Source organism: Equus quagga, chromosome 10, assembly GCF_021613505.1.
Source record: "Equus quagga isolate Etosha38 chromosome 10, UCLA_HA_Equagga_1.0, whole genome shotgun sequence".
In the NCBI taxonomy this organism is placed as follows: Eukaryota; Metazoa; Chordata; class Mammalia; order Perissodactyla; family Equidae; genus Equus; species Equus quagga.
The window spans coordinates 40,500,272-40,569,587 of NC_060276.1; the positions used below are offsets into that span (position 1 = coordinate 40,500,272).

At 44.4% G+C, this 69,316-nt stretch overlaps 2 protein-coding genes across 4 annotated transcripts; both read left to right on the forward strand.

The window, feature by feature from the left end:
- Positions 1-11,426: 11,426 nt before the first annotated feature.
- Positions 11,427-33,954, forward strand: LOC124245845 (glycine receptor subunit alpha-4). The gene is made up of 9 exons (XM_046673621.1): positions 11,427-11,798; positions 15,330-15,460; positions 15,745-15,812; positions 16,448-16,671; positions 16,810-16,892; positions 18,416-18,556; positions 21,468-21,682; positions 26,363-26,512; positions 32,191-33,954. Exons 1-9 carry the CDS (start codon positions 11,728-11,730, stop codon positions 32,479-32,481), a joined length of 1,374 nt encoding a protein of 457 aa, XP_046529577.1. The 5' UTR covers positions 11,427-11,727; the 3' UTR covers positions 32,482-33,954.
- Positions 33,955-50,098: 16,144 nt separating this feature from the next.
- On the forward strand, positions 50,099-62,580 carry MORF4L2 (mortality factor 4 like 2). 3 transcript variants are annotated; one of them, XM_046673451.1, is made up of 4 exons: positions 50,099-50,213; positions 52,949-53,038; positions 59,562-59,665; positions 61,032-62,580. In XM_046673451.1, exon 4 carries the CDS (start codon positions 61,056-61,058, stop codon positions 61,920-61,922), a length of 867 nt encoding a protein of 288 aa, XP_046529407.1. In that variant the 5' UTR covers positions 50,099-50,213; positions 52,949-53,038; positions 59,562-59,665; positions 61,032-61,055; the 3' UTR covers positions 61,923-62,580. The 3 variants fall into 3 exon arrangements, with proteins under 3 accessions (XP_046529407.1, XP_046529406.1, XP_046529408.1); XM_046673450.1 differs by lacking the exon at positions 50,099-50,213 and adding an exon at positions 51,388-51,538; XM_046673452.1 differs by lacking the exon at positions 50,099-50,213 and adding an exon at positions 51,560-52,101.
- The last annotated feature ends 6,736 nt before the right edge of the window (positions 62,581-69,316 follow it).

Genomic DNA, 69,316 nt, shown 5'->3' on the forward strand with positions numbered 1-69,316 from the left:
CGACCCTGGAGAAGAGAAGGAACCAGTCAGGCAGAGTGCAGGGGAGATGGGTGCAGGAGGGCCCAGGTGTGTCCCTGCCCCTGGGCCAGGGCATTTCTGAACTTTTTGCCCTGGTGGAGGCAGGCTCCCTTTGGTCTGGACGCTTGATGGCTTTCACTTGTCAAACAAACTCTCTGGCTGCTGCTGCTGAGGCTTTTCAACGCCTAGCTCTCAGACCACGTGTCAGAGTGGGCCAGGAAACTTGACCAAGTGTCGGTGTCTGGGCCACATCACCTGCCAGAGACTTGGATCAAGCAGGTGGAGGTGGGGCCAGAGAATTTGCATTTTTAACAAGGTCCCCAGGTGGTTCTGACTTTACTGGAACTTGGAGAACCTCTTTACATAGTATAGCATGGGGAAGATGGCTTGGTGGCAGAAAACAAACTATGAAATTATTGCCCATGTTTATTAACCTGGGTTAAATAGTGCCTTTCATTCAAAAGCCTTCTGTGGTCTGGTCCCTGCATGCGTGTTTTTAACGTCAGGCTCTGAAGAACGGGGCTCCCTTCATCTTGGGATTTCTGAGTGAGTTTTTCTTTGGGTTACCAACTGTCCTGGCTTATCTAGAACTCTCCTCGTTGCATAATTGAAAGTTCCATGTCCCGTGAAACTCAGTGTTAGTAAACCCAGACGATTGGCCACCTTAGTTTCTTACAGAAGCGTCCACCCAGATTTACTTTGAAGAGGGAGGAATCATTAGAAGTGTCCCCCATATCCCTCTGGCCAAAGTGCTCCCTACCTGCTCAACTTGCCTTCTCATCTATCTGGAAAGAGCTGCACAGGGTGCTTCTCCCTCCAGCTCCCCAGCCATGTACCTTCTCTCTTTTTTCTTTCTGGACAGGTATCATATCAAAGAGAAGCCATGACAATAAGCCAGCAGGTCCCACAGCATATCTAAAGTGCTGGGGATGGAAACACCAAAGCTTCATTGAGGGTTAAGCCCTGGACTGAGAAACCAGAGCAGAAAGAAACCCTCAGCTGCCAGATTCACAGTCTAATAGAAAAAGAAGACGTATAGCATCACCATGGCAACCAGCCTCCAAAGGCCCCCAGCACCTGCTCCTTTCTACACAAGATTTCCCCAAACAGGGATATTTCTTACTTCCTTGTTTTTCTTTTCAATAAAGATGTTAATTTTATTTCCCCTCATTTGTGTTTAATGTTCCACTAGCAATTTCACTTCTCCTCGGCTCTCCAGCCCCTCCCTTTCTCTCTTAAACCTTTTCCTCCCCTGTCTCCCCATCCTTCTTTTCTTTTCTGTCTATCTCCTCTGTTTATTCTGTCTCTCCTCACAACTTCCTGTCCACCCTCTCCCCAAGCAATATTTCTAATCATGTCTAAGCCATTATCCAGGATATTTTATCAGCTGCCGTTCTAACAGCCTGGTAAGCATTTGTCTTTGCTCTGGGTAAGCACTGTGTGGTACTCCCTCCAAAGCCCCCACCCTCTACTCTGGTGTCCACCAGCCAGGGGACACAGTACAGCAAAACCACTTCAGCCCACAGAGCAGATGAAGGGAAAGAGCGGCTCCAGGGTTGAGAATAGTAATAGTTTGTCGAGTGCTGACTGTGTGCCTAGCCTTACGCTAGAGCCTATGTGTATTATTAGCCCATTTAATCTTCATGACAACCCTCATGGCATAGGTCTTATTTATTATTTCACTTAACAGATGGGGAAACAGAGGTTTAGACTGGTTACATCACTTGTAAAAGGCCACACAGCTAGTAAGTGGTAGAGCAAGGATTTAAACCCAGGCAGTTGAGCATCAAAGCCTGCCCCTTTCACAACTACTTTCAGAAGAGGTTCGGGGAGGGAGATCCTGTCCTAACTCATTGAATGGGAATGGGGTCCAGGTAAGCCCTTTCATTAGCATTATTTGGAGGGGGTCTAGTCAATTAAAAGGTCCAGGACAACAAACAAAAACAAAAAAGGTCTTTCTGCTTAGGTGAGTGGGAGCCGTGGAGCAGAAAGAGGAGCAAGGGAGTTGAGGAGCCCTGGCTGTGAGCCTCTTCTCTCTTCAGACACTTAATACATGCATTCACTCATTCTTTCATTCATCCAACACACCCTGAGCAAGTATCTCCCATGAGCCAGGTTCTGCTCAGCCTATCCATAGGCATCCAGGTTGTGGAAAGACTGTTGGGTGCTAGAGCCCTTTTTATGAGGCCTGGCTCTCCACTTGCCATTTCTGAGCTTATTTTGGGGGATAATGATACTTGTGAGCTGATAAAAAATCATGGCTCTAGAAGCACCTAACATGAGCCCAAGAGGGCTCAACTTCATAGAGGCAGAATTACTTCTACAAGGGAAAGTTCCACTGAGACAAAGGGGGGTGTGCTGAATTCTCCCAGAGACAAGATGGGTCTGGGGGTGCTGGGCCCCCTACCAATCCTCTTAGGAGTGGGATCTCTCAAAGCCAGGGAACCCAAGGCTGCCCACAGCATGTACCTACTTGCCTCTTGGAGCACAAAGCTTCCTCTTTCCAGATCGCTTACTTCTTTTGGTCGAAGAAGAGACCCAGCTTTCTGTGGAACACAGCATTTGGTTCTCACACCAGTCTTCTATGCTGATGAGGTCCCTGGATAAAGAAAGACCTTGCCGAGGCAGGATTATTCTTGTCATTGTCATTATTATAGTGGAGCAATGTGTGCTCAGGCTTGCAAGGGAAGCTGGGCCCGCAGAACAGGGATTAAAAAATGGTTTGGTGGGGGGATTGCCAAGAAATTCTAAGGAAATCCACTCTTTTCTGTTTCTCTTGCTCTCTCCTCTCTTCTTTCATTTCTCTCCTCAGTTCTGTTTTTCGGAGGAGAATGAGTTACCAAGTAAACAGTGGAGGAAGCAGCTTCTGTATGCATAATTTAGCTGACTTGTGGCTGGTTTAATATAAAGGGACTCCCTTAGCCCTACTGCTGAATCTTTACTGCAAAGTAGCAACTCGGGAAGGCCAGATTGCCTGGGCCTGTGCTCTGCTGGAAGAGCTCATGGCTACCAGGTGCAGTGCAGAGTGTAGGTGTGCACATGTGCATCTTGTGGAGAAGGGCATAGGGGAAACGTCGCAGAACACAAGAGGGAAGGTTGATTTGGGCTTTTGGTAAAAGGCAGTGATGTGATGGAGAGCAGCTGGCTTGGGAGCCAAAGTTTCTGAGATCTACTCCAATCTCTGCACCAAATAACTGGATCACCTTCAGTTTGTCATTTCACCCTTTTGGTCCTTTATTTGGCCTTCAAAAAAAGAGGATTGGATTTGATCTCTAATATCCTAGCCATTTCTAAAATTCTATGAATTGGTGGATTTGCATGAGATTTGGAGGGGATTCTAGCCCTTCTTCATTTGCCCCATGCAACTCTCTCCTGTTGAATTTTAGTCTTTTCCCCCATTCCTCACCAAATCAATATATTTAAGGCACCAAATGGAAGGCACAATGCACTTCTAAATCCCCCATGAGGTAGTCAAGGCTGCCGCCATCTGTGCTCATGGAAGCCTGGGCCAAACTGCTGCACAGACATTAGAAGGAACGTGAGAGTCAGCTGCATTTTCCTTCCACTCAGCTCAGGCACAGAGCAGAGTCAAAGAGGATTGCTGACAGGGGGCAGGAGACAGCGGAGCAGAGCAGAGAAAATCATACCCTACGGGAAAAAAATATCTGCCGTGTTCATTTCATCCATGGCTTGTGTGGTGGCTGAAAGGACCCCTTCGCTAGGCTGGAGACAACTTCACCACTAAGCACAGCAAAGTCTGATTTGGAAGGAAGTATTAATTGTGGACTACTGTCTATGTCCCTTAATGATGTAAGGATCTAATTTGTTCTCATTTGTCTGGAGCAGCCAGTTGGGGGATAAGTCTGCCTGGCTTTGTCTCCTGGCTTCCTGGTCAACTTGTTTGACCTTTGGGGAAAAAGCCCTATTCCATGGCCAAGCTCTGTGGAATGCGTGCTGGAGAAAGTGCAGTTTCTTCCGACAGAAGCCTCCAGAGTGGCCTTTGATTCCTAGGAAGGCAGGATATCTGTCCTTTCTCCCTTCTCCACTCATCTTCTAAGACCAAGGGGAGCTGTATGGCAGAATCAAGTCCCACGAGGAATCAACCATTCTGTTATTCCCTGATGCTCACTGGACATCAGTAGACTTCATTTCATCTTTAGAAGATGACACTGTGAATGTGCATTGAGTAGAGGTCTGAGTAGGTGCAAAGCAGTGGAAAGGCCAGAGTCTAAATATGGAATTGGACATGAGACAGACATCTAAACATTCCCTAGATACTAACTGCAAAAAGAAGCCTAGTGTCACCCCTGCTCCAGTCTATTTTATTGGTTGGTTTGATTTCCACCAACTTCTAAACATAATACAGTTATGTTTGGGAAAGTGGAGATAGAATGAGAGTGGAGGTACAGAATGTGAGGCAGAAAAGACAAAGATGAACAGTGTTGTGGGTCTTCACTTTCTCATCTGTAAAATGGATCTAGGAAGGACTGATAATAGCAGATCAGATTAAAAATGGAGTTAAAATAAAGACACTGAAATGTAGCTAATAATAGTTATGAATCCCACTAACTTAAAACAAAGAATCTTCACTACCTCTGACAGGTTGGAAGACTTGAATGCCAGAAACTTCTCTCCCACAGTAACTAGGACTCCTTTCCAGTCTCCATGGGGTCAAGAGAATCCTCTCAGAATAATGAAGAGGGCCCTTTGGTGTCATCAGAGTCTCTGGTGGACTCAGTTCTATCCTGGGATTCAATTTATGCAATTAAAATGAGCTAAGACACCCCAGGCATTGGCCTTCTCAGCACTGATTAACAGCTTCTCCAGGATTTGGTCTCTGCTCTGAGGCATATCTCTTTAGTTTAGCTTTCTCTGGGAATCTTCTGACTGCTGCTGGCTGCCACTTGATCTTGAATGGAATCTCAGCAAACTTTTTGCCAGAATCTGAACCATCAAAAAAGAGCCACTTCAACTTCTCTCCCTCCAGTAGCACTGGGTGAGTTGCACTCTCCTGCCCATGCTTCCAGTTTCCCCTTGGGTGCTTCTCTGAAGTGTGAAAATGTTCGTCCTTACTTGGTGAACCTACTAAATGGTCCTGCTCTACTCCGTTCTACCATTTCATAGACCTGATTCTATGTGGAAAATACTTTGGTCTCCCAAGTGCTTTTGCTTAAGGTGATGCAACTGAGCAGACTTCCCTGGATCTGTGCCACCGCTTGCTTGAAAATGTCAAGACCTCAGCATCCTATTTGTCTCTCCTGAAACTGGACCATAATTGAGGCTGGATGTACTGGGTTTGCAGTTGTGATACAGCCTTTGACTCAGCAGTGGGCACACTGCTGTGGAAAGTGAGGGGATTATAGAACACGTGGGATGTAACGCATGGTAGAAAGGCAATGTGAAGGTTACAGAAAGAAACTGACAATGGGCAGGAAAGAGAAGTCAGAGTTCTCAAAGCAATGCTCTCTCTCGGTGTCGAACGATGATGTTGCTGACAGTGCAGGAGTGGGTGGCAGCAAAAGCCGGTGTATGTGATCTGCTGAGGTTTGGAGTAGCTTGTTGTCTGATTAGCATCTCTGGTGACTCTTTGAGAGTGACTGTCATTGATTAGAATCTGTCGCTTTGGGCTATATGCAGCATAACTTTTGCAAAGTGAGTTAACCCACCCTGTACAAAGAGAAGTGGTTGAATTTGGCACCCTACCTAGCGATTGCAATTACCCTGCATAAACAACTGTGACTAAAAGGGCTTCATTAGTACAGTACATGTAGAAGCCACAACCACAAATCAAAGAACAAGATCCACCTGCACTCAGGATGAAAGGGACTACTCATCACTCCCCAACTTTATCACACCTCGCAATCACACTCTTGGACAATAATTCCCGGCAGCAGGGGCACCATCTTCGGATTATCGAGAAGAGCTCTGTGTGTGTGTATGTGTTTGTCTGCATGCACACACATGTGTATACTTAGATGGTGAACACTGCAGGAGTGCAAGATTAAACTAGAGCATCTTTTCTAATGTTAAATTTCTAATCTTTGCTATATAAAACTTGCTAATTTAACTATAACTATTTGATTGGTACCCTTAACGCAAATTCAGTTTTTTGCATAATTCTATATAGTCACCAACTAAACTTTTCCTTACTTCATTGTCCAGTGTCCTATTGCAGCAGACATTGAATTTATCCATGGTAAAACCAAAAAAGAAGACAGGAGGACAGACAGAAAGACAGACTGAAAGACAAAGACAGCAGAGAGGAAGGGATGGAGGGAGGAAAAGCAAATCCTAAATAATTGGAGACCACTCGGAGAAGAACCACAGCAGGAGTGCTAAGAGTACTGTTAACGCCCTAACTCTCCGAGTGAGGAAGGTGCTCATTAGCAGCACAAATATGTCCGCACCACCACAGACGCTCATGGGACTCAGACATGTGTATTCTGTATAGGGTTGGATTATTGGAGGATTAGCTTCTTGGGAGGATGTCTGCAGGTGATGACCTGTGTAATGTGACTAGCAGACAGATTCTGGGATAGACGGAAAGGAAACTCATTCCTGCCTGCTGAAAATTAGTCTCTCTCTTTTCTAGGCTGTGTGATAAATGCCCAACGCAAATGCTGTGAGAGGTACTTAGGCCCTGGGGCACTGATGATGACCCACACAGAACCTTCTTTTGGAAGGAATTACATTACTACCCCACTAGAATGTAAGCTACATGAGGACATGGGCTCCGCTTGCTTTTTTCACTGTTGTATCTCCGGCACCTTCAACATCTGGCGTATGATTTGCCCTCGATAAATATTTGTTGAGTGGTGCATGGATTAGTAGGAATGTGATCCATTCCACACGGTAAATATTCATTCATCTTTCCAAGTTCTGTTGCTTTATGTTATGTAAGGGCTTCACACCTCACGTGGCATGGATGATCATAATCCCCAAATGGGTAAAACAAGATATTCAAGAGCATGATCAAAAGCAAAAACCAATTTACTTTTGAGGAGAGGCGTGATGTGGTCCTATCATTCCCAAAAAAGAATGTTTCAGAGTTATGAGAGCCAAGAGACAAGGTGAATCCATGTAAACTCTGTGGAAACCTGAATGAAACTCTCCTGCACACCTGGTGAATTGCTCTTGAGTAGCTGATGGGCTGAGTAATGATTCTGAGGGTCCAGCAGGGGAGAAATGCTACACACCTGGATGCTAATCAATACACCTTTACTGGCTGGAGCCCCACCTCTCTGTTGTCCCATGGATGCTGAACAGAGAGCCCAGCAACAGAGGCGGGACCATTGCTCACTGGTGCTATCCTGGTGCTGATATCTGGTTTGTCTTTGAGCACTGGGAGGAGCTCAGTAAATCTCTCCATGGGCTCCCGCCAAGTTCAGACACCCCAGCCTTTGTCTGCAAATCCCATGCCTGAAAAATTCCATAAAAAGAAGGAAGGCTAATCTTTGAAACATCAGACTTAAGCCAGTCCCTCTCCAAGAGTCATAGGAGAGCACTGAAGATGTCTAAAACATCGGCCATTTTGTTCTTCCTTCCTCCAGCTGAGTCGAGGACTGTGAAACTCCCACCACCTCTACTACCCACACACACTATGCATGTTTCCTTGAGTCTGAAGGGCAAAAGGTCTTCCCGCCTCTGCTGGCAGTGCTCCCTCAGCACCTGAAGTTGAACCCCCACTTTCAAGTAAATTCTCACATGCTTGGAGGTTGAAAACGACCCTGAATAGAAAAACTCACACGCAGCAAAAAGATGCAGCCTTGCTCCTTGGAGATCCAACTGAAACGGCCCCATCCTTGTCAGCAGATTTTTTTAAAAAGCGTCTGTCTTTTATTTCACCCCCTCCCAACTTCTTACCCCAATGCTTCTGAAAAGTAGCTAATTCTCTGGGAGTTTTTTTAGATTGAGGATACAGCCTGCCTTCCAAGGTACCCCTCAGACCACTTTCTACTCTAATAAGTGGGATAGGCAATATGGGGGAGTTGGGTCCAGGAAGGTATGCTAACGGATTCTCCAACTTTGTCACCAAAATTCAGCCCCAGAAGTCACAAATAATACCCATCCCAACACAGACATGTGGCTCCTCAGACTGAAGTTTCAGGAAGCCTGCTTGTCAGGAGGGTGCAATTGCAATTTTCCTTGCATAGGGCTGAAATATGACAGACTCTTTCCTGGAATGAAACATTTATGAAAATGTGCTTAATCCATTTTTAGCAGCTCAGTAGTTTTTTTCATGATGAAATAATATCTTTCATCCTGAAAAACACTTTGCCTATTGTAACTTCTACACAACCTCAGCACTGCAATATAGTCAGTCCTCAGACCAATGTGGCAGCCAGTTGCAAAACAGGAAAAGGGTGCAGTACATTTTGAAATGTGGAGGTTCATATACACCATAGTTTGACAAAAAGAGGAGGAAAAGGTTAGGGAGCAAGGCTGGTGACAACTTCGTACCCTTCCACACCAGAAAGTGCTGAGATCATCTTCAGAGAGGGTGGCTTCCTGTTGGTACAGGGAAGTCTTGAATGGGCATCTCTCCTGCTGCTTGTCACATCCTAGGAGAAGCTTTCCCAGTTCTTTGCCTCTCTTTCCTCTCTTCTTCTCCCAAAGAGTCTGCTTCCAGCACCCTGAAAAGGCCGTACCCCTTTATCATGCCAGCAGACATTTGGTCATTGCTGCAGCCTCGAATAAGAAGGCACCTTTCCTCCCAGGAAGCTGACCCTGCTTTGCTCTCAGCACTCAGGGATCCCATGGGGCACACAAGAGGTGAGACCCGAGACAATGGACCAGTCCCCAGGGGCCTATGCCTTCCATTAGCCAAGAATTCCAGATGAGGGAGTATGAGGCCATAGGCCTAAGGGGCAAGGGAATGAAAACTGCCTCCTCATTTCTCCTTATTACCATTACCTAATGCTAGCCCTCTCTTGGTGTGTCAGACTTATCATTCTTATTTGACAGAGAAAGATGCAAAGGCATCTGGGCTGGGGGATGCCCAGTTTGCTTCTCTTAATGAACATTCATTAATTGCCTATAATGTGCCACGTCTGGGCTGGGCCTGGGGATTTGGTGGATCATGTGTCTCTGCCCACAGGGAGTCTAGGTATGGGGGTGGGGGAGGCAGGTAAGTGGGCAGCTGTAACAGGCTCCAGGTGCTGTGAAGGAGGAAGGCGAAGGTCCTGTGGCAACACATTGGAGGGTCTCCTAACCCAGAACCGAGGCAGGCTGGAGCAGTTCAAGAAGTCTTCCTTGAGAAAGTGACAACAAAACTCAGCCTGGAAACTACCTGGAAGCTGGAGAGACAGCTGATTCAAGATGCATCAGTGGGATGAGCAGAGTGACCAGATCATGCAGTGCCTTTAAATTGCTGCTTTTGGAGGGTGCATCCGGGGGGAGGTGGGAGGGAAGGAAACATCTATGAGTCTCCCTCCTCCCCCCACTCCAAGACTCTCTAGGGTTTGGAGAGTGATCACTGCCCAAAGAGAATCTGGCTCCCCAGCAGGCAGGCTGAGGCGGGCTCAACACCTTGAACTTCAGCCTGAGAGCAATAGGGAACAGTTGAGGCAGAGGGAGTGATATGATCAGGTTTGTTAGAGGGAGTGAGTTAAACAGAGGAGACAAGTGTCCCCCCCCCCCCCCCACATACACACACACTGCCCTTAGCTCCCTACTTGGAGCTCTGCCCTAAGAAGTTCCGTAAGGCTTGGTTGTGCCCAGGGAGTGGGGACTGTGATGCTTGTGAGGAAACAGGGAAGGAGGGCGAGCAAGTGATGCTAAAGATGTTTTGGGGATAATTTGCTCATTAAATTTTGTGCTTACTGGTCATATACCTGTTATTTGAAACTTGTAATGTTCCCAGTCTCAATTCCAAAAGCCCAGCTCCCCCATCTACATTTCAGTGTGTATTCTTTAAAATTATCTTCTTTCCCTTTCATTTGTGGTTTGAAAACCACATTCCTCTTCTTTAATAATAACACAGCCACAAGGGAGATGCAGGACAAGTTCCACCCCTCACTGCCTTGTCATTAATCCCACTAAGTACCTAATGGGTCTCATAGAAGAGTTTTCAATCTCCACAAACCCTCTCTGGCTGCAGGCAGCTCTGGGGTTGACCCCTGTAAAGTGACACCGACCCCTCCCCCAGTACACTCTCAGAACTCAGGAGAGCTGGTGTGAGAGTTTCTGCTGAAGAAGAAATGAAAACCCTTGGCTTCTCACTGTGCAACTTAGAAGGAGAGAGTGAGAGAATGGAGATAATGGGGAGGTTGAGAGAGAAAACGGGGAGAGAGAGAAAGTGAGGGCTGAAGAAGAAGGCAAGACAGACACAGAAGGTGAGACACAGAGAGGACACAGAGAGGGAGATGGAGAGAGAATAGATGAAGGAAAGCTTCAGGGAGAGAGGGAGGAAAAGAGGGAGGGAAGGAGAGATGATGCGTGGGCAAGTTTGGGGAAGGGTCCAGCAGAGGACATGGAGTTGAAGCACCTGGATGCTGTAAGCAAATGGGCAGAGGCAAAAGAGGAGACCAGCCCACCTTCCCTGTCTCTCTCCTCCCTGTCTCTCTCCTCCATCAGGGGCTGTGGACTGCTAGGTCACTGTTCGTGGTCCCCTTGACTCCTCTGAAGCTTGCAAAACCTGCTGTGTGCCAAGCCTGCCCTCCCCAGCCAGGGACACCTGTCCCTTCCCACAGCCTAGCCAGGCTGGGGAGAGGGTGTCGGGCTGGGGAGAGGGTGTTGGGGAATGGGGGTCTCCAAGAGCTACAGAGGGCCAGCCAAGCTCAGCAGAGATGAACTGAGGGAAGGAAGCAGGCAAACAAAAGGCTGCACACCTAAGGACGAAGGAGATGAGGGTAGGTGGACAGAATGACAGGCAGGCAGACCACATATGAGGAGGACTCCGAAGTTCCTCAGTATCATCCATCCCCCATGCCTCCACCCAGAGGGCTTAGAAAAAACCTCCCCTGCCCTTGGCCTCCTCTAATTTGAAGCTGTCAGCTTGGCAGTACCCAGTGGCTCTGCCTAAACCCTCTCAGGTGTTTTTCCCCCTTAAAATATCATTAGGACTTCACAGTTCGGGCCTCAGCTTGGCTCCAGGTTAAAAGGGAAGCTGCTGGGGAGGGGGAGCAGGACAGCCCGCAGGCACTCCTCCAGCTGGAGAGTTAGAAGCTGGATAGAACACCTCCGGCCCTCTCCCAGGGGCAGCAGCAGCCCAAGCTCCTCCCGGCCACATGGACACGCTCTCGGAACCCCACTCCAGCTGCAGGCGACTGTGCCTTTAAATTGCTGCTTTCGGAGGGTGCATCTGGGGGGAGGTGAGAGGGAGGGAAACCTCCTACCAGTCTCCCTCCTCCCTCCCCTCCAAGACTCTCCGGGGTTTGGAGAGTGATTGCTGCCCAAAGAGAATCTCCTTCGGCTCCCCAGTAAGCAAGCTGAGGCCCTCCGGTGCCCCAGGAGAGCCAGAGCAGGAGCCGGTAGGGTTATCTGTGTCAGGATCATTTCCAGGGGAATAGTTCTGGCCCCTGACTGGTAACGGCAGGGCAGAGGAGAAGAGAGCAGAAGAGGAGAGAGCGCAACTCCTAGCCCAGCCCCTGCGGGCTCCTTGTGAGCAGCCCAAGTTGGAGGAAGGCTCTATACTTTCGGGTTCCTCGCCAGGATATCCCCTCTCACCTTGGCAGCCAGGCTGAGAAAGGGCTCCAGGGTCCCCGCGGAATGAAAACTCTCGTTCCTGCAACCCTCTCCTTTCTTCTCCTCTGGACCCTGCCAAGGCAGGTCCTCCTCAGGTGAGCTGGGTGGGGGTGAGAAGGAGGTGCATGCAAACACTGGCCGGGGGCAGCAGGGGCTTCTGGCACGGTTTCCTCTAAGTTTGCAAAAAGCCCGCAGTCTGGAGGGTTTCAGGGGAGGACACACTCTTCCCCACTCATGACCCAGGAGCCTTTCATGAGGGATGTCAAGGCCCCAGGGCTGAGGGGAAAGCTTCCGAATGGGTGGGAGTTTCCTGGGCCTGGGTGGGAGGTAAGTAGCGGAGCCCCAGCATGGAAGCCATCTGTCCTGCCATCCAACCCTATCTCCCTACCAGCTTGGCCACACACTGTTGAGATCCCTAAAAATGACACCAACATCCGCCAGCTGCCCACCCAAGGGGCTTCAGGTAGCAAGGGTTTACCCAAAACTACATCAGAATGAAGCTGGGCTGACCAAACCCTGGCCCTCCACAGTCACCCTGCTTATGTCCACGTGGCTGCTTACTGTCTCTGGAGGGGCACTCAGTGGCAGTCATTTCCTGTGCTTGGGGGCAAGACACACTTTGGGCTCACTGTAAATGTTCCCCCACCCACTCCCACTTTGTCTTAGACCAGGAGCCAGTCTAGGTGGACAGAGTGAGCTGAGGAGGAAAGATGGCTCTACTTGAACTGAAGAGAAGTGCCTCCCAGGGCAATGGGGAGTGTCACCGCAATATCCTCCTCTTCTTGGGTCAAGGAGCATACCAGGACTGCTTGTCTCTGAGGAGTTTCCTGCCTTGCTGGTTACAGACACATTTGCTGGTAGGCAGGCAGGGACCCAGTGTGGGGCAGCAAACTTCTTAAGAGTGAAAAGCAACTCAAAGTGGAATGGAGCTCAGCTGGAGTTGATAGGAGGATGCAGGCAGAAGGGGGCACCTTGCTGGCCCTCCTGGAGAGGAGGCTGCCTCAAGGCCCAAGCTACCATGGCAGTATTCCCACTTGGGCTATTAGAGCAAGACAGGCCCTTAGGAAGTTTTGAGTCCAAGTCCTTCACGGTACATGCGGAAACGGAGGGGGGTGACCTGTCCAAGGTCACTCAGGTCCCAGTAGGAGAATCAGAGTTGTCTCCCCTCCCCACCCCAGGGCCTTGCGTGAGCTAGATTTTCAGCTCTGGAACTTCTCGGGTTGGGCCAGTGTTTGGGAATTTCCAGGAATGAAAGGAAGGAGCGGCTGCACACAGTGATTCTGCCCTCAGGTCCACAGACAAGGTAGCCCTGGAAAAGAGAAGCTGCAACAGGGGTTGAAGCCCGAGACAGCTAAGCCCAGAGCCTGTCCCACGGTCCTGGGCTGGGGCTAGTGGAAGAGGTGACCTGAGAGTGGGGCTAAGGATGATGGCTGCTCCGTGTGCAAGGCCATGTGACCTCATGGCAGGTGGCCAGTAGCAGCACCTGGCCAGTGTGGACGCCCTGTGGTGAAGCCATGAACTTCTGCTTGTTCCAACACCACCATCAGCCTCCTTGGAATTTCAGAGTCTGCTTAGGCCACCTGCTCTGGCAGCCTCTACTTTGGGCCAAGGTGGCCTCTGTTGCCAGGCTAAGGGCTTTCTCCTGCTCATGGGATGCAAGAAGGCAGGCAGGACTCTAGGAGGTCACGGTGTGGCTGCTCTGGACCTTCTCCCGTTCTAGTTCCTTAGCAGCCCACCCTGGGCCGCTTATATCAATCTATAGTGATAGATGGACTTAGTTCTGAAGCCAATAGCTCCGGGTTAGAGTCTTGGTTTACTGATTACTAGCTGCATGATCGTGAACCTGTCATTTCACCTTGCTGATCCTCCGTCTCTTCATCTACATAATGGGGATAGTAATACTACTTATTGAGAGGATCGATATGAGAATTAACTAGATAAGATGAATAAAGCATCTGGCATGGGGCCTTAGCTATTTATATTATTTTATTGCCACTGGCTGCTGCATAGATTTACTGAGAAAGAGGGACCCACCGGCTCATAGAGAGTCGGGCCCAGAAGGACAGCAGTCACCCTGCCTCCCAGCCCCACAGCGCAGCAGCGGTAGTGGCAGTGGAGAAGCTAGCTCTAGCACCTGGTGCAGTGATGACAGCAGGATGGAGCAGGAGGCACACACTCCAGCCAGAAGACCAGCCTGAGCTCAGCCCTGCTCCACCCCTGCACCCCATCTCTGCCCTCAAGGCTTTGCTGAGCTCCTGGTCCCTAGTCTACCTGAGGGTTGGCAAGCAGATAAGCAGGCCTGTGGAAGGGGCTTTGCTGCTTGTGGAGGAAAACTTGTCAGGGAGAAGGGGCTGGCCTCTAGTCTAGGCCAAAGCACACTGGCCACTTCCTCAAAATCAAGCTGTCAGGGGGAAAAAGATGGGAGTTGACCTTCACAGCATGGCCACTCTACTGGGAAGCTTTCCTGTGCCCCTAAAGCCCTGCTTCCCCATCTATTTTGTTGCCAAAGCGGGTTTACCTGCCTGAAGCTGCCGCAACCCTGAACTGAGGTCCAGCTCAAAACATAACTTCCTACTGGAGCAAACGTGAGAAGCCAAGCCTCCCTTTCTGGAAGCTGGCTCCCAGCTCCTGAACGGCTCAGCATGAAGGCCAAGTAACTGAAACCAACTCTCAGGGATGCAAGTTGTCCTCGGGCCTTCCCATCCTTGGGTAGGCCCCATGGGCAAAACATTGCAGCAGCCACATTATTTCCAGTGAGCCATCACTCTTCTTTGAGTGCTTAAAACACCTTCAGAAAAAGAACACTGGATGAGTCCTCAGCCTCAGGTTTGAGTCCTAACCCTGTTGCTTACCAGCTTTGAGACTTTGGGCCAGTCACTCCCCTTTTGTTTATTTATTTATTTATTTATTTATTTTAGATTCCACATATAAGTGAGATCATATGGTATTTGTCTTTCTCTGTCTAACTTATCTCACTTAGCATAATACTCTCTAGGTCCAGCCACGTTGTCACAAATGACAGGATTTTCTTCTTTTCTATGGCTGTATAATATTCCTCCGTGTGTGTGTGTCTCTGCGTGTGTGTGTACCACATCTTCTTTATCCATTCATCTGTTGATGGGCACTTAGGTTGTTTCCATGTCTTGATTATCGTGAATAATGCTGCTATGAACATGGGGTACGGATATCTTTTCAAGATCCTGATTTCAATTCCTTTGGATAAATACCCAGAAGTAGGATTGCTGGAAGATATGGTAGCTCTATTTTTAATTTTTTGAGGAAACTCCATAGTGGCTGTACCAATTTACATTCCCACAAGTCACCCCTCCTTTGTAAGCCTCAGTTTTCTCATCTGTAAACTGGAAATAACAGTCCTCACCCCCATCACACTGAGAATTATGAGGGTAAAAAGATCTAATATATGAGAAAGCAATTTTCTAGGACTAACTGGTTGGCTTATGACTGTTTCTGTCCTCATTTTGCAATGGGCTCCCAGAGACCCATCTTCTCCTATCTTCCTACCTGATGGGGAGACCAGCCAGGGGTGGGTGGGGACAGGGAACGAGAGGGTCTATGATAAATGCAGAAAACAGCTGGCTTCAGATTTCTTTATATCTTCTGTCTAGGGTGGCCTTGGCAAAAGAGGAAGTCAAATCTGGGACCAAGGGGTCCCAGCCCATGTCCCCCTCTGATTTCCTGGACAAGCTTATGGGGCGAACATCCGGATATGATGCCAGGATTCGACCCAATTTTAAAGGTAACAAGGATTCATCCTACAAAATTACCTCCCTCCCCACTCCTTTTCAGGGCACCCTGCCTAGCCAGCCCCTATTGCCTGCCCCAAGGACCGGAGGCTGGAGGTACAGGACTAGCTCTTAGGGCTCAAAAGGAGCCTCCCCTCACCATTGCCCATGGGCCTGTGTAGCTGGCATTGCCTTCTCCCAGCAGTGCCCCGGCTTCAAGGTCAGGAAAAGAGTCCTGGAAACTGTTCCGAGCCTCCTGGAATGCCCTGCCAATATAACTGTGCTTTGCTGCCCTTAGGCCCACCCGTGAACGTGACCTGCAACATCTTCATCAACAGTTTTGGCTCTGTCACTGAGACTACCATGGTGAGTAGTCTCCCCGTTCCCTGCTTCCATTCTACTGTGAATGGGAGAAGCCTACCAGACAGCAAGCCTTTCCTCCCTCTACTGTCCTTTACATGTTTCATGGTCATGGCTAAAGCCATGGAATGTGTGAAGTTGATCACTAAGAGGATATCTTTCCTCAGCCTGGGGTTTCATTGGCTACAGGCAGACTAGCCTAAGGAGCAGATGGTCAAGCATGGGAGGTAGCACAGGCTTTGGAATCAGACAAACCCACGTTCAAATCCTGACTCTACCATCTAATAGCTGTGTGACCTTAGGAAGTTTACTTAAATCTCTTTGTCTCAGTTTCCTTGTCTGTAAAATGAGGATCATAGCAGCACTCTCCTCACAGGGTTGGTGTGAGATTTAAATGAGATGATGTGTATAAAGAAAGCACTTAGCAGAGAGCCTGGAACATAGTAGGTGCTTAATAAATGTCTTTTCCCTTCCCGTTTTGCCATATCATCCCAAGGCAGACTCATTCTCCAGTAGAAAATGCCCACTGCCCCTAAGATGTGCTCCCAACATTTCTTCCTCGTGGTCCTCCTGCCCATGTAGGCTTGCTGGGCCCCTGGAATAGCACTGCCTCTGATGGGCTCATCTCTGCACACTCCCAGGACTATCGAGTGAATGTCTTCTTGCGGCAGCAGTGGAATGACCCACGCCTGGCCTACCGAGAGTATCCTGATGATTCACTGGACCTCGATCCCTCCATGCTGGACTCTATCTGGAAGCCAGACCTGTTTTTTGCCAATGAGAAAGGGGCCAACTTCCATGAGGTGACCACAGACAACAAGTTACTGCGCATCTTCAAGAATGGGAATGTGCTCTACAGCATCAGGTGCACCTGGTGGATGGCCAGGAGAGCTTGGGTCAAGGGGAAGAAGCTAGATAGAGGCTGAAGGGTGGGAAGAGGGTCCCCTGTGCTGTGTTGGGCCCCAGTAAGCTGAGGTCACTTCTTTCTTCCTGTCCCTGCCAGGCTGACCCTCATTTTGTCCTGCCCAATGGACCTCAAGAACTTCCCCATGGACATCCAGACCTGCACGATGCAGCTGGAGAGCTGTAAGTGTCTCTAGAGAGTCACAGAGCAAAGCCGGGAATGCCAGCTAGTTAACCCCTTCACATTATATTCCAGACAGGAAAAGGGCAACCCAGAGTAGGGAGGGACTTACCCAAGCACATAGTCAGTTGTTGGCACAGATGAGACTAGAAGCCAGGGCTCACTAACATCCAACCCAGTGTGTTTTCCCATCCCCACACTATTTGCTGGTCTGGCTGTTCCACAGGGCTGGAGAATGGGAAGGCACCAGCCTTACATAAAAAAGTGCTTGTGCTGGTTGTGGGGGACCATTTGAGGGGTGCTTCCTCTCCCCAAGGATATGTTCCCTCTCACAGTGCATGAAGTAATTCTATCTTTACTCCCCCTGAGTTAAGACATTCAAGATGCCTATAAAAGTGCCAAGTTGGCAGGGATGGGGTACTCTTGAACACAGGTAACTTTTGTAGAGAGGTGAGAGAGGACAGTTCTAGGCATAGGACAGTGCCCAGGGTGGCAAGGTCAGCCAAGGGCTACTCTATGGTAGGCGTGCCAGCCCATAGGGGTTGCCCCAATTGCAGAGAAGCCAAAGGATGGCAAGGATGGACCATCACCTGTGTCCACTCCTTTGCCATCATCTGGGCAAGGTGATATTGTGAGATCAGAAGACATCCACTTGGTCCTCAGAGAAGAAGGCTTGTCAGGCTGTTTCCAGCGTATAATAACAGTGATGAGTAGAATGTGTCCTATGCAGTCAGCTCTTTAGAGTTCGTAAACCACTTTCATGCCCAGGTTCTCATTACCCGCTACCAACAACTCTGAAAAGTAAGTGGAGCATTTTACAGAAGGGGCAGTGACTTGCCCCATGCCACACAGTTCCCCTGGGTCAAGGCCCTACACTGGACACCTGTGAGACTTGATGTTTCTGCTCCCATTTCCACCTGACATATGTGAATATGGTCGTATATGTGGCAGGAGTCTTCACCAACTGCTAGCTATCTGTCAGCACTTTGGCATAGTCAGATGTTAGTTCTCAATTTGCCCCAGTTTGGGGCCCTGGCTAGGAGTCTGTGGTGTGCATTGTCCCATGCACGACTGGCAGGGTATAAATAGCTCTCTCCTCCCTAGGGTGAGGCGGCAGAAGCCCTGGCACTGAGGCTGGCTCAGCTTGAGACATGTGGTCCGTACACATGCTTACTCCCCTGGGTTTCAGATATGGCAGGAGGTTCCCAGCTGGGTTCCTTGACATCTTTCCAACCCTTTTGACCTGCTTTCTAGATTTTCCAGAATAATTTCTCTTTGGGCCTTGCTAAAGCTTGAGAATTAGGTAGGAGGGGAGTCTGGAATCTTTCTGATTTACTTGCTTAGGATGGGCCCATGAAGCAATTGACCAAGTACCCTCTTCAGCGGTTTCCATTTCCAAGATGAGCATGAAGCTCCTAAAACCCAAGCTTTACTCCTCATCCTTTTCTGCCAGTTCTAACCTTTTCCCTATCCCATAACCCAGCAGCCACACTCTGCAGCCCTCTGCCATCTCTGTTACTTTCAGTTGGCTACACCATGAATGACCTTGTGTTTGAGTGGCTGGAAGATGCTCCGGCTGTCCAAGTGGCTGAGGGGCTGACTCTGCCCCAGTTTATCTTGCGGGATGAGAAGGACCTAGGCTACTGTACCAAGCACTACAACACAGGTAAAAACCCAGGATCTTTACTAGCTGTGAGCTAGAGGAGGGCCTCCAGATGGGAGGGAAGGGGGCAAGGCAGCCAGCCTCTATTGAAGGTCCAATCTGTGCCAGATGTGGTGCAAAGTGCTTCGTACACCTTATGTCATTATGAGGGATTATCAGCCCCATTTTCCGGAAAGGGAAACTGAGAATCTGAGAAGTTAAATCAATTGTCCAAGTCACACACCTAGTAAATGGCTGATTTAGAATTCAAATCCAGATCTGTTGAATTCCAAAGCCCACGTTCTTGTCTCTGTCGCATGCTGCAGAGCAAATGGGCCTGTGCCAGTGAGTGACAGGAGTGTCCCATCTGTTCTGGGGCCAACTTCTTGCAGAAGGTGGAGAATCTACATCTAGGAGTAGTCAATGGCTGTACTGAACCGAGAGAGAATAGGCATCAGGGCACCAGCCAGTTTACCGCCCACACCTCCTACTGCTGCCACCACTGCCCAACTCTTTTGAACTGGCTTGTTTTCTCAGGTGTGAAACATGGGCCAGGAAGTAGAGAGAGGTTGCTTTTCTAGCCTAAGCATCTGCTCCCTGCAGCTTCCCTAAGAGCTACTTGTTCTTCATTTCCCTTGGTGATCTGGCCACAAAGAAAGAGCTATGACCTTGAGATAGAGACCAGAGGCTGAAGAGGGGAGATCCTGGGTACCTTCTATGGTGTGCTGACATGCTTTGGGTGCCACCCTACGAATATGTGTGTTCGTGTATGTGGGGGCGCCTGGAGTAGGAAAACGAATAGGTCATTGAATTTAGAAAGTGCTGGTCAAAGTGGAAATTGACATAACCTTCTTTGGGGAAAAAATGGCAATTTGTATGCAGGTCAGTAGTCTTCAAACTTTGGTGTGCATTATACTCCCCTGGGGAGCTTGTTAAAAAGTTGAGTCCTGGGCTCTACCTCTCAGAGATTTTGATTACATATGCTAGGAGAGATGCCTGGAAATCTGCATTTGAACAAGCATCCTGAGGATTCTGATGCAAGTGGTCCAGGGGGCACACTTTGAGAAACTTTAGTCTAGAAGCTAAATTTTTTTTTGTACATGTTTATCCAGGAATCTCACTCCTTGGAATTTATTATAAGGAAATATTCCAAAATATCTTATTGACTTTAGACCCCAAGAGGGCTCTGGGTCACTGTTTATACCAGCAAAAACTTAGAACTGTTCTAAATATCCACCAATAGGGCAGAGGTTTAAGTAAATTACACAGTGCATCTGCTTGGTAGGATGTTATCCAGACATTAAAAAGGACGCTTGCAAGGTGCTTATATCAACATGGGAAAGTACAAGTGAAAAAGGCTAAGATTCAAAGTTATACACACAGAATGATTATTTTGTGGTAAAAGAAACAAATCAAAAGCACCTGTTTAAAAATCCTGGAAGGAAACAGCACTAAATGTTTCTAAAGTCATGTGATACAATGGATAAGAGCAAGCAGTCTGGAGTCTGATAGAGCTAAGTTTGAATTCTGGCTCCACCATTTACTGGTTGGGTGCCCTTGAGAAACATAATTTAATCTCTTTGACCCTCAGTATCCCTATCTGTAAAATGGAAAATAATAATTTTACATGCCCTAAAGTGTTGTCATGAGATTTAAATGAGAGAAACTGGATAAAGTCAGGCCACTTAGTAGGGGCTTGGTAAGTGTTAGCTGACGAATATTATTATTCCTTTTCCACCTCTCACTTTTTTTCTATACTAAACAAGTGTTAATTTTGTCATTAAAAACCAAACCACTATTATGGCGTCGGTGGGGGGGGGGGAGGAAGGAAGGAAAATGTGGGTACCTAGCAAAGGCATGTCACTGCAAGAAGCAGGGAGTGGGGTGAGGTGGAGTAGACTCAAAGAACAATAAGAGATCACAGTATCACACGGCATGTCAAAGCCGTAATCAGTCACTGATGAAATTGCTAGCCTTGAGGAATCAGACAGGCCTGATAAGAGCAAGCCTAGGCCAGAATAAAATAACAATATACACACCCTCTGCTTTTTGCTTTGCCTATCCTAAACCTCTGCTGCTGGGAGAAGCTCTGAGCTAGTGTTTTCTTAGCCTTGGGGCATGGGAAGCAGAGTAACGTGAAGATGGCTGGCCAAGGAGGCAGAGCATTAGTACACGTGCCTGGGGCCAATGCACTTTTTGTTGGTGGAATAGAGTACTGCTGCCTGATGCTCTATGGGAACCTGCTGCCCACTGTCCAGAGCTGGTCTCTTTTGGACATTGTGTCCAGATGTTTGCTATCTGTCTGTTCTCACTTGCTTAAGACACAGACAGTGTCTATTTCAGTGAATTGTTGTTGCTAGAGAGCTTCTGGGGTACCAGCAAGCTCAAGCAAGGCTGCTGTGATTTAAGTGGAGTGTAAGCTCATTGCTTTGTTAATAATCATAATAGTACCAGCTACCTATGTGCTCAACACCTCAAACACATTATCTCATTTAAATCCTACACTAGCCCACTGATGATGGAGTTGATATTGTTAATACTCTGTGTTACAGGCAAGGAAACTGAAGCCCACAAAGCTTGGGTGTTTTGCCTGAGGTCACACAGCTAGTAAGTGGAAGGGTCAGGATTCAAACCTAGGCGGTCTGGCTCTGGAGCCTTCTTGCTCTTAATCCTGTTGCTGTGCTGTCCTGTGGAAGGTCTTCTGCTGGAAACTGAAGTGCCAGGGTCAAGAGGTCAAGTCTTTGGTGGCTGCTCTGAGAGCTTCCTCAGAACATACACCTGGTGCTCCCTGGGGCCATTTTGAAAGGCTCATTTATTGGCCCAGCTGAGGTGCCCGGAGGCTGGCCCATGGGGATAGGGCTGCCTTAGTCCTGCCCCTCAGGCTCAGCTGCAGGCTGGGAACCTGGTGCCTGATACCTCACCTCTTTCCTTGCAGGGAAATTCACCTGCATCGAGGTAAAGTTTCACCTGGAACGGCAGATGGGCTACTATCTGATTCAGATGTACATCCCCAGCCTACTCATCGTCATCTTGTCCTGGGTCTCCTTCTGGATCAACATGGATGCTGCCCCTGCCCGTGTGGGCCTAGGCATCACCACCGTGCTCACCATGACAACTCAGAGCTCTGGCTCCCGGGCCTCTTTGCCTAAGGTGAAGAGACATGCAAGGGAACTTGCTTGCTTAGAGCTCGCCATTTCCCATTCATCCCCTGTTCCCTCCTGCTCACTATTTTCCTTGGATTTAAGGTAGAGAAGAGCCATTGAGCAAGAGCAGGTGGCCTGCATTCTCTTCCCCCACAACATACTGCTAATAACATAATAACATGCTAACAGTGTGGAAGCGGGGGTTGCAGATGCTGTCTGGCTAGGGAACAAGTAGAGACAGTGCTTGACTTACTTTGACTTTCATCAGGAAATACTAGCATGTCCAAGATCAAAAGACTCTTAGCGAGTAGAAAGTCCTACTCCCTCATGGTACAGATGAGGACAATGCAGCTCAGAGAAATAGAATGACCTTCTCAAGGTCATGCTCCACAAGAAACAATCAAAGAAATACAAGGATTTCAAACCGACATCTATATCTTACTTTGTCGGAAATCGGATACTATTACCAAGAGCTCTAGAGACACTACCCATTCTTTTGCAGTGGGAAAATTTTGAGGTAGCAAATAGTAATTAAAGTCAGTGGACTCTGGTTATCCTGGATTATGCAGAGAGCTTTGTGCTGACGTGACTGGGCCCAGGGTCTCCCTGCCTTGTGTCATCATGTAGAGAATTTAGAGGTCACCTCAAAGCCCTTACAGTCAGAAAGACTCTGAGAAAATCAGGGAGCAACCCCATTTTAGTCAATTAATATTTATTGAGCATGTACTATGAACCAGGCATTGTATTAGGCCGTGGAGAAATAATGGGAAACAAAAACAACGCAGTTGCTTGTGGATCTAAAGTGAACATATTCCCTCTTGCTCTGATTTGATAGGAACCAGGCCCTGATCTCCCATCTCCTAGAGCTTATTCCTAAGAAGACATTCACCGGAGACTTAAGCGGGGGTAATCTGGGCATCCGTGGTGAATTTATAGATTCACTGTACGGGGACAGGAGGTGTGTGGTAGTTAAGGGTAAGAGATTAGACTCAAGCAGATTTCAGTTTAAGTCCCAGCCTCATCATTTACTAATGGTGATCTTAGGTAAATTCTTTAACCTCTCAATCTCCTTGCCTGTAACATGGGAATAAGAATATTACCTCTTCCACAGGGTTATTGCAAGAAATAAATAAGATAATGTATTAACACAGAGAACAGTGTTTGGCACATAATAGCCACTCAATAAATTTTAGTTATTGTGATTATTAGATGTCTGGGTGGAAAGAACTGAGTGGTGGACCTAGGGCTATAGCAGCTGGTGGTGTTCCCAATTACTTTTGAGTTGCCAGGAAATCTTTGAGATGGCCCTAAGCCCTCTAGGGATAAATGGTGACAAAACCCAGATTAGGATCAAGATCAAAACCCAAATCAGGGGAAGTTGTCAGAGATCATTTCCTATAAATGTGTTTCCTATGTGAGCAGGGATATTGAAGAGGCTCTGAGAGGCCTCTTCAATAGCCAGGGCTTAGGCAAGGGCTATACAACCAGACAGGGCTGTGATGGCCATGTTGTGGTAGTGGTCTTGTAGGAAAACTAGAGGCAGAAAAGTAGCTCAGACCTAGGAACCCTGGCCTAGCTTATTGCCGCTACCACACAAGAAGGAGATTCTTCTCTAACTCAGGAAGGTGCTGCAATTTATGCCTTATTCTTACCAAGAGAACTTCCTTCTCCAGTCCCCTCCTGTGAGCAAGCACAATCCATTTACTCACAGGAATCACTTAGTTTCCTCATTTGGAAAAAATGGACTTTGTTGGAGGGTTTTTTTTTTTCTCCTGAGGAAGATTAGCCCTGAGCTAACATCTGCTGCCAATCCTCCTCTTTTTTGCTGAGGAAGACTGGCCCTGAGCTAACATCTGTGCCCATCTTCCCCTTCTTTATATGTGAGATGCCTATCACAGCATGGCTTGACAAGTGGTGCTTAGGTCCACACCCGGCATCCGAACCAGCGAACCCTGGGCCACCAAAGCAGAATATGCAAACTTAACTGCTGCGCCACCAGGCCAGCCCCTGTTGGAAGGGGTTTTTTTGCAGTATTTGGTGCCTTCTCATCAGATTTTGATGAACTTTTCATGGCCTCATTGGCCAGTAAGCAAACTATGTAGGTATGACCCCAAACCAAATAGCTTCATTGGCCAGCCCCACAGAACAAGGAACTGAGTAACTCAGGGGGCTTCTGCTCACTCTTGAGTCTGTGCAACATTAGATTTGGTAGGAGCCCTAGAGAAAGAGGTGGGGCTGGGTCAATGGCTTCTGAAAGTCACACCAATCCCACCCCAATAGGACTCGAGTGTCCAGGATAAGAGAAGCAGAGGCTCACTTTTTAAGGGAACTCAGCTGGGATGGCCACTTCTGATGCCCCCAGGAAACCACTCCTTTGTCTGTTTGGGGGATCCCAAAGGCACCAATCACTGTCTTCTTACCAGGCTCTTGATCTACACAACTGCAGGTGGCTCAGTACAGAATGGAAGAGCTAAGTGAAAATTTCTACCAGAGACTGGTAGAAAATTTTTACTCTGGTAGAAAATTTCTACCAGAGATTAGACCTAAAGTTGCAAGAAGGAGGAGGGACCCAATTCTCTTGAGAACCTGTAATCTAAATGGCTCACAGTTCTTGGGGCAGGTAGTAGCAAGGAGGGGAAAAAAGAGCAAACATAACCAGTAGAGACAAATACATTGCTAACCCATCTCCTTGGGAGACTACTGAAATGGTTCATCATGGCAGGGTCATAGATTGCCAGGGGCGAGATGAGGCTGAAGAAGTAGGCAGGGCCTAAATGTCATGCTAAGGGGAGCATAGACTATATTGTAAAGGTAACGGAGAGCCATTGAAGGGTTGTTAGCAGAGGAGAGATATGATCAGATTTACATTTTGAAAACAAAAACTCTGGCTGCTGTTTGGAGAACAGATTGGAGGTGGCAAGCAGAGATGCAGGGAGACCATTTAGGAAACGGTTGCGGTCCTTCAGATGAGCTAGGGTAGTGAGAGGATGGATTCCAGACATATTTAAGATGTGTTATTAACACAACCATCATTAACAAGGCTTTTCTCCTGCTGTTTAAGGGGTCTTTTTCTTTTAGTGGTCCAAAACCTTTCATGGCCCTCCCTGTCATTACCTCATTATTGATCTTCATAGCAGACTTGACGACATCCCTGGGGGCACAGTGAGACTGGGAAATGGTGAATGAACTAAGATGCCCTCTTAGTAGGTGGCAAAGTGGAAATACCAAAGGATGCTTAATCAGAGATGCCTAGCAACCCACCACCACTACTCACCAAAGTGGAATTTCCCTAAAAGAGCAGGGTTTCTCAACTTAGCACTATAGCCATTTGGGGCTAGAGAATTCCTTGTTGTGTTTGTAGGGAAGGAGGCAGGTGTCCTGTGTATTGTAGGATATTTAGCAGTGTTCCTGGCCTCCAACCACTGGATGCCAATAGCTACCATTACCCTAAAATTGTGCAACCAAAAACGTCTACAAACATTGCTGAATAGCCCTGGTAGGGGGCAGGAAGAATCATTCCAGGTTAAGAACCACTGAGGTGGAAGGTTTATCCAGTGAGACCTGCTCCTTACCTGGAGCCTGCAGCACCCTCAGTATCCAACATAGCAGAGGCTAGTGAAAGAGGTTGTATGTCATGAATTCTACTCCAGCAGGAGAGCCCCATAGAGTGAGCTCAGCAGCTCAAAACTATGTGGGGAGTTGATCTGATTGAGGAGGTGAAAGGACTCTGTAAACTTGAGTTCTGTCCCCCATCTCCTGGCCCCACCCAACTGCAACCCTGCTCCAGGAGAGGTAAGTGTCCAATCTTCACAAAGGAAATGGTAGAGAAAAGTATTTAAAGGCTGCTAAGGCAGGTAGTGAGAGGACAGAACTAGGGACTGGATAGGCAGATGCCAACAGTGCCTTGAAAGCAGAAAAGTGTCCATAGCCGAGGGTGGGTGGCGCTCCCTTGGGATCTCTGCCCTGTTCTGCTCTTCACTGTGAGAGAGGAGGCCTCAGCTCACTACTGCGCTCAGTTCCTCAGCAGAAGAGCAGCAGGAAAAACTACAGGGTCAAGGGAAGAATCGGGGTGGAGGAGGGAAAGGAAGGAACTCCTAGTCTGATATTGAGACTGCAGCCTAGGCGACTGGCAGTGCCACTGAATAGAAAGCCCAGAACCCCCAAGTCCTAGTGCCACCTTCTCCCTGGGTAATCTTGGCTAAGACTTTTCCTCTCTAGACCTCAAGTGTCCTCACGTGTCTCATATGGGACTGACAAACTCTGCCTGATTCCCACCATGGCTCTGAGGATCCTAGGAGATATCAGAGGGCAAACAAATGCAACGTTCATGTTCATTGCTGTTTATTGAAAGAACAGAATCAGAAGAAGACAAGAATGAAAAGAATAATAAGAAGCAGAAGCAAAAGTACAGAAAGAATAAAGAAATAAAGGAAAAGAAGTATAGGGAGGACAGGCAGATGGAAGTGGAAGGTGGAGAGTGCAGAGAGGTGAAGGATGATGGGTAGCCCGATCTCTTTGATATGGGCCTCCAGACAACGGGACAAATCTTGAAAAGCTTCTTTAAAAACCAGAAAAAATTCAGGATAAAACTGAAGAAGAGGAGGCAGTCGATATGGGCTGGCAACGCACTGAAGAGGCCATGGAAGGACTCCAAGAAAGATGACTATGCTGTTGATGGATGTTGCAGGTGTCCTACGTGAAGGCAATCGACATCTGGATGGCTGTGTGCCTGCTCTTTGTATTCGCTGCCCTGCTGGAGTACGCTGCTGTCAATTTTGTCTCCCGTCAGCATAAGGAATTCATGCGACTTCGAAGAAGGCAGAGGCGCCAACACATGGTGAGTATAACTAGGGAGGGGCCCACTTCCTTTCTCCTTTGGACTCCTTCCTTACTACTCTTCCCACAAACCAAGACCTGACCTAGGGCTGCGAAGACTAGCCAGGCAATCAGGAACCCTGGATTCTAGTCCCAGGCTGGTCACAGATAAGCTAAGTACTTTAACCCCTTTGATTCCATTTCTTTATCTGTCCAATGGGACATTAATCCCTGTAGGGAAGTCTGTAGAGTGATTAAGAGTGCACAGTGCCTGGCACATAGTAAGCACTGAGAAAATGTTAGCCAGTATTAGAACCTTATCAAGTTAGTCAATATGAGATTGCTTTGAGAATTAATAATGAGTGCTCCTGGCTCTCCCCTCTCCCAGGAGGAAGTACCCCAGATTGTCATACACTGAGTCGTGGTTAAGAATTAAAGGGTCAGGCATTGGTGCCTTTCTAGGGGAGTATTATAAAAGGGTCCCCATAGCTAAGCTGGAATTGAAAAACCACTACTTGCCTCTTCTGGCTGTTGGATTTCTTCACCTTGATCTTCAATAGGTGCATCAGAGTTGTTGGATGTGAGCTGTTGTTCTCCCTCACTCTTGTTCACTAACCCCATTTCTTCTACAGTAGAATGATCACCTGGGGAAATACAGTAGAGATCATGTCGTCATGACAACAGAGGCAGTTTACCCCCGATTGCCCGGACAATAGGTGCTAGGTACGTTGTCACGACAACAGAGGTGCCTGGGCCACTCTCACAGAAGCAAGTGCCCAATTATGAGCAAAGTTGAAAATCTATTCTGAGCTACATTCTGGTCCATTAATCATCAGACACAGAGTTCCGGTCTATCTTGAGACCTGACTCCTTGATTTCTGCCTAAACTGGGGACTCTAAAGCCAAAGAAGCAAGCTCATATGACCTCTGAGGGGAGGGGAAAAATGATCTGAGCCCACTGGCTCTAGCCTCTTGGCCACTCTAGCTCTAAGGCTCTTCTCTCCTCCTAACCCCTACCTCCCACCTCAGCTGCTCCTGGGCTATCTCTACCATATAGCCACACTAAAAATAATTCACAAACTACCTTTGAGATTTCATGTCACTTGCTAAGGTCCGTTTCTGCTGAGGGCAGGGCTCCTGTCTCATCTAGCGGTTTGTCAGAATTTGTCAATTCTTGCCCAGCTTTAGTCCTTTAGATGGGCCCTGGGAAACATGCCCTCTAGTGGATTGATCCACAACAGCATCTCCTAGAGTAAGACCCATTCTTCAAGAGACCTAAAAGCCTTTCCTATCCCATGCTGAGGATTAGAAAAAATATACAGACTTAGCAGAAGGGCAAGAAAAGAGGATGTACTCTTTTCTAAGCTAACTGTCTCCACCACCTCTTTAGCTGTGTCAAATTGGCCTGCAGGTACCAAAATCTTATCTTTATAGCGGTTTCGATCTTGACGCCTTCTCAGTGCCTACCTTGGAAAAGAAGAGCAAGCTGCCAAACTGTTCCAGAGTTCTTTTGCCAGCTAAATCGCCTGTGTTGATGTCCTAGCAACAGACAACTGCCGCGGTTTCTGTAGAGCTACTCCAGGTTGACACTAGTCCCACTCCTTTCCCTGTACCTCTCTAACCCCCAACTGCCCATAGCCTACCCGCTTCCTGGTCATATATAGGTTGGTCATGATCTCATAGTGGAGTCTGTCATAGCCAGTGCTCAATTATTACAAAGTTGTAACAGCAGCCTGGGCCTTCCCTGCTTAGGCTCCTGGGTCCTGCTTGAAAGTGGACTGGGCTTATTATTAATGTAAATAAAACCTGAAAATTAAAAGCAGTGCCATTAGTCATGTCCCTTTTCAAGTTTCCTAAAGCCACTGCCATCCCAGTGGAACTGTAGTGGGAATCCTGGAGGTCACCGAGCAGGCTGGCAAAAGTTGATGCAGAGTTAATCCATCTCTAGAAACTCTCTCTGGGCCCTGCTGTTCCAGCTAGAGAAGCAGAAGCCTTCAGTCAGAGAAGAGCCCTCTTGAGGAAGGGGAGAGAATCCATGTGATTTTCAGGGATCCCTTAGTCAAGAGCAAGTAAGGAGTATTCTAGGAGCCAGTGGGCTGTTCACCCAGCTCCAGGCTTAATCCTGTTCTTCTCTAATCTCTCTTCAACCATCCATCTCCACTGTGTGGTGGTCTGCTTCCACATCACTCTTTAAAGTGGTTTAATTTTTTTCCACATATTTCTGCTTTGTCTTCCCAGCTAGTCTATAAGCTTCAGAGGGAAGAGTCTGTCTCTCTTTTTCATAGCCTCAACAGGCCCTAGCACCAGACTCTGGACACAGCAGCCATGTAACCCAGTCCACCAACCTTTGCAGGCTGACTGGCTAGGGCTGTCTTTCAAGCTGGACAAAGAGGAAGCCTTGCCATTATTAATAGAATAACTTGAGAAATGGAAGACATTTCAAAATACTGCCAAGTCCTTTCAGAGGCTTGGTCCCTGAACTCTGCTTACTCTCTCTCCATCCCCCAGCACCCTCTCCTATTCTTCATTCTCGGCTCTTCTCTTTGCTTCAGTACACATCCCCTAATAGCTATCACTCTTTCCCATATCCACACCTCACCTCCCATACTGTGCATTCCCTCCCCAAATTGGCTTTGGAATATCTTTCCTCTCTTGCTCCCCAGCCCTCCTCCCCCGTAGATAGCTGCAACAAAAGTGTTCTATTTCAACAGCCATGGAAGCCACAAAGTTACGTTTAAGTCTCCATTGTCCCTCCTCAACACACACACACACCCTCCTCAGAATTTGACTTCAATAGATAATACCCAAATCCAGGCCCTTCACCCTTGGATTACAGACCATTCATCTTTGCTCCCCTAACTACAAGTGGTACAACATATTAAAATCAAAAAGACCCAAGGGCAGCTTACTCTATTGGCTATATTTTCTATCCCATATGAAATAGCTTTTTCAGCCTGGGAAATATTTTCAAATAATTCCCTTTAGATTTACTGATTGGAGAAAAGGGGAAATACCTGGATCTGTAGAAACAGAAACAGCAGTTGGATTCACCTTCCTCTTTCAAAACTTTTTGAAAACAAACATATTCCGTGGTTGTATCCTCTAGCCGGGGGGCTGAGGGGATTGGGACAAGCAGTGGGGAACAGGCGGTCTGAGGGACCCTGAACTGGAAAGCAAAAGAGAAAATCATTTTCTTTATCCCCTCATTTTTCGATTACTTGGGAGATATTTTGTTTGCCTCTGGTCGTTCATCTCTAAAATGGGTCCAGCACAACCTCCCTGGTAGGAAGAGTGTGAAGATGAATTAGAGAATACAGGTGAGGGGCGCCAAGGCCTTTGGTGACTGAGGCTCTGTAAATACTTTTGAGCAGAGAGCTAAGACTGCCCCACTACAGTGACTCAGGGGCGAAGCACAATCACAGTAGTGAATTGCCTCTGGTCTACGCATGTACAACTCTCTCCACAGAGACTGGCAAAATCAAGAATTGTGTAGCAAAGCTCCCTGGTGGGCAGACTTAGATTTTTTCCCTATACCAAAGGTGCCACTCTTTCTAGAAGCTGAAGGGCACCAGGCCATTGTGCAGGAGTGGGACAAAGAGTAATCCTTTTTCCTGCCAAGCACTTTGTAACTGAGGAAGATTCTCTTCTGAGTAGACTCTTCAGTTTGAGACCCTGAGAGGATGCTGGCTTCATGAGAACAAAGCCATTCCCTGTCCTATATTCTGAAGCATGTGGCTCATCACTCCATTCATTCATTCAGCTGATATCTACTGAGTGCCTACTAGATGCCCGGCGATGTGCTAGGCAGTGGGGATACTGCAGTGAACAAGACTGATGCCTTTCCCAAGTTCGTGCTATGAACCCACAGGAAGCAGAGAAAGAGATACAATCTGTTGGTGAATCTCTGGCCTGAGTTTGCCTGCTCCTGATGCCCAATGACAGGCCAGGCCTTCTGGTGATGCAATAATCCAGGGTTACTGGGACCCACCACACCAACATCTCATCTACAGAGCCACTTATCAATGTGTTACCATAGCTGCAGAGGTCCCATTATAAAGACCCTATAATGTCTAACTGCACAGTGTGTGTAAAATCTACTTTTCCACATTTTAGGTATATCTATGTCACATCCATTCAATGTATATGTTCTTTATTCTTATAAGTTGTAGTAAGTGCCTCAGGTAGCTGTAGGGTGACGAACTCTTCCCGGTTTGCCTTTGACTTCCCCGTTTTAGCATTGAAAGTCCCAAGTCACAGGAAGCCCTCAGTCCTGGACAAACCAAGATGGTAGTGGACATCATCCCACAGAGGGCATCTCACGTCAGGTGATTTGTTAGATAGCTGAGGCTTTTACTCCCTTAAACATCAATACTTTTAAAAACTTCAACCATCTCTGAAGGAAGTATTTCTAGGTTCGGTTGTACATTTACCTTCCTCTGTCTAATTTCCAGGCTGTGAACCATCAATTCTGATAGCAGTGTGTCCTTTAGAAACAGAGAAAATTAGGCATGTTTGGGTTGTATATAAACTTCATGAATAGGCTCTGAGTGGAGGCCTGGTGGGCTCTTAAGTGAGCAAAGCTTTCTCTATTGATCGCTCAGAGGCTTTGGTTCTCTCTCTGGCTCGCTCGCTCACTCACTATCACTATCACTATCCATCTTTCTGTCTTTACTTCAGGGCTCTCAGCTGTGTTATAGCTACTTAGGGTTTTCACCTCACTATTGGATAAATGAACTTTGTGTAGTCTGCTACATTATGTAGTGCTTATATAAAATTTACCTCCTCAGGGGCCGGCCCAGTGGTGCAGTGGTTCAGTTCCCACCTTCCGCTTTGGCAGCCCGGGGTCCGACGGTTTGGATCCAAGGTGCGGACATGGCACCGCTCATCAAGCCATGCGGTGGCCCACACATAAAGTAGAGGAAGGTGGGCATGATGTTAGCTCAGGGCCAGTCTTCCTCAGCAAAAAGAGGAGGATTGGTGGCAGATGTTAGGTCAGGGCTGATCTTCCTCAAAAAAAAAAAAAATTACCTCCTCAGTATTACTGTGTTCATCATAATGCATGTATTGTACATGAATGGAATGTGTATTGGGTAATACATGTTACCCTAGATGTACTGACCCCTATGTCAAAATCTGCTGATTGGCAGAGAAGCACTTGTATCTGCAACAGAGTAATCAGCTTTACCCTAATTTGGAAAACCCACTAGGTTATTGAAAACTTTTGGAATTTTCAGCTTTGAGTTGAGATAGCACAAGGAGAATTAATTCTGCAGCTTTTGAAAGTCATTAAAGTCAAGTTCACCAAGTCTAAATATCTCAGCTGTGCTTTCTAAAGCTTTCATTGTTCTGCTTATTCTGTTTCTTACCAGTCAGAGATAACTTGACTTTGAGATGCCCCTCTCACAGTGGGTTGGCACTTCACTGGTTTTTAGATGACTCTAGATGATGCTGTGCATTTTAAAAAGGCGGCTTGGGGCTTATCTGCAATTGGAATCATAACACATACCATACGTACCATACACAGCTGCTTAGCAGACATCTATCTCATCTGGCCATAAAAAAAGCATGCAATGGGCCTGCGTACCCAGCCACCCCATCTGCATAGCATCAACTATGACATATTTGTGTGTGGCCTTGTTGCTATCCCTCTGCTTTAGAAGTGTAACCTCAAATTCTGCCTTTTCTTCCATGTAATTCCAGGAGGAAGATATCATTCGAGAAAGTCGCTTCTATTTCCGTGGCTATGGCCTGGGCCACTGCCTGCAGGCAAGGGATGGAGGTCCAATGGAAGGGCCTGGCATTTATAGCCCCCAACCTCCAGCCCCTCTTCTGAAGGAGGCAGAAACCATGCGGAAACTCTATGTGGACCAAGCCAAGAGGATTGACACCATCTCCCGTGCTGTCTTCCCTTTCACTTTCCTCATCTTCAACATCTTCTACTGGGTTGTCTATAAAGTGCTACGGTCAGAAGATATCCACCAGGCACTGTGAATAGAGTGGAGGCCAGAGAGTCCAGCTGTTGGCTTCCTTCCTCCTAGGTGGGCTTTCCCCCTCTGTTAGATTCTATCAGGGGGTTGGACAGTTCCTTCCTGATCTCCCACTCAGAATTTCAACGGCCAATCCTGAAGCTATGGGGGTCTACACTGCATGGTGCCAATAGTAGCTGGACTTAGAAAGATGGCTTATCTACCCTAATCCAGATTTTCTCCGTGCTATCCCATTTCTCTTGAGAGTAAGTTTTGGCCGTGTTCCTGGGGCCGGGATGACCTTCTTCCCTTGCTGGAACCTCTCTGTTTTCCAGTTTTCTAGAGGAGAAGAGTCATACCGCTGCTACTAGATTCTGGTGTTTGTCATATTAATCTGCACCACTCTTCACCCTGCCACCTCCACCTAGAGCCTGGCCTGTACTGTGCCCTCTGTCCCTCCTACCATAGGCTCAAATAGGGAGTCTTTGCTGCCCACAAGTGCTGCCCTGGGTGACCCAGTCAGGTTTCCTTGTCTATGGGAGGAAGGCAAGGTGACAGGTTCCGTACCTTTCAGCAAGGTTGGAACAGTCATGAGCTGCGCTGGGATAGGGCATTGCTATACGACCCAAAAGAGATCTTCAAGTCTCCTAGGATGCTCAATACTGTCAGAACAGGGTCAGGAATCTTGGACTCTCGGAAAGCCCACCCTTCCAGATCCACCTGAATTTCCTGGTCTCAGAAATATTTGTTTTATTCTCTAACCAGCTAGTATGGCGGTAGGGTGTGTTTGGCTGCTAGGGAGTATAAAAAGAGAAAAATGCTTACTTTTTAAGAAACTTACTCAGTGATGCTAGGAAACTTTCAAGAAAAATGAGACCCAAGGTAGTAGGACCTAGGAGGAATAGGATACAGAAACTATCCTCAGAGAGATTTTTGTTGGCTGGACATTCATTTGTTTCTTCTTTTTCTCAAAGTCGCTTTATTTCCCAGAACCCTTCATTTCCAACTTGTTCATTCACCTCCTTTTAGTGGGCTAATAATAGTGTCATGCAACCTTTCCCGGGATAAAGTGGGCTTCAAAGTTCCTGGGGAGGAACTAGGCATATAGAGGACTCCTATCCTTGACAAACATTGACTTGGCCGACCTTAGGGTAGTAGTTGTAGAAGGTAGAGAGCCATGAATTGGAGTCCTTTCTTAACCCTTCTTTTGCTTCCCTTCTCCTTCCACAGTGAGGATGGGGAGCAGGCAGTGGAAGCTGCCAGAAATATCAGGATAGAGAGGGTGTGGGAGAACCCATTCAGGCCTGACATACGACTGGGACGTGGGGAAGCATGGGTCTGGTACACTGAGTCCTTTGAAGTGACCCAACTGTGAGGAATTGAAAAAGGGTGGGGCTAACAGCTGGAAGACAGAGGTGATCAAATGATTTCTTAAACATCTTGTCCTTTTCTCTGGACCTACAATAATTAACTATGTGAGTCCAATCTCTCTCTCTCTCTCTCTCTCTCCCCCGCCCTCCCTCTCTTCCCCTCTTCCTCCTTTCATCAAAATGGTGTTCCAGATTGAAAGTCAATAAATCCAATGACCAAAGCAAATCCTATAATCAAACCAAGAGGTCAGCTTTCTTTCCCCCTTTTTCCTATTGAGCTTGTCTGCTCTTTCCTGTTCACTGAGCTACTCCTCTTGTCTGTCTCTTGGCTTTGAGGATAGCATTATTCTGGGCTGACCAGGGTAGCTGGACCAGAAATTAATCTTGTTGACGATATTAACTATGACTCTGGTGCCAAGGAGAGTCAAAACTAAAGGACCGGCATAAGGGAGGAGATTGAATTGAGAGGGCAGAGAGTCCCTGTTTTCCCATTTCTGCCCAGGTAGTGCCAATCAATGAGAAGCCACAAGCAATACCCTTTTGAAAGGAGCAGAGAGTATCTCTTTGATACTCTCCATGGCGGGGCTGGGGTGTCAGGCTGCTGCAGCCCGAAGGCGGGGGTAGCGGGGGGTGGACTATGGAGATGAGCTTATTGCACAGAGCTCTACTTGTTATAGATCTTGTCCAGATGGGCCAACTGCACAAATCTGCCCTGTTGGAAGTCTCAAGAACAATGCCCTGGAGACAGCTAGCACTGAGCAATAGAGCCTGCCCAACTGGGACTCAGCTCAGGGCATCAGCTGGTGCTGGGAGCCAAAGAAGCCAAAGTACCAACCAACATAATAGCTCAAAGGAGTTCACAAAGCTACTCAGAGGCAATGCCAGGTGGAAGGTACTGTCCCTCCCTATCAGAGCCCCCAAGTGGAGAAGGGAGACACATGGTATCAGAATCAGGTGCAAATGGATTTCATTTTCTTCACCCTTCCCACATACGCGGTGGAGGGGAATGTTGGGTCCCACTGGAAGCGTGTGACACCTAGCAATCCATTCAGTCATGAAATTCTTAAACTTGGGCCCCTCTCAGAACAGTGAGCTGGCAGGAGGTGACATAAGAGACTCGCTTGGAGGTCACTTCCATTTATCCTCATCCTTATAGTACTCATTCCTCCAGAGACCCACACTGCTTTCTGCCTGGATCACATATGAAGTGATTTTGAGTTTTAAAGCAGCATATTTTCTAAAGGGGAAAAAACTTCCTATACTAATAAGGTGTTTTGGGTGTTTTCATTAATTCATTATTAATGTCAGTTAAATATTTTACACATATATTTTTCCAGAGAAAGGGCTTTGTTTATTCAGTTGTCATTGAGGCTATCAGCACCTCCATCTTCCCTTCCGTTTGCTCTGCTCTTTGGAAAACCAGTGGTCTGTCTTCCTCTTTCCCCTCATTCCACTAGCAGGGCCTCTTGCTCTCCCAAAATTCACAATCAAATCAAAAAGAGCTTTCTATGTGGAAGAAAGGTAGTGAACACAGTTTATTCCTTTTAATTTCCTCCACAAGCCTTTTCTCCCCACCTATCACCAAAGAACTGACACTCTTCTAGTTGAAATGTTAAGTTGATCTCTGAGCTATTTTCCCATTTCACCAAGCCATGTAAATATCTCAACTTTGTCCAGAACATACTACCTCCTGAGAATCTATGTGTCCCCAGTTGCCTCTCTTCATTCTTGATTTACTATTATCAATGTTTTCATTATTATTATTATTATTATTATTATATTATTATCTTATAATTTCTAGCTGTCAAAATCTTAAATTCAAATTCACTATGTTGGGATTAAAGATCTCCCTAGCCTGCTCTGCTGATGAAAGACAAATCAGCCAAGCATGGGAACTGCCAAGGGATTAGGAAGTCAGGTAGTATTATCACTTGCTGAATGGAAGAAATGTAGAATAAGCTCCTTGAGGGCAGGAACTGCCTCTTATACAACTGTTTAGCCCACACAGCTTTGGCTACATAGCAATACTCAGCACGTATATGTAGAAGGAAAGCATGACTTCTCATGTGGTTTATTATATACTACATTTCTATTCATTCTCTTTCCATTAATCTGTTGATCACAGAAAAATACACCTGGAAGGGAACTTATAAAATCAGACAGAGTTCACACACACATGTGCATGCACACACACACACACACCCAAGCTGGTCCAAAAGTTAAGAAGACATCAAAACCTGGTAAATTGCATTGTTGAATAAAGAATGATAATGATCTGATTAAACATTAATAATATTCCAAATATGGAGACTAGTATCAAGCTATATCTCAAAAACCAATCACCAAATGAAAAGTCTAGCAGTGACAAGTGAGTACAGTAGCAGAGATTTTGGCAGTACAACCATCTGCCTTTCTCTGCTGCACATGCTGTTCCCACTGAAGGGATAACAATTAGACTGTCCTTCCCAGCCTCACATTCCATGCTCCATTATGCCTCACATCTAGTATAACATTTACAGTCTACAAACTTGGACTGGTGGCATCAGAACAACTTGTCAACAAATCTGAGACCTGGAGGAGGGAGAATATCTGAGCTAGGGGCTTTCTTGTTCACAGAGCATTCTCTCCATGAAAGAACGAAGTATGGCTGCTGTCATGCAGCCACCTCAAAAAGTCACATGAGAACTCGGCTATTGCTGCCCAGCATGAGTAGCTCTGTTTTTCTCGGTCTCTGCTTTCACCATGAGGTTTTCTACAAATGCCCTGGCTGCATTATACTGTGTGGTGCATTACCAAGGAAGTATATGCTGTCACTACCAGCTCCCTGGCATAAGGGCAATTCTTACTATCACTTAAGTTCAGGGAATGTTTTGCCTTACAGAGCTGGATCTAGAAAAATATGCACATATTCTCTATTTTAATAGCTTCCATTCATAACAGCATAGTGATTAAGAGTGTGGCTTTGGTACCAGAGAGAGCCTGGGTTTGCATTATAAGTCCAACACTCACTAGATAGGGATTCTGGGACACCTCTGGACTTCACCTCCCTCAGCCTTAGATTCCTCCTCTAAAGGGCCATTGGAGGTCTCTGAAAGATCCAACACACAACAACTGTGTGGCCTTGAGCAAATCATTGAACCTTTCTGTGATTCAATTTTCACATCTGTTAAATGAAGGCAATATCAGTACCTACCTCATAGGGTTGTTGTGGGAATTAAATGAGATAATGTAAGTAAAGTGCTTAACTCAATGCTTGGCCCATAGTAAGTGCTCAATAAAGATTAGCTATTACATGACCAGACCACATCATTGTAGTCTGTCTTCCACTCTGTCAAATTTCTAGCATGTGGGCCTGGTTGGAACTTTAGGTTTCCATTCTGTGCCTCTCATCTTGCTGAGTTCACACTCAGAAAAGTGGTCAAAAATCACCTCTCGGGGCTGGCCTGGTAGCACAGTGGTTAAGTTCGCATATTCCACTTTGGCATCCTGGGGCCCGCCGGTTTGGATCCCAGGTGCGGATCTATGCACTGCTCGTCAAGCCATGCTGTGGTAGGCATCCCGCATATAAAGTAGAGGAAGATGGGCATGGATGTTCGCTCAGGGCCAATCTTCCTCAGCAAAAATAAAACAAAAAAGAGGATTGGCAGCAGATGTTAGCTCAGGGCTAATCTTCCAAAAAAAAAAATCACCTCTCTTTTATATTTTCAGTCTCTCCACTGTCACTGGATTCTTTCTGCTGGCATATAACATGCTTACAAACTATGCAACAATGGCAAATTGTTTAGTCTCTCTGAGCCTCAGCTTCTTCATTGAGAGAGAAAAAGAGAGAGAAGAAGAGGGAGGAGGAAGTGGAGAAGGGAGAAGAGGAAAAGCAGGAGAAGGAGGGGTAACAGGAGGGGAGGGGAAAGAGGGAAAGTCTCTCCTGTTCAAAATGAAAAATAAAAGTAAAAACCACCATCCTTTTGACCGTGAATTTCTAACTATTGATCTATTGCTTTCCTTCCATTCATCACCAAGTTTCATACAGTGATGTTCTTATTAGAGGTTTCCACATCCTCACAAGTACCATTTACTCCTTAACAGACTGTAATCTATCCTTTGCTTTCTTTCCCTTAACTCCCTCCCGAAAATGCTTTTTCCATGTTCCTCACACTGCCTTCTTTATTGCTATATCAAGTCAACACTTTCCTGTCTTAATCTTTCATGACTTCCTGTAACATTTGTCAGAGTCATCACACCTTCTTTGAAATTCTCTTCTCCCTTGGCTTTCACTCTCCAGTTTCTTCTCTCGCCCCTCTGGCCAGTGCTGCTTGGTGTACTTGTTCTCCAGGATTTCATCTTTGGCTTTCACCTCTCTTCCTTGCATACCTACTGCTTGGCTGTTCTCAACTATTTCCAAGGCTATAATAACCTGTATGCTGGTGATTCTCAAATTTCTACCTTCAGTTCAGACTTTCCACAGCTCTAGTTCTGTTTTCCAGTTCTCTGTTGAACATTTCCACCAGGATATCCCAAAAGCACCTCAAACTCAACATGTCTAGAGCCAAACAATTCACAGTCTCCTTCAAACTTCCTCTTCCACCTCCTCCTCCAATCTTCCCAATCTTGATGAGTGGCGCTTCCACCTACCCAGTCACCTAAGCCAGAAACCTGGGAGTCATCCTTGACAACTCCTTCTTCTATAGCCCACAGATCAAATCAGTCACCAAGTCCTGTTGAGTCTACCTTCCAAATATTTCTGAAATCTGTCCCTCTTTCTCCATCCTCCCTGACCTCATCTTGGTTCAGCTTTTGATTCCAGTATCATTTCCTCTCCTCCACACTATTGCCAATTTGACCTTTCTGAAACACAAATCCATTTATGACACTTCTTTGCTTTGAATCCCTCAATAGTTCCCTATTGACTTCAGGAAAAAGTCCATATTCCTTAAATTGACCTCCAAGAGATTTTTCTGCTCTGGCCCCTGCCAGTGCCTCCAGCCTCTTCTCTAATTAGTCCCCTTGCTCCCCTAAGTGCACCCCGCATTTGGCCATGCTGATCCACCCACAGATCCCTGAACCCAATAACTCATCCTGTCTGATGCTCTGTGCCTTTGCACATGCTGTTTCCCAGTCTTTAAATGCCCTCCTCTGACCTCTTCTGCCTGAGGTACCACTACTCATCTGTCAAAACTAACCAGATATCAAATTTTCTGTGAAGCTTCCTCAAACCCTTGTTGCCCCGACATCCAGACAGATTTGGGTTCTCCAACAATGCCCTGTACATAGCTCTATATTTGTACTTGGAAGATTAGATAGTGTTCTTTTGTCTGTTTCCTCACACATAAATATGAATTTGAGGTCAGAGATTATAATGTATTTATCTTTGGATTCCCAATACCAAGCTCATAGCATGGAATGAATTAGTGTTTGCTAGATAACTTTTTTGAAGTAGTGAGCACTGTAGTTCTTCAAAAGAATTTTTTCAACCACCCAATTGCAGCATCAGCTCTCACCAACTATGCTTACTTTTGCAAGGGTAATGTCAGGAAGACTATGTTATCAAGGTAACAAGTAGCCTTGTATTCTTTTCCTTTTCAAAGCACTTAAGTGCCATGTCATCCTCAAAGCAAAACATTGAGGTAAAATAACCATGTATCCATGCAAGAGATAAGAAAATGAGACTCAGAGAGGCCAAGTGACTTACCCAAGTCTCACCACGAGTTAGTGACAGAGGCAAAACCAAAACCCAGGTTTCCTATTTCTCAGTTCAATGCCTTATCTCTGGGCAAGGGATTTTCAAAGTCAACTTCAAGGAGTCCTAGAACAGGCAGCCAACCACCCCCCCCCCACACACACACACACATACACACTATATACACATTTCAGTCAGAGTAACTCTGCTTTCAGCTGATATATGTACTTCACCATAATACTTTGTTCAGAGTAGGAGTGTGGGGAGGGGCAATGAGGGAGTTTACTGCTGCTTTAAAGTATTTGAAAACAAAAAAACTTTCAGAGATAATCCGTTTACCAGGTCAAAGGGTGTTACAGCTGTACTACTTGGATAATAGTATAGAAAGACCTTATTTTTTGACAATAGGGCAAAATGAAGGGCAGTCATGACAAAGGAATCTAACAATTGGGGGTCTTTTTGACTCTAAGCTTCTCTTCAAATTATCAACCTACGAAAGTCCTGAATCCTTATCAGACCCCCTCCCCCTACATTTACTAACAATGCCTTGCTGACTGATCTCAGTCTTATCAGTCCTCAATTTAACGCTCATCCCTAACTACTTCAGGCAGTGAGAAGCACTGTTATAAAGACAGCCCTGACCATCAGAACGGCAAGAAGGCTTGGGACTTTGGTCACAGCAGCACATTTACTATCTTGACTGCATTTACCACTATTCCCACACAGAGAAACAAACAATTGGCTCTTTTAGAAAACTAATCTCTCATGGGATTTCCCATAAGGCAACTGGGTCAATGGATCACAATGTCTTAGAATTCTAAAACCTGGCACAACAGAGCTGGAAGGGCCTTCCGAGATCATTTAGACTGGTCGGCTCATCTGACAACATGGGGACACCAAGGGCCTGACTGGGGAAAGTAGAGGCCATAGGTGAGGTTTAACTCCATTTTTTTTCAACTTAGTTGAATCTTTGAAGGGAAATATTGGAATAGAAAGTGAAGGACCAAAGTGTGTCATAATTTATTAGCTCCAGAGGCTCAGTTCTGAGACTACTCTGACATGCACACTGTGGCAGATTCAAGGCCAAAGGTAATCTGCCGCTAGGAAACTGTCTCTGTGATGACCATTCAGTCCCCAGTCTCTGCCACCTTAATCTGTTGGCTTATACCCATATTAGATGCCCACAGTCCCCATAGAAAGAGGATAGCATGAATCTTGGCAAGAGTTAGGATATTACAGGTGTAAAATGGTCGTGCCAAGCTCCAAATTCTACAAACTCAAGGTGTCCTCTTCCAGGGATCCTTTGTGAATTTATTTGTGAATCCCTTAGACTTATACTTCTTTTAGCCTTTCCCTGATAGAAACATAACCTGTTATCAGTATTTGACTGGCCTAAGCTTCAGGTTGGTCCTTTAAGGAAGGACTCAATGTGGTTTCTCATTAATATACTGGTATCCTATAAAATATACTGCATTGATTTTGGAGTTAACCCTTCCTGTCCTATCTCCTAGGATTTCAATTTCCAGGTGTATGAACCATCTTCACCCAAGGCTGCCTAACAGAGTAGAGCAATGAATCATAGAAATTAATCTCCTTCATGTCTTTCTGCTACTTATGTAGTCTCTCTCCCTGATATTCTGGTGGTGGATTCATGTTCAGGATAAGGGATTCAAGGGAGAGAGAGAGGGTCAAAACTAATGAATATATCTTCAAAGCATCACTGATGCTATGTCTGATGTTATCCCTCAACCAAGAGATAACCAGTTAGGACTGCAGCCACAAAGCAATATCTCCCCTTTACCTTTCCCAGGGGTGCACTGCCTCTCTGACATCCTTATTTGCTCTCTTCCTAACCACCTGGGAACTGAATCTAAGACAAAAAGAAACCATCCCCTGACATTAATCTCTACCCCAGGGTAGGGGTGGGTGCTTTCTGATTGTCTTGGGAAGGTTTCTTGGAGTCACATTTTTGTTTCAGCCACCCTCAGGGGGCAGGACAACTCCTCAATTTTTATTGGGAAATCTAATTCTTTTTCCTGTCATTCCTTGTCTTCCTCCACTCTGCTTTACTCAAGGGGTGCACCTTGGAGGCCTATTTGCCTTATTAAGCTCAGCCTCATAAGGTTAAGGAATGGCTACTGCCTGAATGCCCTTCCAGACATTCTCCACCTTGCCACTTAGCCTCCTTGTGGGAGGGTAAAAGTCTAGTGTGGGTTAGCATAAGCATCCATTCTCTGAGTCTCAATGAGTTCCCAGTTTTACAGAGGACCTACCCCTGAGATTGAGGTCCTTTGCTGGTTCTTAGTGCCCTGAAAAGTCTCCCTAATTAAGCCCAGATAAGGCAAAGCCCTCCACCATAAATTTGAAGCTATCAAGTGAGTGATCAGTATGGGGGTTCACTTGGTTGTGAACTCCATTAAGTTAGGAATAAGGTCTTCTTCATCTGTAGCTAGGAGCACAGTGCTTGGAACAATGGAGGGGGGCAACCAATGCCAGCTGAATGAACAACTGCACGTGTGGAAGTAGGTGCACTTGGCCCTACTGCCAAATCTCTCTGGTTGGAGGGACCAATGAGTAAGTTTTCTTGTGTATTTAAAGGAGGGAGCGGTGGGGGAACAGGTAAGGAGACTACATGAGTCCATAAGATAATTGGGAAGCTAGAGTTTGTGGTAAGTTGAGTTTGGAGTTCTCTGGGTTTTGTTTGAATTGTTTTTTGTTTTTTCAAAAGTTGGTGTTGTCTAACGATTTCTTCATCCTCTAATCAAAAACTTTTAAAGGTTTCCCTTTGTCTGTGGATGTAAGAACAATCTCTTCAGGCTGGCTTTTGCCTACCAATTTTGCCTCATCTCCCCTGGATTCATTCACAGATTTTTGTGGAGCACCTACCACAATATGTCAGGCACTGTACTAAATACAAGGGGAACACAGCAAAGAAGAAACATAGCCCCCGTCCTCAGAGGGCTTATATTGTGATGGGGGAGACAAACTGGCTAAGTTGTTGGAGAACAGTAAAATGGGGGAAACATGGAAGTATTATGGAAATATAGAAGAGGGGGACAACCTAGTTGTGGTGGAAGTTAGGGGAGGGGATGTCCTGGAAGGCTTCCCTGAGACAGAGACGTATAAGATATGACCTAAAAGAAAAGTCAGAGGGTGGGAAGCAGGAAAGACGTAAGGGGAAGCAAAAGAGAACAAAGGGGTTAGGAGTAGGAGAGTTTTAAAGAAGCAAGTGACGTAACAGATTTGAATTTTGCAAAGAATGTTCTGAGTGTGGCGTAGAGAACAAATTGTAGGGAGACAAGAGTAGATCATCAGGTGAAAATGGCAGTGGCCTGAAAAGGGGAAAGTAGTGGGTGCTAGGGGAACATAAAACAAGGGTACTTAACCTGGTCCTGGAGATCAGGGAAGGCCTCCCTGAGGAAATAACATTTCAAGTGAGACTTGAAGGCTGGGTTAGCCACGGTGAGGAGTTTGAGGGGGTGAAGAGTTGAAGATAGTCTCCAACCGAGGAACCTTCTGCTTTAATCAAAGCAGTCCTCATCTTTGCTAATGCCTTGGTACCAACCTGGAATGCCAAGTGCCTTTTCCATCTAGTCAAATCATATATATCTTCCTAAGGCCCTCTCAAATCCCACCTTCTCTGATCATAGCCAGATATGGCTTCACTTGCTTCTAAATTCCTATTTATGTTTGTCACTTGGCATTTAAAGATACACTATTTAGTACTGTTACTTAACTTTACACATATCCCCAAACTCCTTGTAAGCTCCTTGACTTTATGAACTGTCTTCTACTACTTTGGCATCATCCAGGGTACCTATCACAGTGATGGGCACATAAGGTACTCAATGAATGAATGAACGAGTGAACGAGGCAGTGGAATCCCTGCAGACCTCCTTTAGTAATTCACTATTATTTGTGAAGGTGACATGGAAAGAGGCCCACTTTCCCTAAAACGTTTCTACTACTTGCATCCAAAGACCTAAGATTTGAAATCGACAGCTCCTTCCCATGGTCACTGCTTCTCACCCCCTTCCAATCCTGTCCCCCTCCCACCACCACCACCTTCTATTGTTTCTTCTGTCTTCTGGTTGTCAGCCAGGATGAGAAAATGGTCTAGCTGTCCTCAGGGACTTACGCCAGCCTGGACTGCTCTGCAGTGCCATGAAGGGCCAGGACTTTTGTTTACAGCTGGGACCATGGTGAGGCGGTGAGCACAGCTGACAGCCCCACTCTGGAGCAAACATCAATCTTCCTCTGTCCTCTCAGCCAAGTTTCACAGACCAGCTCTATTGAAAGCTGGCTGCACCCGCCTGGGTCTCACTGACGTCCCACCCACAACTCTGGCCTGGGAGCAGCTGGGTGAGTCTCAGCTTTGTACCTTTCAGGAACTGCCCTTGCTCTCGTCTCTGTACCCACTTTCTAATCATGTTACCTCAACCGCAGAGCCTTGAAAGAACATGTCCTCCTAGGTCTCCACACCCTACACAATGCCCCACCTCTCCAACCATATCTTCCCACTCCCAGCAGTGTATCAACACCCTCATTTGCTCAGTCACACAGTAAAAACACAACAAAAAAAGAACCAAACCACACAGTTTTCAACGTATACTTTATAGAGCCTGCCTTTCCAAGCTGAGTGGACAGGTTCTAGGTCCTTGGACACGTGTGTGTGTCTGCTCGCACACATGTGTGTGTTTAATCTTTGTCTTTAGAAGGCTTTTCCACTGTTTCAAAACCTGCAAATCAGATGAGGCCTGGAGCCTTCAAAGAATATCCTTTGAGATCCCAAGTGCGGGCCTCTTTGCCATATATTCTGCTCTCTGGTCTCCTCCTTCCTTTGCAGCTTTGACCTCTCCAGCACTGGCCTGGGGTGAGAATGAAGTCCTGTTGCACCACTGGCTGTCTCATGCCCCAAGGTTCCCTTTGCCTCTTTCTCTGCCTCCTGGCTAACACAGCTTTCACCAGTTAGCTGAGACCTGTTTTCTTGGTTTTCAACCTCCCTCCACTCCCAAACACCCAAGGGATGTGATACAGTTCTTTCACTAACAGTGGCTCATTACAGCAACGCTTCTTTAGGGGTCTGGTGGAGGGGGACTGCGAGCCAGAGAAGATTCCTCTTCAAGGAGACCTTATCAGAATTTCTGGTGTGGAGGCTGTTTCAATCTAAAATACCCCACTCCCAGGATGTGGAGAAAAGCGATCTTCCACGCACTGTTGGTGGGAATATGAACTGGCGCAGCCACTACGGAAAACAGTATAGAGCTTCCTCAAAAAAATTAAAAATGGAACTACCACACGATCTAGCTATTCCACTTCTGGGTATATATCTGAAGAAAACAAAAACACTAATTTGAAAAGATATAAGCCCCCCTATGCTTATTGCAGCATTATTTACAGTAGCCAAGATATGGAAGCAACCTAAGAGTCCATTGATAGATGAATGGATAAAGATGATGTGGTATGGGGGCTGGCCTGGTGGTGTAGTGGTTAAGTTCACGCACACTGCTTTGGTGGCCTGGGGTTTGCCAATTTGGATCCCAGGCATGGACCCACATACCACTCATCAAGCCATGCTTTGGTGGCATCCCACATACAAAAATAGAGGAAAACTGGTGCAGATGTTAGCTCAGAGACAATCTTCCATAAGCAAAAAGAGGAAGGTTGGCAAAAGATGTTAGCTCAGGGCCAATCTTCCTCACCAAAAAAAAAAAAAAAGATGTGGTATATATACACAATGGAATATTACTCGGCTATAAAAAAGAATGAAATCTTGCCATGCGTGACAACATGGATGGACTTAGAGGGTATTACGCTAAGTTAAATAAGTCAGACAAGAAAGACAAATACTGTATGATTTCACTTATATGTGGAATCTAAAAAACAAAACAAATGAACAAAAAACAGAAACAAACTCATAGATACAAAGAACATACTAGTGGTCGCCAGAGGGGAGGGAGTTGGGGGAAGGGCAAAATAGGTGAAAGGGATTAAGAGGTACAGACTTCCAGTTATAAAATAAATGTCTTGGGGATGTAATGTACAGCATGCAGAATATAGTCAATAATATTTTAATAGGTTTATATGGTGACAGATGGTAACTAGACATTGTGATCATTTCATAATGCATAAAAATATTCAATCACTATGTTGTAAACCTGAAACTAATATACTGTTGTATGTCGATTATACTTCAATAAAAAATTGAAAACAAGCAGAATAAAGTCACCTAAACTACAAAAAATTAACCCCCCCCCCCCGATTTTCACATGGGATATCCCCCCCAAAGAGGGGGGGGGGGGGGGGGGGGGGGAGGGTATGTTTGACCCAATCCCTTGGTTAATAAGCACTCTTCTAAAAGGAGCCCCATGTATGTTCTCCTCCCCAGGAGTGATGAAGCACTTTTAATTTTTTTGTCTTTTTAAACTGTTTTATTACAGAAAGCTTCCAAAAATACACAAAAGTAGGAAGAATAGTATGATGAACCCCCACATATCCATCATTAAGCTTCAACAGTTTAGATGCAGCACTTGAAGGACTACTGGTTTGTTCTCTTGAATAATATGACAGTGGAAATTTTTAAAGACATAGCTTTTATCATTCCCAGTAAAATGGGGACTGTAGGGGCGGGTTATAAGCACAAACAGTTATCTCTGGCAAATTGGCTCAAGGCATCCTCTTGAGGCAATGCTCAGATTGTAGGAGTCGGCATACACTGGCGGAAATCAGTTCTCATCTCTGTCAGTTGATTTGTAACATGGATGACTTGAAACGATCATTCCAAGTGAAGTCTCTGGTTCACAAAACCATGAATTTTGGTAAATTGTATGCTAAACTATTGACTCAAGAGGGGGAAACCAAGGGATTATGTGCAAGTCTGGCACCCCCAAGGTCACCCAAGGACTACACTGATTAGATTCAGGTTCTTAGTCATTTGAAGTAACCTCTTTTGGCCAAATGGATGGGTCAGTCAGCACCAGGGGTGGGGGGTGATTACAGGAGGAGAGAGGATCTAGAAGAGAACAGATATTTCTAAACAGATAAAACTTTCCCGCTACTATTTTCATCATTTGCCCTGTCTGTCATGGGCTAGCAAACTAGACTGATCCAGACAAATTTGCTGAACTGGTTTTATGAAATCCCTATGGAATGAGGAAGGTATAAATAGACAGAAAAACATCATTATTAGAGAAATATCATTTTTCTTAGCCTTGAAATATCAGGGAGTTTTTTCACTTTTAAATTAGCCAAACATTCTTTTAAAAATCATTCAATAAGCTAGTCAGAACCAAATGAAATAAATATCAAACTAACCTTAGAATGGACCCATTTTATCTACCACCCAGAAGCCATGGGAGGACACTGGTGTCTCTCCCCATTCCAGAACAGACTGACAACTACGTTCCAGACCTAGGAAGGCTCACTCAGCCACCAGGTAAAATAAGCAAGGCCAGCAAATACCGTTGGGCATGGCAGGCTGCACCCAGCACAAGGGTATTCCATTGAGAGGGAACAAGTGGAGGCTGAATTTCATTCTTCAGCTGCCCTGGGAAGGCTTCAACATCACTGAGAGAAAAAAGTATTCTTTCTCATTTCCCACTGGAGAGGACGCTTCTCTGCAATTTGTCTGCCCCCAGGTGGCACATGTTTCTAATTAGCACAAAGGCATTGTATGAGCAAATAATGGCCTTGAAAATTAACGTAGAGATCTCGGAGTCATTGGGTGTTCTGTGAAGGCTGGGGCCATAAACAGTCTCTGTCTGGCCTTGAGCCTTGAAGCCAAACAAACATTGACCTAAGCTATCTTTACCTTCCTGTTGACACAGATTATGAAGACAGTGGTTCCGCTGTAAATTCGAGAGGGAGAAGAGTAACTTGCATTTTTTTGAGGACCCACCAAGAGTCAGGAATCTGCTGAAGCTTCACCCCATTAGTAAGTGGAAGGGGTAGGAAGGTATTCACATTTGAGAGGGTAGCATGGCTTAATGGGACAAAACATGGGCTTTGGAGTCAGAGAAGTCTGAATCTTTGCTCTGCCATTTACTCGCTGGCAACCTGGAATGAGTATTTAACTTCTCTGGGCTTCAGTGAGGATTCACAAAGATAATAGATGTAAAGCGCTGAGCACAGTGCTGCCTGGCACACAGAAGGCATTCAGTTCCTATGTCTTTTTCTGCTACTATCCTGAATCCAAAGTTAATTCACATTATTCACACCCTTGGCCCTGAAACTTCACTCAATAGAGCATAAGGATGGGTTTATTTGACAGAATATTGGAGCAAGAGCAAGGAGATGTGGGTCCCAATGCCAGACACATCCCTTGTTGTAGAACGTTGGGTAAGTTACTCCCCTTTCCTGACCCCATCAATAAAACAGGAGAATACCTCTAGCTCTGATGCTGAAAGGAAAGAGCAGAGGAAATCACTTTTCTTGGGCACCTGCCAAGAAATGTACACTATGCTAGGCCCTTTTACATACCTTATATACTCTACATCAGCACTGTCCACTGGAACTTAGTGTGATGGTGGGAATGTTCTGTATCTGTCAGGATCTAATATGGTACTAATACTAGCCATAGGTAGCTATTGAGCCCTTGAAATGTGGTTAGTGGGACTAAGGAACTGAGTTTTTCATTTTACTTAATTTAAGTTTAAATAGCCATATGTTCCCAGTGTCTACCACATTAGATAGTGTAGCTCTAAGACTATGAAACAGGAATAATTGTTCTCATTTAATATATGGTGAAACTGAGGCTCAGAAAAGTTGAAGAACTTATTGAAAGTCACATTAACAGTAAGTAACCAAACCAGATTCAAAACCAAGCAGTGGAAAGTTTAGCAGGATGGTAGGGTCAGATATACCAGGAATCACCCAGGCTCCACTACAGACAAGTTATATGACCAGGGAAAAATAATTATAGTCTCCAGAACTCACTTTCATTATGTATAAAAGTGATGATAATCATCACCTAATTTACAGGCCTATTGTTGGGATTAACGGGTAGAGAGCTATATAGAGTGTGTGCCCCATAATAGGCCTTCAACAACTGTGTTTCCACACCACCTGATTCCTTCCTCACACATAGGAGAGGTTCAGACATAAACTCAAAAAAATAACTGCAGAGCGGAGAGCATTTGGGAAATATAAAAGCAAGAAGGGAAACACTTATGAGCTTTTATGTGATATCTTATTACAGAATGGAGATGAGGGAGGGTATGAAATCATCAGAATATTTCCATTTATTTGGTTTGCTTCCCTGCCTTCTTCTTGATGCTGTAGTCAACATTAGCCAAAGCAGAGATCAACGTATCTGTAGTGTAGTTTGAGGCCCAGAAAGACAAGCTACTATGGCTGAACAACAGAGTACTGTCAAGGGCTTGGGCTCCAGAGGCAGGTAAGTTTCAAATCCTCACTCCCATACTTTTTGTATGCACTGGGAAAATAATTTGACAACTCTCCACATTAGTTTTTAATCTGTAAAAGGGGTCTGATAATTTGCAGGGTGTCTCAATAAAAAAAATAATTTTGCTTTACATTCTGTAGCACCCTCTAGTGGAGTGTACAAAAATAAGCATTGCATTTCCACCCTCCAAAGCAGTGGTTTTAACTTCAGTGTGCACTGGAGTCACCAGAACAGTTTGTTATAACATAGGTAACCAAACTCTACCCCTAGGATTTCTGATTCATTAGGTTTGAAGTGAGGCTTGAGAATCTAAATTTCCGACAACTTCTCAAAAGGTAATAATGATGTTACTGGTGTGTCTTGGAAACACACTTTGAGAACTGCTCTAAATTCTGCCCCCCTCCTGTGTGTGTGTATGGGTGTACATACACTCATGTATATGATTGATAACTGGAAGAGGTATAACTTTTGTTGTTTGATTTTGACTTATTAGTACTCATCTAATAAGGATTTTGTGAAGAATAAAAGAAGATCCACGTGAAGGATATGACACAACATCTAAATTACAGAAAGCACACAAAACCCTGAGAATCACAAAACATAAACCCAGGGTCTCAGAGCTGGTAAGTGGTGGAATGGGGTTTAAAATTAGGTCTCTGACTCCAAAGACATAATAAAGTTTAGCAATACCACTATAGAAAATAGGGTGCAAACACATACCTAATAAAAATTTCAAGAGGAAAAGATTAGTTTTCACTATCAAGGTCCAGGTTCTTATCTGTCCTTACTGACTAAACAGCCATCTGTATTTTTCACTGGGGCGTGGGGGGGGGGGGGGGGGGGGGGAGCTGAGCATTTGAAAAGATAGTGCACAGAAAGGATTAGAATCTTCATGAGCATCAGTGCCCCGGGTCACTAATCAATTCTGACCTCCCCCCCGCCAAAAGGCAAAGAAGAGGCATTGAGGGGGGAAATTCTTTTTCAAAGAAGAAAAGAAATGAAAAACATTTGGATCTCGGGTCATAGTCCTCTGCCTGGGTGGGCTATTTACAGAAGTTTATTTGAGTTTTCCCTAGCAAAGAAAGATACACATGAGCCCTACAGATTGTTTGAAGAGTTCAGCGAATCAGAAAAAGGGGGGGAACAAAATCCCATAATTCCAAGGACCAAACAGCCAATCCTTTGCTGGGATTTGGCGGCATCTAGTGGCAGACTCACGAGCTATAAACCTCACCCAGAGAACTTTCTGGAAAATTAACTGAGCGCATACTTGCCTGAAGGGCACCGTGCTTGGAGCTCAGGACAAAAAGGTAAGAGAGCTCCAGCCCCCACAGAAATTTGCAGTCTCTTGTAAAGGGGAAGGCTGTCGTATATAGATACTCTCAAAAAAATACGTTTTGTGTCAGGAGAATTGCACGCGACTTTAAGGGGGGGGAGCGGGGAGGAGGGGAAAGGAGCAGGGAGAAGGGGGGGAAGGATACTAGGCAACAGGAAAGAAGCGGCACCTTGGAATCGCTAATATGGGAATGGGAGGCTTTGGGTCTTAACCATTGGAGGGTTATGGTTTAGAACAGGATTTTGGCACCGAGAAAAACGTGGGAAGAAAGTGTATTTGTAGGGTCTTAAATTAAATTGACAGGAAAAACCAAAATATTTCTAGCAAAGGCCTTTTATTTCTGTTATGGTCGCCTTGACTCTATTTTCCTTTTCATTAGAACAATTTTCAAACATACGCAAAAGTAGAGAACGATTTATATAGAGCGCGCGCGCGCGCACCCAGGCACGCACGCCCTCGCTCCAGCATCCACACCGGCCCCAACGCTAGAGGCGCGCGCCTGCGCACACCCACCACCTCCAGCGCCACGAGGACTGGCGCGCGCACACACCGCAACCCCAAGGCCATGTGAACTCGCTGCGCACTAACACACTAGCTCCAACCCCACGCGGCTGCAGCACCCACCACCCCTTCCCGTACATATATCAAAATCCCCATTCTGCCTTTTTAATTTTTTTCCAAGAGTTGCGCAAGAGGTTCGGGGACGTGGCCCCAGGTTTGACCTCGCGCTTCCCCACTCGCGGGAACCTTAGCTCATTTCCGCCCATCCCGTTTCCGCAGGCCACGTAGACACTTCCTTTCCCAGTGGGAAAAAAAAAAACCCATAATGCCTCCCTGCAGGAAAAAAAAAAAACTGGTCAAAGCGGAACTCTGGGTCGTGAAAATAGGCCACGTGAACACCCTGCCCTATAGACTTATGACCCAACGGCTGTCGCGCTTTTGGAGGGCGGGCTCAGAACCTAAGGGGGCGAACGTCATTGGCCAGAGCCCGCACTAAAGGGGGAAGATGATTGGTTTGCCTTAAGCCTTAACCGTGAAGAAGCAGGTTGCTAGCACCCGCCTTTACTGCGGCGGAGTGTCATTGCTTACGTGGTGGGCCTCGTCCAATCATTTGATAATGGAACATTCTAAAACTTAGACAAGACGATTGTGATTGGCTGCAGGGCATAAGCCCGCCTCCAGGGTGACGTGTCTGCCTATGGATATCAGTTGCCAGAGAAACCTGGCTTTACTATGGCGGTTGGAGGGACGGCAGTGATCACACGTCGGCTGCTGGAAAGAACTGGATTCTCGTTTCAGGTTTCGGGGTGGGGGTGGGGAGAAAGGGTTGACGATTTCCTCTTATCGTCGTGTATATAGACAGGATTAACTAATAGCTTCACAATCGGGCAGATCTGGATTCAAATTCCCGTTCGCCAACGCCCAGCTTAGGCTGGCTCCCGTTCTTTCTGTGTCTTGGTTTCCATGTTTGTAAAATGGTGATAATAATAGTATCTACCTCAGAGACGTGTACCTCAGAGGCGTGTACTGTATATGCGTGTGTATAAGGCGCTTAATACGAAGCCTGGCTCTGAAAGATATTAGCTATTATTGTGGACAGAAAAACCCGCGTAACAGAATGAGGAAAAACATAAATTATGTAAATTCGTTCATTATAGTGCTTTTCCTGCCCATCAGCTTCTTCCTTGGAAGAAACTAGAGATATAAGACAGACATATCAATTTTTACCGATGAAATATTTGCTATCTGGGAATTACCTTAAAATAGCGGGGATTGGAATTTTCCATATTGAAAAGTTTAAAAAAAGGAGGGGGAGAAAGATGAAGAACGAGAGCGAGCTGGAGACGAACCACATGCAATAAGTAGGCCTTGTTTGGATCCTGATTCGAACACACCAACTGTAAAAAAAAAAAAAAAAAAAAAAAACTGTTTAAGATGCGTAGGGAAAATGAGAAGACGGATTCGATATTTGATGGTTTTTTTTTTTTAAGGAATTGATGTCGATTATTTAGACGTTATAATGGTATTGTGGTTATGTTTTCAAACAGTTTTTATCCTGTCGAGATATATATGAGAAAATATTTACGGATTAAGTAATAAAATATCTGGAATTGGTTTCAAAATACGCTGATGACTAGGATTTGCTTCAAAATAATCACAGCGGTAGGAGGAAGTGGGGAGGGGTATAGATGGAACAAAATTGGCCTCAAGTTAATAATCGATTAAGCTGAGCGATGGACATATGGGGTTCCTTATATTATTCTTTCTTGGTATGTGTTTGAAATTTTCCATAATAAAATACAGAAAGTCAGCTATTCAGTGAACTTAAAAAAATCCGAGTGGTGGGGGAGCGGTGGGTGGGGTTATAGATGAAACAAAATGGCCTTCAGTTGGTAATTGTTGAAGCTAGATGATAAATTCGGGTAGGTTTGTAATGTTCCCTCTACATTTTTATCCATTTGAAATTATCCTTAGTAAAAAGTAAAAAAAAAAAGGCAAAAACAATTACTTTGTCAAAAATCAAGATAAACGTACAATAAAGTAAATCTGAAAATATAACCACAAGAAAGGGAAAAGAAACAACTTGTACATTATTTATCAGCTCTGGTGTCCTTTGTGTGTGATAAAATGCATTGATTGATGGGAAAGAAAACCATCTCATGTCTTTTTATTTTGTGTCCTTTCCTGTCCCCTTGTTTGACCTTCTAGGACATCATCAGAAAAGCTAAGTTTGCTGTATAGTAAGGATCAGAAGATCTGATCCTGATTGCAGAACTATCCCTGATTACAGAAACTTGGGTAAGTTCCTCCCTTCTCCTGGTCTCAGTTCTCAAACAAGATAATTTCACATAACATTCCTAACTATCCAGAAATATTTGGAACATAAATAAGCACCTATCTGGGAAAGCACTCTAAATTCTAAGGGGAGGGTGGAGCTAAGTCCATTGGTGCTTTCAGTATAGAAAGTACCTAAACAATTCCTTGATAAGAGATACTACAATTGATCCCCTATAGTTAGTTACATATGTTGTTTTTCTTACTTTGTGGCATCTCACATGCAGCATAATTTAGTGGTTAAGAGTAAATGCTGACTTCCTGAATTTAAATCCTGGCTCTGCCACTTCTTATGTGATCTTGGGCAAGATAACTTACTCACTTGGTCCCTAAATTTCCTCATATGTAAAATAAAGATAATAGTTCCTACTTCATAGGATTGTTGAGGGGATTATATGTAAAGTGCTAGGACAGTGCTTGGCGCTGTGTTTGCTTTAATAATAATTATGGCTCTATTAGTCCTTCTGGTACATCCTGTTTTACACACACACTCACACTTACACTTCTAAAAGTAGTGGATACCTCTTTCTGGAATTGTAAAAATAATAATAATAATACTGTTGGTTTCTCTCCTGATTTTCCAGAAGCAGCAGTTACCACTAGAACTGAATTCTGAAATTATGACTTCTGGCTTGTCCTAACAATCTAGAAAGATTTTGAGTATATTGATCATATCTATTTATAAGGGAATTTCCAGGAGCTATAATTTTAACTAGCAAATCATAACCGTATTCAGTCTGCTAACAGCTTTTATATCATTCCTCCTTCGTCTCAGACTCAAAAAATATCTGTTAAATATAAAGGAAGTGTTCCAAGATCGAGAAGAGAGAGAATTGATATAAATGTAACTGACATGATGTATATTCATTTAAAGGTTTATTCCAACAAGCTGTAGCAGATGTTCACACTCGTTTGTGACACACCCATACACAAAGGTATTAGCAGTTGGAGTCTGCATTCCTGAATGGTCCATCACTTGCATGAGGAGATGAAGGAAGGTTTTTTCAGTCTTTTGACAGCTTCATTTTCCCATGGAGTCACTGTATTTTTCTTATTATTTTTTCCCTTCTGAAAACCAGGTTGCAGAGGAGGGCACTGCCCTGGTGGAAAGGATGCAGTAGATGGGTAGGCACAAAATCCCTTTACAGGGGCCATTTGGAGAATGATTAAGGGCTGAAGGGAGGGAGGTGGACTTTTGGGCCAATAGGAACTTAGAGAAGGCAAGGGTCAGGGTAGCCTGAAATGGAGAAAGCCTGAAGGAGGAAAAGAACCTTGACCTGGGCCTCTGAGGATGGGCAGAACCTAGAAGGAGGGAAACCAGTCCGAATGGTATGCCTACAAACTATATTTTACACTGATAATTAACTGAAATATCCAACTATGTGTGAGGTTCGTGGATAAGAGTGAGTCAGAAAATCATTGTGAATTTTAAATATATGTATTTTAATGTAAATTTTTAGTCACATAATTGGTACATGAGTACATTCTCCTTGTAATGTAAAAAGTTGAAATATTACAGAGTAGGCTCAGGTTTCCTTTTCGCACCACTCCCAATTCTCTTACTCTCCCCAGAGTTAACCACTATTATCAGTTCTATTTCCTTCTAGATGTCTAAAGTATGTACCTGTTTAAAAAATGGATATGGATATATATAAAATATTGTTTTGTGTTTTCTTTTACATAAATATGGTGTCACATTATGGGCATTGTTTTGCAACTTGCTATTTTAATTGAACAAATTCTCGTGGATGTCTTCATCTCCATTCATAGAGTTCTCTTTGATTCCTTTCAAAGTGACATTCTTTTAACTAGCTTGATATTCTATATTATGGATGTATCACATTTTATTTTGCCAAGTCACTATTGATAGTCTCCTAGGTTGACACCAGTGTTTTGCTACTTCAAATAATACTGCATCAAACATGCTTGAACCCATTTACAAGTGTCACTCCAGGGCAACATTTATGTCTTTTAACTATGGTAATTAAACCAAGGTGATACTGGTGTGAGAACAGACATATCATTGACAGAACAGATGACCTAGAAACAGTGATACCTTTTAAAATCAAATAATCAGAAATCATTGGAAAGAGAGTACCTTAGAAGACCCATATATCTCTAGGAATTTAGAATGTTATAAAATAGCATTTCAGATTAGTGGAGGAAAGATGCATTCTTTAATAATTAATATTAGAAAAATTATATATTTGGAAGAAACTATAAGAAATAATATAGAAAATCATTTTTAGAATATTGATTTAGGAGCATTTTCCCAAGGCATGACATAAATGCCAAAGTTCACAAAGGAAAAGGTTGGTGCATTTGTGTGATATGTATATTTATATATATGTGTACATGCACACGCACCCACTTATGAAAAAAAGTGACAGTTTGGAAAAAATATTTCCAACATACAAAAAAACTTAGTACTTCATTATTAGAAATCAATAAAAGAAGCAAACAACCTAGTAGAAAAGGGGACAAAAATATTCATATAAGAAAGAGATACATACGAATGTATGAAAAGATGCTCTATCACATTCAAATAAAAATAAGTTATTACATATTAGATTGGCAAAAAACTTCTTTTTCAAAAAGATGTTTATCCAGTGTTGCTCAAGGTGTGGGTGAATGAAATTTTACCTTTTTTCTGGGAGTACAAATTAAAGCGGTTCTCTACAAATTGAATTTGCCTCTATCTTGTCAAAGTTGTAAATAAGCAAGTCCTTTGAACAATTACTCTTCTGAGAATATATCCTCCAGAAATACTTACCTAATGCTCTAATACATCTGTGCACTGATGTCTATTACAGCATTTCTGTAATGAAGTATTGGAAACAGCTTAAATTTTCATGAGTTTGGGACTGGTTAAATTGTGGTACATACAGATTATAGAATGATATGGATATTAAAAAGAATGAGCTAGGTATGTGCGGACATAGATGCTGATAATAAAGTGAGAAAAGTGGCAGAGCAATATGTATCTTACCTTTGTCAAGACAAATACATCATACATAGTCACATGTATGTAAGACACATTTACTTTGGAAGGTGGGTTTGTGTGAATGGGATTGAGGCGGGGAGGGAATAAGGGGAGAATGCCCACATCTTTATATATTTTGGTATTTATAGATACATAAAGAATAGATTAATAAATGGTCCCGCAAAATTAACTACTTGTGGGAAAATAATACAGATTTTCAGTTCATAACTTAAAAATGCTGGATGGATTAAGGTATTAAAGTATAAAACAAATCATCTTACTTTTCAATCTTAATGGAAGGCAAAACTACATATTGCATTAAATAAAGAAAATCTTAACATCAGACACTATAAAAGAACACACTAGGAGAACTATTTGCCCAAAAAATGACAATTCTTGATATATAAAGAGCTCCTATAAATGTCAAAATCACTAAGAACCAACTCAAAATGAGTAGGCAAAGGACAAGAGCAAAGTATAAATGACCAATAAACACAGTTTTTAAATGTTAAAACATCACTAATAAATACAAACTGGACAACTAAAACCATTTTTCTTAGCAAATTCACAATTTTTCTAAAATGAGGGTAGTCATAGCCAGTGCCAACCAAAGTGAGGTGTGATAGACGTTTTTACACACTACTTCTGAGGTTGGAAATTGGTACAACTTGGTGGAAGTAATTTGGCAATGTATTAAATGTTACTACCTCTTGACCTAGTAGATTTTGCATCTGGGAATCTCAATATGAAATGAGGGCAAAAAATGTTTCAATAATTATTGTAGGATAAGTTGAGGGAAGTCACACTGTTTCCAGAGAGGGGCTGGTTAAGGAAATTAAGGTGTGCCCATTTGATGGGATATCATACAGTTCTCAAAATGTGTGCATATTATAACCTGACTGACATGAGAAAATGATTAGTTGTAATAGCAATTTTTTCGAAAGGGAAGAAAGGGAAGACAGAAGATTTGATATTCCATATGAGTTCACCTCTGTTTAAATGAGTATTTACACAAAGATTAGAGGTAGAAACTAAGGCAAACATGCGAATGTGTTTTCTCAATGTCTGGCCTACCCTAGAGCTGACCTGTAGGGAACAAATGGAAAAATATTTAATGACTTGTCCCTAATTTGTGCTTCTATTTTCCCCATGTGTTGAATCATCTCCTCACTTTGATTCACTATTGTATACCCCCAGGGGACCTAAACGCTGTTGGAAAAGATGCAAGAGATGGATAACACAAGACCTGTGGCAAGTGGAGATTAATGGTGTAGTTCTATAAGCAAAATTAACATATGAAACTTAAGTAATTAAATACTAAGCTCTGGAGTACCAGCGTCAGTTTCATATGGTACTGGAGATGGGAGAGAAACATGGGCTAGGGTAGTTAGTGGAGATTTAAAGAGGAAGTGGTACTTTCATGGTCTTTAGATGAGAGAGACGAAGGGAGGAAGCATGATTGGAGCAGAGTAGGTTTACTAAGCCAGTAAACAATAAAGCCTGAAACTCAAGACAGAAACTGGCAGATTCAGAGTTTTAAACAGCTCAAAATAAAGCAATACATACTGCCAAATTTTTAAATGAAGAGTGCGCAGCACGTCTGTCACCAAACCATGGAGCAGTTTCTAGCTTCTGGAAAGGGAGGTACAAAGTGCGGTGACTGTACTAAAGCTATCCATAGGCTTCTATGGCTATTTGGTACAAGTAGGAGCCAGACATTGAAAGGATGGGTATTTCCTTTCTTTGATGTCTGGCTTCTGACTCCCAGGTAGTAATAGTTGCTTGCTTGATCGTAGGATACTCAGATGAAAATAAAGGTACAGAGACAATTCTTAGAAAGGCTGCCGCCCTGGCTTTAGTCACTCTGGGCAAAAACCTTGCCTTGTGGTGCAGGTATTTTTCTGTAAAATGTCAGATATTTCTTTCAACTTGGGGCGTTAAGTGAATGATAGAAGAATTTGTAGAGAATTACAAAACTCACCTGCTTTGTGAGACGCAGATAGAATTCCTTTTTGTAGTTTTCTTATGCGTGAATATGTGCAATCAATATCAAGGCTATACAGTAGGTTTGGCTGTCATTCTCAGGTTCCTCCTCACTAAAGAATTGCTGATGACCAGTATGACTTCCAAAATACTTCCTGTCCAGCCTAGCTCTACTTCTGTGTGTTTCACACAGACTGGTTGGCACTGGGCCATCTTGCTTTTAGTTGGTATTTTAACTGTCCCCTTGTTTTGTGGAAGCTCTGCACTATATTAACCCCTTGGTAGGTTTTCTGGATTTCACCTATACTGTATTACTTAACTGAATTCTCTGATATTCTCAGATACTGTGTCACCTCTGTCCCAGTCACATTGAATTTTTGAGATATTATTTTGTAAGCATGATAGCTTACAGTTAATGCCCTGACACACTGGCCACTGAATCTTCACAGTATGTGTCTATATATCCCTCTCAGCCCGAAGGTTTCTGATTCCAACAGGGTCAGTGTATTCACAGACTCTGATGCTCTCTGAGGACCACCTTTGCCCTTTAATTCACGCTCAGAGCTTTCTGCCGTTTCAGTTAGAGGATGTCATTTGCTTAGTGAAAGTGCTTCTCTGATTCAGGGCTCTAGTTTTCTAGCATTCTTTATTTCTTAGTTTCCCCTTAGGGCTTCCCTGACACCTACCCACATTGTCTTAAAGAGCTAGAGATTGGCTGAAGGGCGTTTTCTGTGAGTGAAAGTTGTTACCAGAGAAACCTGGTTTAAGGCTAGTCTACCATCCCTCTTTCTTTCCCATAGGTTACCCCAATTTTAACAGTCTGGTATTTATCCATCTGGATACTTTCCTATGCATTTATACACACCAGTTTAAAACACAAAAATTGGAACACACTGCATAAGAACTGTCTGAGATTGGTATTTATTTCTCTACCTGTGCTATCTATCTCTTTAGGATCCTATTGTACATATTATTATGCAACCTACCTATTTACTTGACAATATATATTGAATGTCTTACCATGTCAGTACATGATCTCTGCTTTTAATTCATTTGAATGTTTTTCGATAGTGTGCATACATAATAATTTACATTACCATTTCCCTACTGAAGAATGTTTAGGTGTTTCCAGTTCTTCAGTATTACAGGCACCACTGCAACGAACATCTTTGTATCCATGTTCACATGTGCAGCTATTCCTGCAACGTGCTGTGCTAGCTCTCCAGCCACATTGTGTTATGAAATTCTTAACAAGAATCTGTGAAGGCTAGGGGGAATTTGCTGCATTCCAGAGATGAGAAAGAGAGGCTAAGAGAGCTTACATATCTTGCCCAAGGTCTCACAACTCATAAATGGCAGAGCCTAATTAAAGTAGAAGTATGTCTAACAGCAGAACTCATTTATTTTCTCTGATAGCACAATTGTAAACCACATGTTTATAAATTAGAGTATTTTTTTTCATTTTCCTATGTTGTTTCACAAAAGTTCATCTTCATTGCAGTTACCTGCTTTCCTTTCTAGGTTGTCTCTCCCACCTCATCCTTCCAGACCATCCCAGAAGATCTATAAGATTCCATCTGGGAAAACACTAAGAGTTCTTGGAAGGGAAAGAGGAAGAGGATTGTGTAAGTTAAAAGAACTGTTTTATCTGTCACACCATAAGAATCACAGAACACTGTTTTTTATCTTTATCTTACCAGCTGTCTTTGCTGCGTTTTACACTGTAGATTATCCCTTTCCCTCCTTGAAGTTCTAAGCTGCTTTGGCTTCCAAAATACCATTCTCCTGTGGCTGCTCTAACCATTTTTGTTTTATTTGTGGTCTCTCTCTGCTTACCCCTAAATATCATTTTTTCTTAGGTTTTTCCAGAATTCCATACTTGTTTCAGTTTTTCTTCCTCTATTCTCCGCTTTTTGGCTCTCACAGTTTCCACCACCGGCTATATGATGATTACTCTCGGATCTCCATTTCTGGCTCTGACCTCTCACCCGAGCTTTAAAGTCACGTGTCTTAACTGCATACCTCACGCTTAATAGATCCAGTACTCAACTTGTTTCCTCTCTAATCCATTTTCTCCTCCTCTAGATGCAATCTCATTTGATGATAATACTAATGACCTAATCACCCATCCTCAAAACCTGGGAGTCGTCTCTGACTTCTCCCTCACTAGTTTATCACCTCTTCCAACAAGCTATAGCTGAAAACGGTGTCTTACCATTTCTTGTTTGCTCTCCCAAAATTCTTTGCCTATAGCTATCATTGTGCTAACCTTGATGTTTTATAATTGTCACTTTAGGAATCCCTAACACCTAGCATAGTACCTGTCCTGAAGCAGATATGCAGTAATGTATGATGACTAAATGAATGGATGAATTACCTGTATTCTATTATTTTATTGCTGATTTCAGACTAACAATTAAAAGTCAGTGCTTTTATTAATTCATTAATTACTCAGACTCAAAATTGCAGAGCCACCTTTGACTCCTCCCTCTCCTTCATTTACCAAGTTCTGTATTCAGTTTCTCTTGACTCTGTCATCACCCTAGTTCAGGCCTTCCTAGACTTATACAAAAACTTTCACTATTACCCATTTGCCTCCAGTCAACTAAATTACTCTTTCCTATTTCTTTCATCTTGTCATTTTTCCTGTTCAAGAGTCTTGAATTTCAACTCCACTGCCTTTTGTAGTTTCCTTCATGTTTAATTAATTCCTTCTCTAAAATTATATTCCTGTCTTTTGAGTGGCATCAGAAAATCTCATTTATGGGCAGGTCTGATGAGTGATAGGGTGGGGTGAGAGTGGTGGGTGGCAGTGAGGATCAGAGAGAGAGGGAGGAGGTAGTAAGTCACTTACAAATGGTCCTGAAATAGGATTTGAAATCCAGATTCCAAGAGAGTAGCATGAGTTGTGCTTTGATGGGCCTTTATGAAGCACGGTGTGTTAAAAGTCACCAAAGAAAACAACCAAGTAAAATACTTTATATATTACAGTGGTTGGAATAAAAACAGGGTTGAATGAGTTCCAGAAAGCAGGGTTCTCAAACTCGTGGACAACAATCTGCAGAAGAAGACAACTTCAAAAAACCAACTAGAAGCAATATGCAGAGAAGTAAGATGAGAGGGGCCTCCTCAGGAAAGAAGACAGCTGGTCCACAGCAGAAGAATCTGGAACCGGCTCTCCCTGGCAGGTGGGGGGGTCGCTCTGCGGAGAACCCGCCTTCAGGATCTGTGAGGAAGACAAGAAAGAACAAACAGAAGACTCCTGGAAACGGAGATGGTGGCAGTACCAGCGAAGCACCTCAGCCACCTCGGAAGAAAAGGGCCCGGGCAGACCCCACCGTTGAAAGTGAAGAGGTGTTTAAGAATAGAATGGAAGTTAAAGTGAAGATTCCTGAAGAATTAAAACCATGGCTTGTCGAGGACTGGGACTTAGTTACCAGGCAGAAGCAGCTGTTTCAACTCCCTGCTAAGAAAAATGTAGATGCCATTCTGGAAGAGTATGCAGATTGCAAGAAGTCGCAGGGAAATGTCGATAATAAGGAATATGCGGTTAATGAAGTCGTGGCAGGAATAAAAGAATATTTCAACGTGATGTTGGGCACTCAGCTGCTCTACAAATTTGAGAGGCCCCAGTATGCTGAAATCCTCTTGGCTCACCCTGATGCGCCGATGTCCCAGGTTTATGGAGCGCCACACCTACTGAGATTATTCGTAAGAATCGGAGCAATGTTGGCATATACGCCCCTTGATGAGAAGAGCCTTGCATTATTGTTGGGCTATTTGCATGATTTCCTAAAATATCTGGCAAAGAATGCTGCGTCTCTGTTTACTGCCAGTGATTACAAGGTGGCTTCGGCTGAGTACCACCGCAAAGCCCTGTGAGGGTCTACTGACCACTCACTGTCATGTCTGGTATCTGTAAACACTCTTTTCGTTCTTAGTCTTTTTCTTGTATAATTGATGTTCTTTAAAATTGTTAATGTATAACAGGGCTTATGTTTCAGTTTGTTTTCTGTTTTGTTTTAAACAGAAAATAAAAGGAGTACAAGCTCCTTTTCTCATTTCAAAGTTGCTACCAGTGTATGCAGTAATTAGACAAAGAAGAAAAATTCAGTAGAACATTTTATTGCCTAGTTGACAACATTGCTTGAATGCTGGTGGTTCTATCCCTTTGACACTACACAATTTTCTAATATGTGTTAATGCTACGTGACAAAATGCCCTGATTCCTAGTGCCAAAGGTTCAACTTAATGTATATACCCGAAAACCCATGCATTTGTGCTCTTTTTTTTATGGTGCTTGAAGTAAAACAGCCCATCCTCTGCAAGTCCATCTATGTTGTTCCTTAGGCATTCTATCTTTGCTCAAATTGTTGAAGGATGGTGGTTTGTTTCATGGTTTTTGTATTTGAGTCTAATGCACGTTCTAACATGATAGAGGCAATGCATTATTGTGTAGCCACGGTTTTCTGGAGAAGTTGATATTTTAGGAATTGTATTTCAGATCTTAAATAAAATTTGTTTCTAAATTTCAAAGCAAGTAATTTGTAGTGTGCCTTTAATGTTACCGCGGCTAACAAGTCAGCAGGCTAAGGAAAGATCTAGATGGTATCAAGGGAGAGAGTTCTGACTCCTCGTGAAAGAACTCCTTTTTCTTTTTGGTATGGCCGCCGGGAGTGTGCCCTGTCAGGCCAGGCCCCGCCTCTCCCCTCAGTGTGGCTTCTCAAGGTGGGACTTCTTTCTAGTGCTGCTTCTATGAGCCAATTTTGTTCCTGATACTCCTTGCCCCTATGAGTTGGGCTGGGCTGGTACAATCGGATATTTAGTGGGTACTATAACAATCACTTAACATTTACACAGAGCTTTGCTCTTTCCCACCAGAGGAAGCATGGGCAGCCCCTTTCAGTATTATATCTATCAGAAATACTTGTAAGTTTTGGGCCAAGGATGGCAGCTTTCCCTAGTTCCCTAATTGATGTCATGTTCCCTCTATTTTTATAATTCCTTGGACATAATATTGGGAATCCTAGAGTAGGGGATCTGTGGAGGAGAGGGATGGCGTTGGAAGTCTGTGATTATAAAACCATCTTCTATGGAAATTTCCCAGTCAAACCAAATTTTGTTTCATGACAGTGGTTTTTTTTTTTTACATCTTAAGCGAAAAAAAGTATTCTGTGGTTACTGCAGAAATTTTGAAAAATGTAGTAAGAACAAATGGAAATAAGAATCATGTATACTCCTATTGGATCAGTCTGTATACTTCCTACTGGATCAGTCAGGGTCCCAAGCAGGAAATAAATGAGACTCAAAATGGATGATTTGAGGAGCTTAATAGAGAATTTTTCCCAAGTTGTCAGCAGAGGAGTAGGATCACGGCGTGTATTAGTTTGCTAGGGCTGCCACATCAAAGTACCACAGACTGAGTGCCTTAAACAACAGAAATTTGTTTTCTCACAGTTCAGGAGGCTAGAAGTCTAAGATCAACATGTTGGCAGGGTTGGTTTCTTCTGAGGCCTCTCTCCTTGGCTTTAGATGGCTGTCTTTGTGACATCACATGGTCTTTTCCTCTGTACCTGTGTCTTCATCTTCTCTTTTAAGGAAGCCGGTAATATTGGATTAGGGCCCACCCTAATGACCTCATTTTAACTTAATTACATCTGTAAAGACTCTCTCCAAATACAGTCACATTTGCAGATACTGGAGGTTGGGACTTCAACATATGAATTTGGAGGTGACACAATTCGGCAGGTAACATGGTATTACTACCTCTAGGCAAAGAGAGGAGGGGAGGGAGCGGGGTCAGGGGAGGGGCTGGGGGAAGGATGGAGTAGGAGCTGGAGAGGAGTGGGAGCCAGGAGGGGAGGTGGGGGAGTGGTTACTGGAATGGTAGACAGCTGTGTGGAAAGGGCCACCTGACAGCAGCTGTGATCAGGATACAGTAAGCTCACAGAGACCTTGAATAGAGAATCCAGGATGAGGGGGGAAATACCTCACCTCACTCTTCCCTCCTTTTTAACTCCTGCTGGGTATTTCCTTTTGGCCAAACTGGAAGCCAGAGGGCAAGGAAGACCTTTGATGTAGTCTATATTGGTAAGATTGGGGGACACAGAGTAGGAAGGCAAAGTGGATGGGGTGGGAGGGATGAGAGATTTCTAGCATACACATACCTGAAATAACTACAGTTCATACTTTGTCATATATTCTTAGAATTATTATGTCCTCTCAGACCTAGGGCCTGGCCAACTAGAAGAGTTATTAAGAAGGACTCATCCATTCAGAGGACAGTTGTGTAATAGCTCGTGACACTCATGAAACACTCTCTAAGGGCCTGTTTCCTTTGTTATTGAAACTTTGAATAGGAGGGTTGGCAACAGATGGATCTTAGCTCACATGTTTGAGCATGTTAGAAATATCACATTTTAAAATTGCTTTTAAATGAACATAAATATGACCCTGAGATCCAAGCATAGCATGTTGGTGAGACACCCACTTCAGTTATTGGGGATTCCCCGTCTCCACTAGCTGTACAAACATCCTATGGTCTTATCTAGCACTGTAGCTTGAGGAGATCCCCAGTCATCAGATGTCTCTCCACACTGATTAGGGATGAGATGCTCATTTACTGAATGGACACAGTATCTTCAGATCCCTTGTCCCTGCTGCTTCCATCCAACCCTCTGGGTAGGGAAATCTTTGGCAAGACTAGATGCCCAGCTTCCCTGAGCCCATCATAGAGTCCTCCTTGGGTCCTGATATGGAGAAATACTCATGTGTCTGCTACTGAAAGGACCCACAAACCCTGACCTCTCTTCTCTTGCTGCTTTCAAATGCCCTCCATTCGCATACAGGAACATGTGGCTTGATTTTGTCAAGGAATATAATCCTTTTCAAAATAGAAAAGCCACTGGCTACAAGCAGCTTCTACTTCCAGCTCTGCCACAAACCTCCCTCTCCTGGATCTCTGCTGGAAATGGGAAGAGAGAAAAATATAAGAATGCAATGCATATGTAATATCTCAGTGACTGATAATTCAATATTTTCCAGTTCAGTTCATAGGTCGTTTCTTTTTATTTTAGCTGATTTATTGTTAATTGTTTCATTTTTTAAAAACGATACCTTAGGAATATTCAGGAGAGGCCTAAAGTGCTTTATAAGGATCTAAACCAGCCTATCCGATCAATTTTTTTAAAAAAGAAGGCAATTATAAGTGTACCCAAACTACTACCCAACTCTGCTGATTTAGCAAGTTTCTCTATTCTGAAACTAGGTATATAGTTTCATCTAGATGACTAAATGGCTTCCCTTCTAAAACTGAAGAGTGGTTTTGGGAGGATAGCCCATGAGATTCAGCACCTAGATAACATGGTGATTCCAAAATAAACAGCTATTATAATCGGTTTTTAAAATTATTTTCATCAATATCATTACCAATATAAGCAAGCCCATTTTCCATTCAGGAGAGTGTACATGGACTGGTACAGAAACATGTTGTGAAATATCTCTCACGACACCCAAAAACACCTAGAAAGTAAAGAAGGTAGCCATTAAATATAAGGCTCGTCTTGCCTAAGACAAATTTCTGGCACAGAATAAATGTTCAAAAATGATAATTCTCTCTCCTCTCTCCATTCCCAAAAGGAAAGGGTAAAGAATATATTCCTAAAATCTGTGGTTCTCAACCTGAGGTCCCCAGACTCTTAAGAGTCTTTAAAGATACCATTACGAATTGAAGAGCTGTTTTCTCTTCTTTTTTTCCTAATTCATTAATTCATTATGAAGGTAACACTTAGCTGAGCTTTTTCTAGAATCAAATTAGATAATATATTTAAAAGTGCGTCATGAACTGTGAACTATCAAAATTATGGTTGTTTGCTTGCTTATAGAAATGCCAATTATTAAAAGTTGTATATATTTTTTTTGGAAAATAAATTCAAAATGTAAAAGTAAATAAGAGGATAGAAGTTGGAGATAGTCTAGATTTTGTTTAAAAATATAAAGTTAGATAAACAATTTAGAAAAATCTTAGGATAAGAACTAAAAGATTACAAATAGAATATGTAAATTCCAAAATTCCAAAGAAAACTCCATTGGTCCAACAGAAAGTAGGAGGGAAGAGGGAAGGATACAAAGAAAAAGTATGATGAACAGAAAACACAAAGTGGAAAGGTAGAAATATACATCCCATATGTCAATAATCATAATGAATATACATGGATTCAACTCATTAAAAAGAAAACCTCAGATTGGATTTTTTTAAAGGCACAGAATCCAGTTTCATGGTCTTTCTCAAAGTGCTCTTAAAATTATCCAGAAAAGTTCAAAAGAAAAGGATGCAAAAATATATACCAGGCAAATTCTAAGCAAAAGAAAGCTGGTATAGCAAAATTAATGCAAAAACATTAGTAGTGTTCACTCATAGGAGCACGGCACGTCACAAACACCATACCAAGCAGATGTAGTCAGTATACTGAACAAGAACTACTGGTGAGATATGGTCAAAACGCAACTTTATTTTTGTCTAATCCTGTACATTTAAAAAGCTTTTCCCAGGCCCGGTGGCTTTGCTGCTCACTGTGAAGACTCCTACAGTCACTTTAAATAAAAAATTGAGCCTTATTTCAATGATTAGAACCCTCAGTCCCAAATAATAAAGGACCCTCTAAAACTATTTAGAGTTGAACCTTCTCCTCCCTCAGCTAGCACCAACTTCAGGTGGACCTACGACTTTTGGGAGAAAGGATGTGCTGAGTTTCTTCTTTCCCCATGCTCCCCAGCTTGCTGATTTTGACTTCAGGCCTGTCTTGGGTTGAAGGGAGGGAGTAAGCAGAAAGTTCTTGACTGGTCGCATAGCGAGTTGGCTTCATGCTCTCTGAGTCTAACTGACATTTAAATCTGACTCTTTCTCACCTGAGGCTCCCCTACTGCAACTCCGGTGTCAAGAGCGAAACATTCTAGTGCTGTTTCCCCTTGGCTCCGGGTTTTCCAGTTGTCCATTCCAACCAGTTTTTCTGGTGGAATCCACAGCACTCCCTAACAGTTCTCTTCAGCAACACTGAGCAGCTTGCTTTCCTGCACGGCCCACTTCTGGTACTTGAGAAACACCCATATATCTTTTGCTCACAACAAATTGGGAATGTAAACATCCCAATAAAGTCACCTCTCCTTTGCTCCCACCATCACCACAGTCACATTCTCTAGCCCATAAGATTTCTCCTGCTGGAGTCGGATTCCATTTCACTGTTCCTGCAAACTCAGGAAGATACAAATCAAGCTGCAAGGGCTCCAGCTGATGCCCTGGGGTGAAGAGGAAAGCATTCCAACTTTTCCCCCTGGGAAGACCACTCCAAAGAAATCCTCCACACAAAAATTCCATCTCCATATCTCCTCTGTCTTGACCCTTTTAATTCTCCTTGTAAGTTTTAGAGCAGCTGCTTTAAGTTTGGTAAGGTTATTTCCTTTGAAAACCTGGCTTTAGAATTTCATATCTAGTATATCTTGATGTGTAAGAGGAAACTTCCAGTTTAACATCCTGTTGTGCAAATTTAAACCAAGCAATTCCCCAGTCCTGGAAGGTCACCATCGAAAGTTTAAAAACATTTAAAAGGTAAAGTATGGGCTTGGGAGTGTGAGGAAGCTGGGTTAGAATACAAGCTGTGCAACTTCCTAGATTTAGGGCCTTGGGAAATACACTTAACCTCTCTGAGTTGTTTTTCCTCGTGCAAGGGAAATACTGCTCCATACCTCACAGGATTGCTATGGGGATTAAAGAGAGAATCAACCCAGAACACCAAACACTGCCTCTGTCCCTTAGTGAGCACTCAGGTAAATGTTAGTTCCCTCCCCACCCTGCCTCTTCCCTTCCTTTAAAAATATGCCTTCGACACAGTCTACCATGAAGAGCATTTGTAAATGGAACAGCAAAAAGGGGAAACGCAGGTATGATCTTCAGTGCCATGTCTGTATTCCAGAATCACTAGACGATTACAGTATAGAAAAGGGGACAATATTATCACACTATTCTCCCTCTGGGACTTACCCACCCAGGGGAGTTGAAGGTAGGGGACACAATCATCATGCCATCAACTGGTTCATGTGTTTTCCTGAACCTTAATTTTAGCTTCTAGTTTAAAAATCAGTAGAGCAGGGGCACGTGGCATAGTGGTTAAACTTGTGCACGCCAGTTCAGCAGTCCAGGGTTCGCAGGTTTGGATCCTGAGTGTGGACATACACACTGCTCATCGAGCCACACTGTGGTGGCATCCCACATACAAAAAATAGAGGAAGACTGGCACAGATGTTAGCTCAGGGCCAATCTTCCTCACCAAAAAAAAAATAAATAGAGCATGTGTATTTAGAGTTCCAGAACTGGAGACTGAGAGGTTTCAGCACCAAACTCATCAAGAGCCACAGGAACTGGTAAGATCCTGCCCCTCTTCTGACTTCATCTATCAAAGATGGTAAAATAGCTGATATTACTTAGTATGTGTGGGACACTAAGTGGTCTGTATAATAACTCATATAAACCTCAAAACAACCCTAAGGGGAAGTAATGTGATTATCCCCATTTTAGGAAAGGGGCACAGAGTCCAAGGACACACAGCTAAAAGTGGTCGACCTGGGACTTGAATCCAGTTAGTTAAGCTCTTAACTACTATACTATCCTGCCTCTCTGAAAAATAGTACAGCTACTGAGAAATGTGAAACTTGAAATCTCATCTGTGAAAGCACCCTGACCCTATGATCAGTTCAGGCCCTCCTAGAAGCAAATGCCAGGACAAGCTTAGATATACAAGAGATTTATTGAGGAAATACCTGTGAAAGATAAAGGGAGAAGGAGCAGGAGAAGATGGAGAGAGCCTTCACACTGTGATGCACGTCTCACACCTGTTAGAAGAAGGAGGGAAGGAGAGAGGATTAGGCAGGAAGAAGCCCAGTCTGCAGGGCAATACTGAGAAAGTCTGCCCCAGGCCAATGGGGAGTATGAACAGAGATTAAAGGAGTCCTCCAGTGAGCAGAAGGGCCGGCTCAAGCTGCCCAAACAGGCTCAGTTATGGCATGGGAGCACCTGGGGAAAGGGGGGCCTTAGCATAAATGTCAGAAGAGATCCAAAGGTTCTTCTGAGGAAATATCTGAGCTATGTGACTCCAGGGCCACCAGAGCCCTGGTGACTTTTTCCTGGCAGTCATCCCAATACCTTCTACTGCCTGAGGCCTGAGCCCTTTGCAAGGACCTGAACTTGATCCCTCTACGCTGCCTCACCACAGGGCCTCCCACTC

Excerpts from the sequence above, each read along its gene's own strand:
- LOC124245845 (XM_046673621.1), top strand. The coding sequence starts at position 11,728 with ATGAAAACTCTCGTTCCTGCAACCCTCTCCTTTCTTCTCCTCTGGACC. Across the intron at positions 16,672-16,809 it reads AATGTGCTCTACAGCATCAG|GCTGACCCTCATTTTGTCCT; the intron begins GTGCACCTGGTG and ends TGTCCCTGCCAG. Across the intron at positions 21,683-26,362 it reads CCCGGGCCTCTTTGCCTAAG|GTGTCCTACGTGAAGGCAAT; the intron begins GTGAAGAGACAT and ends TGGATGTTGCAG.
- MORF4L2 (XM_046673451.1), top strand. The coding sequence starts at position 61,056 with ATGAGTTCCAGAAAGCAGGGTTCTCAAACTCGTGGACAACAATCTGCA.